The 69,415-nt window shown below is 45.0% G+C and overlaps 2 protein-coding genes across 12 annotated transcripts; both read left to right on the top strand.

Moving 5' to 3' along the window:
- The first annotated feature begins 702 nt into the window (after positions 1-702).
- Positions 703-15,250, top strand: OAS1 (2'-5'-oligoadenylate synthetase 1). 6 transcript variants are annotated; one of them, XM_064379798.1, is made up of 7 exons: positions 703-1,153; positions 2,415-2,703; positions 5,004-5,154; positions 6,601-6,610; positions 11,125-11,357; positions 12,164-12,314; positions 13,945-14,724. In XM_064379798.1, the coding sequence occupies exons 1-7, from the start codon at positions 974-976 to the stop codon at positions 14,059-14,061; spliced, it is 1,131 nt and encodes a 376-aa protein (XP_064235868.1). In that variant the 5' UTR covers positions 703-973; the 3' UTR covers positions 14,062-14,724. The 6 variants fall into 6 exon arrangements, with proteins under 6 accessions (XP_064235868.1, XP_064235867.1, XP_064235865.1 ...); XM_064379797.1 differs by lacking the exon at positions 13,945-14,724 and adding an exon at positions 14,734-15,250 and having other exon boundaries at positions 711-1,153; XM_064379795.1 differs by lacking the exons at positions 6,601-6,610; positions 13,945-14,724 and adding exons at positions 13,172-13,174; positions 14,734-15,250 and having other exon boundaries at positions 724-1,153; positions 4,957-5,141; positions 12,164-12,310.
- Positions 15,251-33,918: 18,668 nt separating this feature from the next.
- OAS3 (2'-5'-oligoadenylate synthetase 3) lies at positions 33,919-63,588 on the top strand. Of its 6 annotated transcripts, XR_010343821.1 has the most exons (17): positions 33,919-34,095; positions 37,852-38,134; positions 41,052-41,227; positions 43,305-43,543; positions 44,528-44,681; positions 45,418-45,762; positions 47,252-47,534; positions 50,965-51,140; positions 52,570-52,820; positions 53,230-53,374; positions 54,134-54,307; positions 55,605-55,890; positions 57,828-58,003; positions 58,349-58,587; positions 59,991-60,138; positions 60,342-60,449; positions 61,365-63,588. XR_010343821.1 is itself a non-coding variant. In XM_064379800.1 (16 exons), the coding sequence occupies exons 1-16, from the start codon at positions 33,919-33,921 to the stop codon at positions 60,351-60,353; spliced, it is 3,264 nt and encodes a 1,087-aa protein (XP_064235870.1). In that variant the 3' UTR covers positions 60,354-63,588. The 6 variants fall into 6 exon arrangements, 3 of the variants coding, with proteins under 3 accessions (XP_064235870.1, XP_064235869.1, XP_064235871.1); XM_064379800.1 differs by having other exon boundaries at positions 60,342-63,588; XR_010343820.1 differs by lacking the exons at positions 60,342-60,449; positions 61,365-63,588 and having other exon boundaries at positions 58,349-59,748; positions 59,991-60,065.
- Positions 63,589-69,415: the final 5,827 nt, after the last annotated feature.

Here is a 69,415-nt window from a genome sequence, read left to right as displayed (position 1 = left end):
AGCCTTACTGTAAATGGACTCTTGTTAATTATGATGTATTAATATCAATTTATCAATTGTAACAAATTTATTACAGCACTGTTAATAATAGAGGAACTTATTGGCAGAAGGAGAGACAGCTTATGGTACTCTCTGTAAGCCTGAAACTGCTGTAAGAAATAAAATCCAACCTGGGCAACATAGCAAGACCTTGTCTCTACAAAAAATAAAAAATGAGCTGGGCACAGTAACGTATGCCTGTAGTCCCACGTACTCAGGACGCTGAGGCAGAATGACTGCTTGAGCCCAGGAGGTTGAGGTTGCAGTTAGCCATGATCATGCCCCTGCACTCTAGCCTGGGTAACAAAGCAAGATCCTGTCTCCAAAAAATAATAAAATAAAATAAAAATCTACTAATTGAAAGGAAAAAAAGCATCGTATAATGCCATTCATAAGAAAAAGAAAAGAGACCTGTGTTTGTGTGTGTTCACACTAAAAAAAATAATCTGGAAAGCTCTACGTCAGAATGTTTATAGTGGCAATTTTTTAGTTTTAGAATCACAGATGATCTTTCCACTTCCTGGTTTTTCTGACTTTTTTCTTTTTGCAACAGGTGAGTATTGCTGGAAAAAACCACAGATGATTGTGAAATGATTTTTGTCAACAACAGAAAAACGATAAGGAAACACAAAATCTGTTATGTATGATTTACCTTGGCTGGGGGTTAAAATTCATTTCCAGAGTAGAGTTCAGAGAAAGGTTGGGCTGCTAGTTGCTGGTTAAAGGACAAAGAATAAGTTCCAGAACACGGAAGAGTGAGCAGGTGAAATTCAGCACTGGGATCAGGGGAGTGTTTGATTTGCTAAAGGAAAATGCAAAGACGGCTCCTCCCTTCCCAGGAAACGAAACCAACAGCAGCCCAGGCTCCGCCAGCAGAAGAGATAAAAGCTAATAGGTCCGGGAGGCAGTTCTGTTGCCACGGGCTCTCCTGTCAATGATGGAGCTCAGAAATACCCCAGCCAGAGATCTGGACAAGTTCATCGAAGACAATCTCTTGCCAGACACTCGTTTCCGCATGCAAATCAACCAAGCCATTGACATCATCTGTGGATTCCTGAAGGAAAGGTGCTTCCGAGATAGCTCCTACCCTGTGCGGGTGTCCAAGGTGGTAAAGGTGAGTCCAGGCCTGCCTGACCGGGGAGGGGTGGCTGAATGTGTGAGAGTTGAGACAGAATGAGGGAGACACACAGAGAGAGACACAGAAAGAGAGAAGCAAAAATCTAGAACCCAGGGTGCAAATGTGAGTCCAGAGAACTGAGATCTTCTGATTTATCCACATAGCTTGTTAAGATAGAATCTGGGGTGAAAGCCTACATCCCTATTATTAACAAGTGACCCCCCCCACAAAGTTTATGAACCACTGTCCTAAGCCATGCCCATTTCAGAAATAGAGAAACTGAAGCCCAGCTCTGATAAACAGTGGCCCTAGGGCTCACCATTTCTGCAGCGAAGAATAGTGTTTTGAAAGCAAGTATCACCTGCTGGCTGTGAGACCTTGAGCAAGTCACTTTACTCTGTGTCCCAATTTCTTCAGTCACAATCCCCAATACTGTTGCAGTCTCGCCAGAGCACCTTAATGTAGCAGCTTTTCATTTTCTGAACTATGTGAGGTTCTTTGTCCTGTGTCCAAGAAAATTAAGGAACATGGACACAGAGGTGAGCTTGGAGCAAAAGTTTAGTAAGCAAAAGAAGAAAGCTCTCTCCGCCGCAGAGACGGGAGTCTGAGTGGATTGCCAGATTACAGCTGAATGCAAAAAACTTTTATAAGAAACTGCTCTCTTCCCCGTAACTGTTTGAGAAACTTTTTGTCAGTAAAGCTGTGCAACTCCCCTTACTTTATGCAGCTGTAAGGACGTCTCTAGGCAAGCACACAGTGCCGCTTCTCTTATGTGTATAACTGTGGATTTGTTTTACGTAAGGCCCCCTACCTGTGCCAGTTTCAGGCAGACTGCTTCTCCGGGACCCAGCCTTCACCGTTCACCTAACTGTTTTTTCCTCTTCTTCCCCTCAGTACCTTATAGAGTTGTGCAGATTAAGTAAAATAGTTAAGTGTGAACCACCCAGCATAAGCTAGTCAGGAAAAGAACACATATCCCAGACGGAGGCCCCCAGGTTTGAATTGTATCTGCCACCTACTATCTGGGTTACGGGGCTGATATATAATCTCACTGATCATCCATTTTCCCATCTGTAAAATAGAAACTAATGATAATGGTACCCAAACCATAGCATCACTGCGAACATTATAGGACTTTAAGACATGCAATGCCTTCAGAACAGCGGCTGGTGCTCCGTAATGGTAGTGATTGTTCCTGTCATTTTATTTAGGGAGGTTTGCCTCGCTAAGCTTCGGTTACTGTGCTTGTCTTTTTCAGGGTGGCTCCTCGGGCAAAGGCACCGCCCTCAGAGGCAGATCTGACGCTGACCTGGTTGTCTTCCTCAGTCCTCTCATGACTTTTCAGGATCAGTTAAATCACCGGGGAGACTTCATCCGGGAAATTAGGAGACAGCTGGAAGCCTGTCAAAGACAGAGAGTATTTTCCGTGAAGTTTGAGGTCCAGCCTTCGCACTGGGACAGCCCCCGTGCGCTGAGCTTCGTGCTGAGTTCGTCCCGTCTCAGGGAGGGAGTGGAGTTTGACGTGCTGCCTGCCTTTGATGCCCTGGGTGAGAGCTCCCAGCTTCTTTTTCTCCCTTTTCCCATTTTGGAGCAGAAATCTCTCACAGCTTGAGGCTTTTTTGCCCTAACAGGGCATCCCCCTAAAGCAGGGTGGGAGGAGGGGATCTTAGGATCTCTCCCTGGGCAAGAATGACTAACATCATGATCTATTACAGAAGAGACATTAAACAGCAAATTGGCATAATTCCAGAACAAAGACATTTCTTACAGAACAGCTGCAAGGCTTACTGGTTCTGGTTATGGCAAAACATGTGAATTTTATCTTTCTAAAATCCGACAGCAAAGATGTGGCTTAAAGTTCATGTTACTTTCATCTTTGTCCCAACATGAGGAGATCTCATCAAACATATGCAGCATGTTGGGAGATAGATATTTATAACCTGCAGGAACATTTGAACAGGAAGTATAACCTCTCAGAGGCCCCATTTCCACATCAGGAGAATTGGTAAAACCACACTACCTATATCATATCATTATTTTAGTGGTAAATGATCACTTACTTAATGCTTATTACTCATCAGGCATTCAGGTCTGATGAGTAATAGGTGTTCAAAAATGTGAATTTCCAGTAGGTGTAGTGGCTCATGCTTGTAATTCCAGCACTTTGGGAAGCTGAGACAGAGGATTGCTTGAGCTCAGGAGTTCAAGACCAGCCTGGGCAACGAAGTGAAATCTTACCTCTACTAAAAATTTTAAAAAATTAGCTGGGTGTGGTGGTACATGCCTGTGGTCACAGGTATTCAGGAGGCTGAGACTGAAGGATTCCGTGAGGCCAGCCAGGTGTTTGAGGTTTCAGTGAGCCATGAACATGCCATTGCACTCCAGCCTGGGCACAGAGCAAGAGCAAGACCCTGCCTCAATCAATCAGTCAATCAATCAAAAATATGAATTTCCCAACTGTATATGAAGGCACCTCAGAACACCACAGTGAACTCACGGAGGGCCACGGAATAGTTTAGATTTTAATTTTTTAGGGAAATGCAATGACATCTGTCAGACACAATGCAAACAGCTACTATTAAATCGTTTGAACTTAGTGATTAGTGGCTACTAATTAATAGTTGGTAATTATGTAGCAATTAGTGATTAATTAGCAAGTAATTAGTACTTAATTAAAGGAACTGTCAGGGTTTTCTTTGGGCCTAGGGCAGCCATGAAAAAAAATGCTGACACTCTGAAGACACCAGGGTATGAGAAAGTTTTGGATTCTCTCCTTTGTGCCGTATCTTGTGTTGGGGACTGGAGTTCAATGGTTATAAAAAATGAGAGGGAGAAGGCTGGTCGTGGTGGCTCATGCCTGTAATCCCAGCACTTTGGGAGGCCAAAGTGAGCAGATCACTTGAGGTCAGGAGTTCAAGACCAGCCTGGCCAACATGGTAAAATCCCATCTCTACTAAAAGTGCAAATTTAGCTGGGTGTGGTAGTGGGTGCCTATAATCCCAGCTACTTGGGAGGCTGAGGCAGGAGAATTGCTTGAACCCAGGAGGTGGAGGTTGCAGCGAGCCAAGATCACACCATTGCACTCCAGCCTGGGCGACAGAGCAAGACTCCATCTCAAAAAAAAAAAAAAAAAAAAAGAACATAAGGAGTTATTAAAAAAAAAATACCTACGTAAAGTAGGGTGAAACAATAGACAGCCATGGGTGTTCAGGGCTGTTTTAGACAGAGTCATGAGGGAGGGCCCCTGAGCCTGAGTGGTGAGAAGGAGTGCACCACGGGAAGATCTGGGGGTTCTGGGAAGAGGACCAGCAAGTGCAGAGGCCCTGACATGGCAATGACCGTGGCACATTTGAGGAAGACAGAAAAGGTCAGAGCAGTAGAAAGTGGGCAAAGGAAGCAAGACAGGAGGTGAGGGGGGAGAGGTTGCAGAGACCAGATCACCCCAACATCACTGGCCACCATAAAGACTTTGGGTTTTTAAATTCCAGGTGTTGCAGGATGCAGGAAGCAGCAAGATCAGATTTTAAAAGCTCTCTCTAGGTGCCGGGTAGAGAACAGGCTGTGGCGGAACCTGTAAAGAGGTTGCCGTCATCATTCAGGCGCGTGACGGTGGTGGCTTGGATGGGGTCATGGCAGTGGAGAGGGCAGGAGGGAGGATCGAGAATGGACTTCAGGCTTCCCAGCCCTGGGTCTAATGCACTTTCCAGTCGAACCCCATGGCCAGGGAGCTTGTCCCCCAGGGTGACTGAAAGAACCTCAGAGAAGAGCTGACACCTAAGTTGTAGGTTTTGCCTCAACAGGTCAGCTGACTGGCATCTATAAACCTAACCCCCAAATCTATGTCGAGCTTATCGAGGAGTGCATCTACCTGCAGAAAGAGGGCGAGTTCTCCACCTGCTTCACAGAACTACAGAGAAACTTCCTGAAGCAGCGCCCGACCAAGCTCAAGAGTCTCATCCGCCTAGTCAAGCACTGGTACCAAAATGTATGGCCCTCCTGCCAGGCCACTGTGGGTCCTGTCTGGACTGGGAGCAGAGGAGGTGTGGGAGGAGCAGAGAAAGAAGGAAGTGAAGGAAAAATGAGGGGGAGTGGTGGAGGGAATAGAGGGAGGGATAGAGGAGAGAAAGGAAAAAGAGGTGGAGAGGGAGGAGGGAAGAGGTTGCAACAAAAAAAGAAAAAAGAATGAAAGGGAGGGAAGGGAGGAAGGAAGGGATTTTGGGTGTTCTGTTCACCGCTGTATCCCAAGAACTTAGAACAGAGCCTGGTGCATAATAGGTGTAAATAATAGTTGAATAAATAAATCAGTGCTATACACACACACACACACACAGAGAGAGAGAGTCAATCACACTCTAAATCAGTGCTATACACACACAGAGAGAGAGAGAGAGAGAGAGATTGAGAGAGAGAGAGAGAGAGTCAATCACACTCTTCAGAAGGTGGATAAGATAAAACAAGAGTTTCCAACAAATATATGTTCATACGCCTCTTCTACTTACTGGCTGGCTGACCTTGAGTAAGCAACTTAACCTCTCTGTTCTTTCTGTTTTCTCATTTGCAAAGAGTAGCATGCCACAGCTAGAGTAAAATGGCATATAGCTGGTGCGAATAAATATGATATCTTTTAGCCACCACAGGAGTATACATAATAAAAACTAACATGTATTGTGTGCTTAGCTTATCAATGTTTTGTGGATGTGATATGCTTTTCTGTTCACTTTTAAATGCCCTGCATTTTAGTCAACTTTCACAGTAATTCTGTAAGTTAGATAAGGTTAGGTATTATTATTAAACCCATTTTACACTTAGGTCAACAAGAGAAACTTCTGGGTCAGGTGACTCATTCGGCCAATAACTAGCAGAAGTAAAACTTGAATTTGGCTGGGTGCAGTGGTTCACACCACTGATCCCAGAACTTTGATTGGCCAAGGCAGGTGGATTGCTTGAGCCCAGGAGTTCAAGACTAACCTGAGCAACATGGCAAAACTTTGTCTCTACAAAAAACTAAAAAATTAGCCAGGTGTGGTGGTAAGCATCTGTAGCCCCAGCTACTGGGGAGGCTGAGTGGGGAGGATCATTTGAGCCTGGGAGGAGAAGGTAGCAGTGAATCAAGATTGCACTACTGCACTCCAGCCTGGCTGACAGAGAAAGATCTTGTCTCAAACAAACAAAAACTTGAATTTGGGTCTACTGACTTAGGAGTTTGCCTGATAATAACAGGCATTCAATATATATTTCTCGAATGAATGAATGAAAATAATCAGGGATAAACTTCCCAATTTAAAAATAACACCTCTAGGTAAAACAAGACAATCATTTATTTGCTAGACTTCTAAGTGTTTGCTTTTCCACGAATTTTAATCATGGAGCCTGAGCATGGTAGAATTTACAAAAGCAGTTCTTGACAAAAGCAGCACTGCCCCCAGGGACATGTTGAAAATTAGGCCAGGCATGGTGGCTCACACCTGTAATCCCAGCACTTTGTGAGGCTAAGGCAGGTGAATCACCTGAGGTCAGGAGTTCAAGACCAGCCTGACCAACATGGTGAAGCCCCATCTCTACTTAGAGAGAGAGAGAGAGAGAGAGAGAAAGAGAGGGAAAGAGATATGAAAGACAGAGTAAGGTCTAACATATTTAAAGTTTTTATTTTATTCTGTGAATATGATATTTCTAGTTATTTTTAAATTTTTATTATTTTTTAGTATTATGTTTTATTTGCACTTATTTTCTGTGACATGAGCACATACAGATTCATGTGTGCATACATATATAATTATATACCTAGAATTAGATGGGCATGGTGGTGCATGTCTGTAATCCCAGCTACTCAGGAGGCTGAGACAGGAGAATGACTTGAAACCAGGAGGCAGAGGTTGCAGTGAGCCAAGATTGGGCCACTGCACTCCAGCCTGGGCAACAGAGCAAGACTCCATCTCAAAAAAAAGAAAAGAAAAGAAAATTAATGAGGGTGTTTTGGTAACATGGTGATAGGAGGACATGGGTGCTACTTATATTTAGTGGAAAGAGGCAGAAATACTAGTGGTTGTACAATGACCAAGAGAGTCCTTTACAGCCCAGAATTGTCTTTTTCTTTCTTTCTTTCTTTCTTTCTTTCTTTCTTTCTTTCTTTCTTTCTTTCTTTCTTTATGCTGTTCTCCTTTAAAACAAGACAAGATTACAGTAATTTAACTCCACTAACCATCATCATTACCACCTCCAACTTATATGCTACATTTCTTGTATATTTCAAGTCTCTCTATGTTTTCAAGAGCCTCAAAGCATTATTATTGTTTTAGAGCCAATGTTTATTTAATCTACTCAGAGATTTACTGCTTTCTTCACTATTCATTCTTTCTTACACCTCTAACATTCCATGTGGGGTCATGTTCCTAAATGACTATTCATCCTTTGGGATTTCTTTTGATGATGGCCTATTGGTAGTAAACTCCCTCAGTTTTTGTTTGTCTGAAAATGTCATGTTTTTGCCTTCATTGTTGAAGGGTGCTTTTGCTGGGTGGCCATTTCAGTGCATTGAATATATCATTCCATCTTCCAGTGTCATCATTAAAAAGTCAGTTGCCAGTCTAACTGCAGCTCCTTTGTAAGTAACCTATTTTATTCCTCTGGCTGCATGTAAGAGTTTTTCTTTGCCTTTGATTTTGTTTAGCTTCAATCTGCTGTGTCTTAATGATGGGTTCCTATAATTTGTCCAGATTGGGATTCCTTTAAGATTCCTGAATCTGTGTATTGGTATCTTCAGTTTTAAAACTTCTCAGCCATTCTTCTAAAATATAGATTCTCCCCCATTGTCTCCTCACCTCCTGGAATTCCAATTAAATGTATGTTAGACCTTACTCTGTCTTTCATAGCTCTGTACTCTTTTTTGTATTTTCTATCTTTTTGTCTATTTTTTCATGCTTTATTCTGAATAGTTTCTTCTAATCTACCTTTGAATTAACTAATTTTCTCTTTAGCTATATCTAATTTACTGTTAAGCTATTAATTATAGTTGCCATTTTTATCCTAAAATTTCTATTTCATTTTTTTATATCTACTGTGTTACTTCTTATGGCTTTTAATTTCCTACTAATTTTTTTTTTTTTCAGCCACCCAGGCTGAAGTGCAGTGGTGCTATCTCGGCTCAATGCAACTGCTGTCTACTAGGTTCAAGAGATTCTCTCATCTCAACCTCCTGAGTAGCTGGTATTACAGGCACCCACCATCATGCCTGGCTAATTTTTTATTTTAGTAGAGACAGGGTTTCACCATGTTGGCCAGGCTGGTCTTGAACTCCTGACCTCCGGTGATCCACCCACCTCAGCCTCCCAAAGTGCTAGGATTACAGGTGTGAGCCACCACACCTGGCATAATTCCCTACTATTTAAAGTTTTTATTTTATTCTGTGAATATGATATTCCTAGTTATTTTTAAATTTTTATTATTTTTTAGTATGATGTTTTATTTGCACTTCTTTTCTGTGACATGAGCACACACCAATTCATGTGTATACATATATGGCTCTGATACCTCTCCTTACCTGTCCTCATTCAAACCACTGATCACAGAGAGAGGATTATTTTTTTATATTTAATTTTTCTATTTTGTTAGGTTTTTGGGGGAACAGGTGGTATTTAGTCACATGAATAAGTTTTTTAGTGGTGATTTCTGAGATTTTGATGTACCCATCACCCAAGCAATGTACATTGTACCCAATATGTAGTCTTTTAACCCTCTCCATACCCCACCCTTCCCCCCCAGTCCTCAAAGTCCCATGTATCATTCTTATGCCTATGCTTCCACATAGCTTAGCTCCCACATATATGTGAGAACATACAATGTTTGGTTTTCCGTTCCTGAGTTACTTACTTAAAATAATATTATCCATTTCCATAAAGGTGGCTGTGAATGCCATTATTTTGCTCCTTTTTATGGCTGAGTAGTATTTCATGGGGTGTGTGTGTGTGTGTGTGTGTGTGTGTGTGTGACATTATCCACTCATTGATTGACAGGTATTTGGGTTGGTTCCATATTTTTGCAGTTGCAAATTGTGCTGTTATAAACATGCATGTACAGGTATCTTTTTCATATAATGACTTCTTTTCCTCTAGGTAGATAGCTAGTAGTGGGATTGCTGGATCTCATGCAATCTCATTAGAATTTTAGTTCTATAAGGAATCTCCAAGCTGTTTTCCATAGTGGTTGTACAAGTTTACATTCCCACCAATAGTGTAGAAGTGTTCCCATTTTACCACATCCACACCAACATCTATTATTTTTTGATTTTTTATTGTGACCATTCTTGCAGGAGTGAGGTGGTATCGCCCTGTGGTTTTGATTTGCATTTCCCTGATAATTAGTGATGTTGAGCACTTTTCCACATGCTTGTTGGCTATTTGTATGTCTTCTTTTGAGAGTCCTCTGTTCATGTTCTTAGCCCACTTTTTGATGGGATTGTTTTTTTTTTTCTTGCCGATTTGTTTGAGTTCTTTGTAGATTCTGGATATTAGTCAGATGTATAGATTGTGAAGATATTCTCCCATTCTGTGGGTTATCTGTTAACTCTGCTAATTGTTATTTCTTTTGCTTTGTGGAAGCTTTTTAGTTTAATTAAGTCCCATCTATTGATCTTTGTTTTTGTTGCATTCACTTTTGGGTTCTTGGTCATGAAGTTTTTGCCTAAGCCAATGTCTAGAAGGGTTTTTTCCAATATTATATTGTATAATCTTTATGGTTTCTGATCTTAGATTTAAGTGTTTGATCCATTTTGAGTTGGTTTTTGTATAAGAGGACAGATAAGGATCCAGTTTAATCCTTCTACATGTGACTTGCCAATTATCCCAGCACCATTTGTTGAATAGCTTTGTCAAAGATCAGTTGGCTGTAAGTGTTTGGCTTTATTTCTGGGTTCATTATTCTGTTCCATTGGTCTATGTGACTATTTTTATACCAATACCATGCTGTTTTGGTGACTATGGCCTTATAGGATAGTTTGAAGTCGGGTAATGTGAAGCCTCCAGATTTGTTCTTTTTACTTAGTCTTGCTTTGGCTATGTGGGCTCTTTTTTGGTTCCATATGAATTTAGGATTGTTTTTTTCTAGTTCTGTGAAGAATGATGGTGATATTTTGATGGGAATTGCATTGAATTTGTAGATAGTTTTTGGCAGTATGGTCATTTTCACAGTATTGATTCTACCCAAATCATGAGCATGGGATGTGTTTCCATTTGTTTATGTCATCTATGAATTCTTTCAGCAGTGTTTTGTAGTTTTCCTTGTAGAGTTCCAAGTTATTTTAAAGTCTGTGTTCAATCCTTCAATATTTAAAGTTGTATAAGTTTATTACTATTTCTCTTTTTTTCTGTTGGTCATCACTCTTAGTGTTTTGTTTCCTTATGTGCCTGGTTACATATGTGTTCATCATGGTATTTGAAAATTATTTGTAAAATAATTTGAGGTTTTGGATTATGTCTATTCCTCCACAAAGAATTTCGTTTGCTTCCGTGCATTTCTTAGGAACATTACAAGTCCTTCTTCTCAGTTAATTTTCATAATATCCTTCTAAGATAGGTGCTATTATGACCACTCACTTAGCAGATGAAAATAATGAGGCTCTGAGAGTCTAAGTCATCTACTTAGAATTGGACAATGGTGAAGCCAGGATTCAAACCTATATCAATAAGAATCCAGAACTCTTGACAAGAGGCCAGCAAACTTTTTTTTTAAATAAAGGGCTAGATAGTAAATATTTTAGACTTTGTGGACTGCACAGCCTCTGTTGCAACTGCTCAACCCTGCCTTTGTAGCATGAATGCAGTCATAAACTATACAATAATGAATGAGCCTTGATTTGTTCCAAGAAAACTATATCTAAAAACAGGTTGCACACTGGACTTGGGCCAATAAGAAATGTAGTTTACACAAAAGTTGAGCAAACCCATTATTTTTCTGATTGTTTTTCCTCTTCTCAGTGTAAGGAAAAGCTTGGGAAGCCACTGCCACCTCAGTATGCCCTGGAGCTCCTGACGGTCTATGCTTGGGAGCAAGGGAGCATGGAAACAGATTTCATCACAGCCCAGGGATTTCGGACGGTCTTGGAATTAGTCATAAACTACCAGCAACTCTGCATCTACTGGACAGTGTATTATGACTTTAAAAACCCCAGTATTAGAGAGTACCTGAGGAGGCAGCTCAGCAAACCCAGGTATGCTATCCTCACATGGATTAGCTCCCCTATGTAAATGAACACCTGGATACAGGCGCAGTGCCTTGTAAATGGAGGAGGTGGGAGGGATCCCCACTTGGTGAGAATCTCAGGTTGCCTGTCATTGTGCTGGGCATTTTACTACTGCCATTTGATTTAAATGCCTACCTCTAACCCTGTGAGGCAGGCACTATGCCAATCATTTTGCAGGTGAGTAAACTGAGGTTCTGAGAGGTAAGGAGCTTGTCCAACCCTTAACAGAAAATGAGTAGAATAGCTGGAATTTGAACTGAAATAAGAACAGCAGCAACAACAATAACAGTAATTGCTCCCAGGCATTGAAAGCTTGCTGTAAGACTAACACATGCTAATATAATAGTAAAAATTATCATCAATATGACTGATGTGTGTGTTATGTTCTAGTCACTGTGCTAAGCATTTCACATTACTTGGCGTTTTCTTTCCTCACACCATAGCCTTTGAGATAGGCATGTGGAACTACCCGCATTTGACAGAAAGAAACCTGAGGCTTAGAGAGTTCAAGTGACCTAACCAAGGGCACATCATTGATAAAGGGCAGAGGTGGGATTCAAACCCACATCTGTCAGGCGCAAGTGCAAGGCTCCCTCTCCCCATGCTCACTGCCTGCTGGGGGATAGGGTGCTGGGGACATACCCCTGGGAGCCCCTCCTCATGCTGTGAGTCCCAGCCCATCCCAGGCTGCATTTTGCTCTGCCAGGAGCATCCAGACTCCCGGGACAGAGCCCCAGCTCCTCACCTGTCCCTCTCTCAATGTTGCTCTACAGGCCTGTGATTCTGGACCCGGCTGACCCTACAGGAAACTTAGGTGGAGACCCAGAGGGTTGGCGGAAGCTGGCACGAGCGGCTGAGGCCTGGCTGAATTACCCATGCTTTAAGAATTGGGATGGGTCCCCAGTGAGCTCCTGGACTCTGTCGGTGAGACCTCCTGCTTCCTCCCTGCCATTCATCCCTGCCCCTCTCCACGCAGCTTGAGACATATGGTTTGAGACCATTCTTTTTTTTTCTTTATATACTTTAAGTTCTGGGGTACATGTGCAGAATGTGCAGGTTTGTCACATAGCTATACATGTGCCATGGTGGTTTGCTGCATCCATCACTCCGTCATCTACATTTGGTATTTCTCCTAGTGCTATCCCTCCATCCCCCCACCTCTTGCTATCCCTCCCTTAGCCCTCCAACCCCCAACATACCCTAGTGTGTGATGTTCCCCTCCCTGTGTCCATGTGTTCTCGTTGTTCAATACCCACTTGTAAGTGAGAACATGTGGTGTTTGGTTTTCTATTATTGTGTCAGTTTGCTGAGAATGATGGTTTCCAGCTTTTTCCATGCCCCTGCAAAGGACATGAACTCATCCTTTTTTATGGCTACATAGTATTCCATGGCATATATGTGCCATATTTGCTTTATCCAGTCTATCATTGATGGGCATTTGGATTGGTTCCAAGTCTTTGCTATTGTGAATATGCAGCCAACAAACATATGATAAAAAGAAAGCTCATCATCACTGGTCATTAGAGAAATGCAAATCAAAACCACATTGAGATGCCATCTCACACCAGTTAGAATGGTGATCATTAAAAAAATCAGGACACAACAGATGCTGGAGAGGATGTGGAGAAACAGGAATGCTTTTACACTGTTGATAGGAGTGCAAATTAGTTCAACCATTGTGGAAGACAGTGTGGCAATTCCTCAAGGATCTATAACTGGAGACCATTCTTTCCAATGTACTTACCTCCTGCCAAAGGCCATTTATATTCATATAGTTACAGGCTGTACTCCATATTTTACAGTAATTTTGGTCACAAACAAAGTTTCTAGAATTTTCACATCCCTTGTCCAGAGTTCATTCCCCTAAGAGTAATAATAAATAATCTCTAACACTACTTATTGATTACCTGCTTTGGGCTCAGGTTCTGTCCTAAGCCATTTTATATACACTATTTCATTAAATATTCACAACAATCCCATGAGGCATGCTTTCTTTTTAAAAATTTTTATTATTTTAGATTCAGAGGGCACATGTGCCATTTGTTACACAGCTATATTGTGTAATGTTGGGGTTTGGGCCTCTACTGATCCTGTCACCCAGACAGTTAACATAGTACCTAATAGGAATTTTTTCAACCCTTGCCCTTCTCCCTCTCTCCTCCCTTTTGGAGTCCCTAGTGTCTGTTGCATCCATCTTTAGCAAATGTTAAAATTTGATTTTCTGTTTCTGGTTAAATTCTGAAGGCCTTAAGATAATGGCCTTCAGCTGCATCCATGATTTCATTCTTTCTTATAGCTGCATAATATTCCATAGTGTAGATAGACCACATTTTCTTTATCCAATCCACCACTGATGTGCACTGAGGTTGATTTCATGACTTTGCTATTGTGAATAGTACTGCGATAAACATGAGTGCAGGTGTCTTTTGATAGAATGGTTTCTTTTCCTTTGGGTAGATACCCAGTAGTGGGATTGCTGGGTTGAATGGACATTCTATTTTTAGTTATTTGAGAAGTCCCATGAGGTGTGTTTTCTATCATTCCCAACTTACAGATGAGACAAAGGCTCAGAGAGGTGAGGTCACTTGCTCAAGGACATCAGCTAAAGAGGGGTGGAAGTGGGATGCAAACTCAGTGGACTCTAAAGCCAGCGCTCATGTCACTGTGCTAAACAACCTGCCTTGTCTCATTTACACCTCTCATCTGGACAATGGGAGACTCTGAGCAGGACTTGGGCTGTCACACGGCTAAGTAGGGGCAAAGGACTCACTCCCGGATCTTTCTAACCGCAAGCAGGAATCTGATTCCAAAGGATTGATGATGGTGCAGGTTGCTCCCTAGGAAGCAGACTCTGGGATGGAATTTAGCGTGCAGGATGTTCTGGGGAAGCACCACTGGAACCAGCACTCATGGAAAAGAGGGGAAGAAAGGAAAGGAAGGAAGCAGGAGAGAGCATAGGGAGAAGTGAACAAGGATGTAGAGCAGATGCGAGCTTCAGCCAACTCCAAGGACAGACCTGGAGCTGGAATGGCCTTTAGAGCTGCCCCACGGTGACAGAGCTGTCCAGGCCTCTATACCCCTACATGGATCACTCACTATGCTTGGGCACCTTGAGAAAGGGCATAGCCTTGAGCAAAAGACTTTCTGCAGCTGAGGCAACCTCTAAATGGACTGACGGCTGAAGTCTGTCTGCTGACCACTGTCCCAGCAGCTGGAGTTTGTTAGTCCTTCCTCAAAGGGGGATCCAGCTGGCATGTCATAGTGTCCACTATAAAAGTTCAGTGAACTCCAGCTGCAAGGTAGGAAGACTCCCTGTTGTGATCATGTGTCTCACTGTTTTCAGACTGAAAGCGACAGTGAGGATGATGAGACCTACGATCCCAGGATGTATCAGAAATATGGTTACATCAGAACATATGAGCCGTCTTATTTTTCTCAGGCCTCCAGCACATTCCAGGAAGCATCTACCCCACAGTCAGAAGAGAACTGGACGTGCACCATCCTCTGAATGCCAGGGCATCTTTGGGGAAAGGGTTCCAGTGTTATCCAGACCAGCCCCTTCATTTCCAGGTGGGACCCTTGATCCAGAGAGAACAAAGGTCCTCAGTGAGCTGGTGCACAATCTAAGACAGAATCCAGGTCTCCTGACCCCTGGCCTTCTATGCCCTCTCTCCTATCATGGATAACATTCCCCACAGCCTTGCCTCACTCCACCTATTCTCTGAAAATATTCCCTGACAGAGAACAGAGAGATTTAGGTAAGAGAATGAAATTCCAGCCCTGACTTTCTTCTGTGCTCCTGGTGGGAGGGTTATATCTAATGTACTATCAATAACAATAAAAATAAAGCAAATACCATTTATTGGGTGTTTATTAACTTCAAGGCACAGATCCAAGAAGTACAGATGCATATCTAGGGGTGTGTGTGTGTGTGTGTATGCATTGATTTAACAAGATGTATTTATTGAGAATTTACTGTGTGCCAGCATAGCTCTGGGCACTGGGAACGTAGAAGTGCACAAAAGAAGGTAGAAATCCCTGTCCTCATGACCCTGCAGAGCCAAGACTTCCAGAATTTTTTAAGTAAAAAAGTCCCTGTCCTCATGGAGTTGACATTTGTGTAAAACATCTTAATATTAGATGGTTTTCCTATTTCTCATAATCCTGAAATAAGCATCTTTGAGTCATCCTTTCTCCATATCTCTGAGAAAAATTTTAGAACTTCCCTGTGTGACACAGCAGCCACTAGCAACATGTATATATTAAATGCTTGAAATGTAGCTAGTCTAAATCTACATGTGCTATGAGTGCAAGATGTGTACTTGGTTTCAAAGACTTAGTACAAATAAAAAGAATGCCAAGTTCGTGCCAACTGATAATTTTTAAAATTGTGTGCTGAAATGATAATTTTTGATATATTTGAGTAAAATCAAAATGAACTTCATCATTTTCTTTTCCCCTTTTAATTGTGGCTACTAAAAAATGTGAAATCACACATGTGGCTTGCATTACATGACGTATTTCTACTGGACAGTTTTGCCCTTCTAGGTAAATCACTGGATTAAAGAATCAACTATACTGACTTACACTGCTACATCTTGACACTGTTCTTGGGACCAAGAACCAGCATATCATTCATGACTCCAAAATATAAAACTCTCATAAATACTCACAAAAGAACGAAGCAAGCTCTTATCACCTGACTTGCTAGTCACTTGGGTGGCTGCCAAGCAGTCTTTGGTCCAGATTATATTCTTCCATTTAGCCTCTCAGCATCCCTGTGAGATGGGTTTTGTTGTTATGCTCATAATAATAAGTGGAAGAACTTGAGGTTCTAAGAGGTTACAGTGCTTGCCCAGGGTCACCCAGCTGATCAGGGGCAGAATCTGAACTTGAACCCTAATCCTTCTCTCTGTAAAGCTCATGTTCTTAATCACCATGGTATGGTCTTCATGTGTCCTCATTCACTGAATTCTTATGTTTTCCTACTCTGGCACCATGAGAACCAGAAGCACCGATGTCCAAGGCAGGGGAAGATGAATGTCCCAGCTCAACTTGAGTGCAGATTCACCCTTCCTCAGTCTTTTTGTCCTATTTGTAGACTGGGTTAGATAATGCCAGTCTGCTGATTCAAATATAAATATCATTCAGAAACACCCTCACAGATACACCCAGAAATGTTTTACCAGCTATCTGGGCACCCTTAGCCCAGTCAAGTTATCACATAAAATCAATCATTGCACACTCCATGCTGATAGGCAAGTGTGGACATCCCAATGTAATGGCTTCATTGTATTTTACGATGTAGAAAATGCACTTGTGTTGCCTTTTGAGAGTGTTTCATGTTATAACAATGCCAAAACCAACAGCAGATTAATGGAATTGGTAATTAGTTGCTTGATTGAAGAGCCACATGGCCACATGATCAGCCTCTCATCTACAACAGGGCCCGGTAGTGCACCAGGATTGTTTTTCAAAGGGCATATACGTTTTTGCTACAAATGACATGGGCTTGCTCCAGAGTCCTGGGGTATCTGTGTAATAATTCTCTAGTTAGATATTGCCATAATCTCTGAATGACATCTTTTCCCATGACTGACAGTGGGAACACCATGGGGTCTGCCATGGTGGTATGGCTCAAGTAGAGGGGCAACTTGCACTGCAGCCTATACCAGCTGCAGAGTCCTTTGTGACTTCATAAAAGGGTGCGAATTTCTGTACTTCCCTCACTCTGAGATGTAATAGTGGTTTTGATCTACTATCCTGGCCAGGGAAGTGGCAGTTTCAAAGGCATCCCCATGACCTTCCTCACTGTGATAGCTCTCACTTAACCTCAGGCTAATGTGGGGTAGTGTCTTTTACCAAGCATGTCCTTTTTGAACATACAGTCAGGGCACAGGGAAATGATCACCAGGTAGGTCCACAGACACAGCGGGCAAATTGCAAGCCTGACTTGGCCAGGGCTCCATTTTCCATTCTTGGCTCCTACATGCCCCTATTCTAATGGAGACAGAATCTGGTGACACTTTGGATTTTCCTGCATCGTTATCAGTGTTGATCCTTTGCCCAACAGTCTTTGAAATGTTGAGTGTTTCCCCTTTTTTGGTGTATCATCCTCTGAATAAATGGCCATAGGTCCCTTGGGGGAAACCATTACTATATATACTATGGTGTTGCAGGGTCCTTTCCCAAGGGAACTCTGCCTCCTCCTTGTTATTGGCGTCTAGTCTGAGAACTGGGTCAGGTCCAACAATCAGGAAAGGATGATGACTTTTTATTGGAACAACTGCCCTTAACTCCCTGGTCATCCAGCCTTGATTTCTTCTAATGGCATAAATTGAATAGTGCTCTTTCAAGAGACTCATCCATTAAGTTGCTAGGAGGCCACATTGTATTCATCAGGTCCCTAACTCTCTATGGGTCATGACCCCTGGCTGCCTCTCCAACCTCACCACTCATTATAATCATTGCACCCACTTGGCTTCTATTGCTCTGGGAGTCCTGCCTGCCCTGTTGCCCTTATCAATCCAAGCTCTGTAACAGCCCCTTTTCCCAGGAGGCCACCATCAAAACACCTCTTGATGCAGGTGCCCCTCTCTTGAGCACATTCCTTATGGCCTTGGGGAATGTTTTGTCCCCTGGGACTCTATTTCCAGACTTACATAGCAAACATATCCACTCCTCTTCACTGTGCCCACTTCCCTTGGCCTTTTAACTCCTTCCACCAGCTCCACAGTAATTCTGGAATTTCACACTTTTCTGCATTTCTAGGAGCCATCCTAGGAGTCAGGGAAAACCTTGGCCTCACAAGCAAATGGGACTACAGTTGTGTGCCAACATGCCTGGCTAATTTATTAAAACTTTTGTAGAGATGGGTCTTGCTATGTTATCCAGGCTTGTCTTGAACGCCTGGCCTCAAAATCTTGCCTCCTTGGCCACTCAAAGTGCTGGGATCACAGCTACCATACCCAGACAAATTTTCTTATTTTTAAAGGCTGAATAATATTCCATTGTGTGCACTGCATACATTAATTTTCTTTAACACATTTATCCATTTATAGTTACTTAGGTTGCTTCCACTTCTTGGTTATTGTGAATAGTGCTGCAGTGAACATGGGAATGCAGTTATCTCTTTGATACCCTGATTTCAGTTCTTTTGGATAAATACTCGGAAGTGGTACTGCTGGAACATACGGTAGTTCTGTTTTTAATTTTTTGAGGAACCTCCATACTGTTTTTCATAGTGGCTTCCCAACAAGTACAAGAGTTCCCATCTCTCTACATCCTCACACTTGTTATCTTTTGCTCATTTTTTTTTTTTAAAAATGATCACCACCCTACCAGGGGTAAGGTGATATTGCATTGTGATTTTGATTTGCATTTCTCTGATAATTAGTGACACTGAGTATCTTTTCATACACCTGTTATCCATTTGTATGTCTTCTTTGGAGAAAGATCTATTCCAATCCTTGGCCCATTTTTAAATCACGTTATTGATTTTTTTGCTATTGAATTGTAGGAGTTCCTCACATATTGTGGAGATTAACCCTTATTAGATACGTGGTTTGCAAATATTTTCTTCATCCCGTAGATTGCCTTTTCAGCTTGATTGTTTCCTTTGCTATGCAGAAGCTTTTTGGTCTGATGTGGTCTCAGTTGCCTATTTTTGCTTTTGTTGCCTGTGCTTTACCTACTTGGCCAACTCATCTTTGACAAGATTGCCAAAAATACACAGTGGGGAAAGGACAGTGTCTCCAACAAATGGTGTTTGGAAAGCTGAATGCCCACATGCAAAATAATCAAATTGGACCCTTACCTTACACCACACACAAAATCATCTCAAAACGAATTAAAGCCTTAAACATCAGACCTGAAACTAAAACTACTAGAAGAAAACATAGGGGAAAACTTCATGACATTGGTCTTTCCAGTGATTTCTTGGATGTGACACCAAAACCACAGACAACAAAAGGCGTTTATTGTTATATGGCGTGTGAGGAAGGGGTTCAGTTCCAGTTCTTCCAATGTGGATGCTCAATCATCCCAGCAGCATTTGTCGAAGGGACCATGCTCGCTCCACTTCTTTGCAAAGCCACCTCTTAAATATTCCCAGAGCCCATCTATGTGGGAGTCTGTTTCTGGACTCTGCTCTTTTCCATTAGTCTATTTTTTGTATCCTTGAGTTAATACTACCTTGTCTTCATTACTACAGCCTTATAAATCTTCGCATCTTTGGGAGAATTCTGTTCTCTTTTTATCAAGTCATTGGTTCCTCTTAGCCCTTTCTATTTCTACGTTAGTTTTATACTCAATTTGTGACGCTCCTCCCAAAACATGGGGAGGCGTCTGATTGGAATTGCACAACTTAGTTTGGGAAGAATAACGTCTATATTTTATACATATCTATGTAGAATTTGATAATGCTGGTCAGGAACTTGGAGTTTCTTTTCGTTAATTTTAGTCCTTTTTAGCGGCTGTAACAATGTTTTATCATTTTCCCTGCAGAGATCTTTCACAGCCTTTGTCATAGTTATTCTCAGGCATTTGTTTCAGTACTATTCTACTTGGTGCTCTTTCTTTCATTTCATTTTGTAATGGTTGGTTCATGGGAGACTTAAACGTTTTCAGTGGTGATATTTGGCTATATAACATTATAGGTGATCTTTGTATTTTTCTAAATTTTCTGATTTTATTGACTTTTTGCACTAAACTTGTATTATTTGTGTGGCCATGAGAAATAATAAACATATTTTTCTTGAAAAAAAAAAGCTTTGAGAAGCACTTCTCTCAGCTAAGCTCTGATCGTTTACGCAAAGTTGGCAGGCACAGGCTACAGAAAGCTCTGGGGTGCTGTTGTTTGGAGCTGCTGGTCCAAGGACAAATTCACAAGATTTGGAAACCGAGGAGCAAGTGTGTAAGAACAAGGAAAACTATCGTATAAAATTGAAGCATTGGAGCCGGAAATTTCTGAGCGTCCAGAGATAAATTTCCTCAGCTCCTCCCTGCTGACAAAACCAAACTAAGAGCTAATGTTTAGCCAACAGAAATGAGAGTGAAGTTCACGGAAGAAATGAGGACACAGCTGGAAGTGTTCAAAAAGAGGAAACAAAACCTAAAATGCAATAATAAAAAAATTAATAAATAAATAAAAATAAAAATAAAAAAAAAAGAGGAACAATCAATGTCAAGTTTTGAGGTCCAGGGTTGATAGGCTCAGCTTCATGTTCAGTCTCCCAGTTCAACGACAGGGTGAAATTCGATGTCCTGCTGTCTTTGAGGCCCTGTGTGAACTCTCCCAGATCACCCCTCCTTTTCCTCACACAAATCCCCTCCTTGCACACCCCTCACGCCTGTCTGTGAGGTGCCGGGGGCCCCCCTCCCAGCCAACTGCAGGTAGTATTACTCCTCCCCAATCTTCCCTTCAGGCAGATCAAACCCAGGGCTCTGGAATCAGACTGCCTAGGCTCAAATCCTGCTTCTGAATCTTATGAGACGTCAAGATACTTGCCTAACTCCTTGGTGAAACAGGCTGTCCTCTGACAAATGGGTGTGCATAATTTGGGAGGCTAAAGCAGGAGGATTGCTTGATCCCAGGAGTTCAAGACCAGCCTGCATGACATAGTGAGACCCTGTCTCTATAAAAATAAAATAATTAGCCATATGTCGTGGCCCGTGCCTGTAGTCCTAGCTACTCAGGAGGCTGATCTGGAAAAATGGCTTGAACCCACAAGGTTGAGGCTGCAGTGAGTCATGATCAAGCCACTGCACTCCAGCCTGGGCAACAGAATGAGACCCTGTCTCAGAAATAAGTAAATAAGTAAATACATAAATAAATTTGGGTGCAATTGTGGCTTTTAGTGTTGTAGAGAGGATGAGCTAATGGATGATGGATTTATGCCAGTACCTCACATATAGCTTATTTTAAAGGAAGTTAGAGCTTATTATCATGATTATTCAAAAAATATTTATCAAAGGCCTGCCCTTGGCCATGTTCTGAGCTCAGTGCTGGGAATGCAAAGATGAACAAGAGACTCTTCAGGGACAATTGTCCGATGAGGTAACAGGCACTATTTATGAGAGGTCTAATCAATAGAGTTCTATTTCTCTTATAATTATCTAATAAATGATCTAATAATTTATTAGGGTGCTAATAAATCTGATGGCAGGAGTCTGTGGGAGGCAATGGCCAGGTCTCACTATGTTGCCCAGGCTGGTCTTGAACTCCTGGGTTCAAGCAATCCTTCTGCCTCCATCTCCCAGCATGCCGCAATTATAGAGGCATGAACCACTGCACCCGGCCTAAAATCTTATGTTAATAAAAAAAATACATGTATTTGAGGAGTACAACTTGATGCTAGAATATCATACTGTATACCTGAAATTAGCATTGATTCCAATTCTCTGGTCACACGTCATTTGGAGCATAGGGTCTTTGGTGGATTTAAGAGGTGCCTCCCTCCCTACTCTCAGCCATGTGACACCCAGAATCCTATGAAATTAAAGATTTTGTGTTTGGCCATAGGAGACTTCTATTCACCATCTTTTTTCTGTCCCACAAATGGCCAGGCCTCCGTAGTCTCCCACATTACAGCTTTGTCCTAGAAGGTTTTTTTTCTGTTAAACTGGCTCCACTGAGGATTTGAACCAGCAACCTTGCAGTTGCAGACTCTATACCTTAACTACTGTACTAATAGGCCACTTACAGCTTTGTCCTAAAATCAACCTTACTCTATAGAACATGCATGATTACAGAACATGCAGGACTACTATGATCTTGGTGCATCACATGGTCAAAGTTTGATTTATTAGTTAGAATAACACCAGCTGCTGTAACAAACAGTCCCCCAAGCTGCAGCATGGCTGAGATGCAATTTAAGTGTCTTTTTCACTTAAGTAATCGTCATATTGCATGTTCTGGTTGGCAGATGACTTTTTTCCATGCAGCAATTCAGGGACACTGGTTCCCGTCATCTGTAACTCTGGCTACAGGCAGGACAAGAGCAAAAGGGAGGGGCCATGTTCCCTTGGGAAAGTTCTTGATTTGGCTCATGCCTGTAATCCCAGCACTTTGGGAGGCTGAGGCAGGAGGATCACTTGAGCCTAGGTGTTTGATACCAGCCTGGGCAACATAGTGAGACCCTGTCTCTATTTTTTAAAAAACAATAAATGTTTAAAACAAAAATACAAACTCTTGGTCTGGAAACAGCACCCATTATGGTCACTCACATGCCATTGGTTGGACTCAGTCATGTGACCACACCTACTCACAAGGGGGGCTTGAAAATGCTGTGTGGGTGTGTGTTCAGGAGAAGAAAATAGAAGATTTTGGTGAACTGGTACAGTCTCTGCTGCACGCAGGCTTTAGCTTCAGGGAAATCGGTTTTAAGCCCAGATGGACTCAAGCAGTCATTTTACCTCTTAAGACTTAGTTTCCTCATCTGTAAAATGCATGGAGCAGCACAGTCTTCACCTCGGGTTGTTGGTGGATGGATTAAATGAGATAATACAAGCAAAGTGTTGAACACAATACCAGACACACACTGGTTCTCCATAGATGTCAGCTCAACACAGAGTCAGTGGACTAAATTGCTAACCTATGTTACATATTCCGCCCTATGCTGAGTGCTTTGCACAAAAGCAAGAATTATCAGAGATTCTGATTTTTTTCCACTGTGCTAATGTAAGAAGTTGTGGAGATCACATCACAGTTCACAGCGACCGTCTATGTTTGGGAGCAAGGATGCTGGAAGCAGAATCCAGCATAGCTGTAGCTTGCCCAAAATTACAGACACCTTTGTATCTACTGAACTGAATCTTTTGACTTGAAGACCAAAGACTGTAGCATGCCTGAAGGGACAGCCTCAGGACTGTGGATGCCTGTCCCTCCCCTGGCTTGGATTTTTGCTGACCATTGGCAAACCCACTGAACTCAGGATCACCGTATAAAGTGACGCGTTGAGCTTAGTGCCATGATGTTTAGCATTTGCAGGAAGGTCTCATGATTTTTCTGCTAAGTCAGCTAATAGGTAGTCCTCTGTCCCTTCAAGTTACTAACACACCCTTCAGGAATTTGAATATCCAATCCTTGATATTTTATCAACCCTTCATTCTGTGGTCAAAAGGCAGATTTCTCTCCCAGTTGAGACTGGAAGTTAGCAGCCTGCCTTCAGGGATGGGTTGTGGTTGCCTTCTGCTCTGTTTCCCTGAGAAGCTACAAAGTCATTCCAGGGAGGGCTAGAGCAGTTCTTTCTTGAGAGAAGACATTTACTCCTTCCCAGTGTATTGATTAGTGATTGCTACATAACAAACTACCCCAAAACTCAGTTGCTTGAAATAACTGTGAAGTGATTGATGCTCATGTGAGCATGGGTTGGTTGATGAAAACTCAGTTGCTTAAAACAACTGTGAAGTGATTGATGCTCACGTGAGCATGGGTTGGTTGATGCAGGCTGGGCTCAGCTGGGTGCCTCTGTACATGCTGTGGGTTCTCCTGAGCTTGACTCCTTGCTGTTGCATTAAAGGCTGTTCTGTGTGTGTGTCTTCTGGGGCCCAGGCTGATAGGTTTTGGACATGGCAGAAGCATAAGGGGGTAAACAGAGACACATGAATCCACTTAAGGCCTCAGCCCAGCACTGACATGCCATCATTTCTGCTCACATTCCACTGGCCATGCAAGTCACATGGCTGAGCAAACTCAAGGATTTGGGAAGTAACAATAGTCTTTAGTGGAGGAAGCTACAATATCCCATGGCAAAGCATGGATCCAGGGAGGAGTGACATGGAGGCCAGTGACTCAGTTTACCACACTGAGGTCTGGCAGATGGCTAGAATTGGCACTTTCTCTCAAGGGTTGGGGGAGAGGGTGTGTTTATGGATTCTATGGCGATCCTGGGCCTGGGAACCTCTGTAAGTCTCTTTCCCAGGGCCTCTCCATCTCTCTTCTACATGGTCTGTTCTAACTCCTGCCTCATCTAGATTTCTGTACCACACCCAGCTTCTTGTGAGCATCTCTTCGCTGCCAGAGGGCCCTGTTAGACAAGCCTCCAACATGACCCCATGCCAGCATTGTCACCCATGTGTTCACACCTGAATCAGAGGAAATGCCTCCCAAATGAAGCCCATCCAAGTGGAACCCCACTACCCCCATCAGGCAACCACAGGCCTCTTCAGCTTTCCTGGGTGTGAGGCAGACCTCAGAACCTCTGTATCTCCCAGCTAGATGGAAAGCTCTCCAAAGGGTCCTTGGGAAGCCAGCTGGATTGAGGCAAGAAACATCACACCTCCATCCATCTCCAAAAGGGAGGGGAGACACCAGCTGACATCAGTTCTCTCCAGTGCAATCACCTTGCCAATCATTGCTCTTCTCCACACTCCAACCCCTTTATATATTCTTGACATGGTTGAGGAGTCCCAAATTCTGCATTTGGGAGTTTGTTGCATACTTAGTTTGGCTTCTGGAGTCATCTATATAGGAGCCTCAGGCAATGGGACTTTATTTATCAAACCATTACTGGATGCCAGGTGCTGTTCCAAACACTTAGTAAATATTAACTCATTTAATCCTCATATAAATCCTATGAGGTAGGTGCTATTAAGATCTTTATTTTACAGATAGAAAAGTTGAGGCACAGAGAGGTTAAGTAGCCCAAAGTCACACAGAAGGCAACTGTCTTCTCACCAAGGCAAGAGGAGTCCCTTTTTATGATAACAAGGTGGAAGAAGGGGAGGGGGAGATGAACAAGAAGACGATAATGATAATGATGGCCTTTTCTGAGTCACTGTGATCAGCACTTCATGTGCATTCTCTTGCCTTTCCTGTCCTTTGAGACAGGTATGTCAGACTTTCCCCATTTCACAGATGAATAAACTGAGGCTGATATCGTTTGAATGTCTCTACCTAAATCTCATGTTGAAGTGTAATCCCCAATGTTGGAGGTGGGGCCTGCTGGGAGGTGATTGGATCATGGGGGTGGATTTCTCATGAGTAATTTAACTCTGTCTCCTTGGTGCTATCTATCCTCATGTGATAGTGAGTGCATTCTCATGAGATCTGGTTGTTTGAAACTGTGTGGCACCTCCTCCCCACGTTCTTACTCCTGCTTTTGCGATATGATGTGCCTGCTCCCCTTTTTGTTACATCTTGATTGTAAGCCTCCTGAGGCCTCCCCAGAAGCCAAGCAGACATCAGCACCATGCTTCCTGTAAAGCCTGCAGAACCATAAGACAGTTAAACCTCTTTTTCTTTATAAATTATCCAGTCACAGGTATTCCTTTATAACAATGCAAGAATGGCCTGATACAGATGCTTAGAGAGGTCAAGTGACCTACCCAAGGTCACATCACTGATAAAGGACAGAGATGGGATTTGAACCCACCTCTGTCAGGCCCATGTACAAGGCCCCTTGTCCTCATGCTCACTGCCCACTGTGGAGCAGGGCACTTGGAACACACCCCAGGGACCTGTGCCCTGCTGGGGCCCTCCTCCTGCCCTAAGTCCCTGCCTGCCCCAGGCTGGTGCTCTGAGTCTCCTACAGTCTACTCCTCAGCCTCAGTGGCCTCAGTCGCCTTCAGGGAAGGACTAAGGTCTCCTTTGGTCCCTGCCAATCTGAACCCTACCCCAGTGTGATGTGACCCTCAAGATCCTGACTCTGGCCTCTTACAAAATAAATCTGAACAAAATCAAGGTTCATTTTAATAGCATCAGGCTGCTGATGCAGACATTATCAACTCCATCAAACCGTATTCCTTCAAATGTTATGCTCCCCTGGGGGTGGGTGCCCCATGGGACGTCACACATTCACTTGGTGAAATCCACATTCATTTGGGGCACTCTTTCTCTCTTCTCTAACACACACACACTCCTTGGTTAGCTGGCTGCTGATCGCATTTCACGATATACTGGTTTACAGGAAAATATGATGGTTGACTTCCAATCCCAGATTTTTCACTGATGGTTTCCATATTTACACCATCTTGGCCAAAGTCTCTAGGTCACCATTTCCACACATACCCACACATCATAAAGAGATATGTTTTCTTAGTCTTCTGTTCATGTGGTCTGGAATTGTATTTGCTTTTGTTTTGGGCTATCCTGAGTAGCTCATTCCACTAATAGGCATAACCATAACCATGGCAGCCTCCACTTATTGACATTTATAATTTTCCAGGCATGTGCTTGGGACCTTACATTCGTTATTTCATTCTATCCTCACATCACAACCTTGTGAGGTGGAGGAGCATGATGGAAGGAGGAAGGAGCTAAAAGCAAGGAATCTGGAGCCTGACTGCCTGGGTTCAAATCCTGGCTCTACCAATTACCAGCTCTGTGACATTGGGTTAATTTCATAACCCCTCTATGCCACTTCCCTATTTCTTAAAGGAAGCTGACAATAGCATCTACCTCATTGAATTCATGTGAGGATTAATTGAGTTAATATTAATAAAGTGTTTGGAATGATACCTGACATCTGGTAATGGTTTGATAAATAAAATCCATTTTAATGATGAGGAAACAGGCTCAGAAGAGGGCACTCACTTGCTCATGTTGTGCAGACAGGTTCCAGACTCAAACTCAAGACCATCTGCCTCAAAAACATCTAAAACTATTGCCCTGCATTCTCTTCATTTGACAGATAATAAAACTGAAGCTCAGAGAAGCTAAGTGACTCGCTTGGGACTGCACAGCAAAACAAGACAAGCAAGACCTAGGGTCTCCAGACTGCCAGAGTGGAGATGCTTCTACAGGCTTTTCTCACTGATGCCCTCTGGGCAGACGGGCTCCTTAATATGAGAGTGAGCTCACACTCCTTTTTCCGTTTTCAGGTGAACCTGACACCGGTTGGCAGAAGGCACTATGCCAATAATTAGTGAACATGTGGTGAATTTGCAACAGACAAGAGGAGCCTCATTATCCTATAGTTTCCAGGTTGCTTAGGGAGGCAGAAATCACAGCAAGGAAAATCTTCAGTAATAAACAGACATCTTGTAAAATTAATTGCAACCAACCTCCCTCCCTACTTAAAATTAGTATCTATTTCCAGCTCTGCTTTCAATGCCCCCATATGCACACAAGTGAACTCCCTCCCTCTCTTCCTCCCTCTCTCCCCGTCTCTCTATCCCTCTGTGTCTCTGTCTGTCTGTCTCTCCCTCTCTCTGTGTGTCTCTCTCTGTCATTAAAAAATAAACTTTAAGAAAAAAATACAAGGTAGATTTACACAAATAGTGGGAACTCAGTCTTGAGTTAGCTGTGTATGACTGAAAAGGATGCTGTGGTTTAATCTTAACAATAATCATAAAAACAATAACATAAAAGTAAACAAACAACATGACTGCTATTTACTCAGTGCTTATCTGATGCCAGCCACTTTGCTAAGCCTATGAATGCATTACTTCCCATTGCCACAGATGAGAGAATTGAGGTTCAGACAGGTTAAAGTCATTGTGTCCAAAGTCTTGCAGCTGGTGAGTGGCAGAGCTGGGATTCAAATCCTAAACTGCCAGCCTTCAAAGCCTGTGCTCTTAATCTCTACCCCGATGCCTCAGTGCTTCCTTGTCCATTGAGTTAAGCTCCATAGGCGCACATTCCCTGTCCTGTCTTACTGTACAGTCCCAGGCAAGTCACTTAGCTACTCTGAGCCTCAGTTTCATAATCTGTCAAATGAAGGTAACGCAAATGATTCCTAGTTGTGATGAGGGATCATCATAGAAATCCGCCATTTCCAGCCTATTATGCAGTTCCTCAAGCACTGTGACTCCAAGTGGCATCATCTCCTGGAAGAACACACTGTCTTACTGTCATTCCCTCCTTTGTCAACTGATCCCTCCTTGAATCTCACTCTTCCCCTACTCTTAGTCCCCCATGTACTGCCAGCTGATTAAATAAAATCATTTTTGAAAATCATAAGTGTTGGCTGGGCATGGTGGCTTACTCCCGTAATCCCAGCACTTTGGGAGACCAAGAAAGGCAGATCACGAGGTCAGGAGATCGAGACCATTCTGGCTAACACGGTGAAATCCTGCCTCTACTAAAAATACAAAAATTAGCTGAGTGTGGTGGTAAGCACATGTAATCCCAGCTACTAGGGAGGCTGAGGCAGGAGAATCTCTTGAATTGGGGAGGTGGAGGTTGCAGTGAGGCAAGATCATGTCACTGCACTCCAGCCTGGGCTACAGAGCAAGACTCTGTCTGAAAAAAAAAAAAAGTACAAAAACCAGCAGAGGCTGGACCAGATGCAGCCCGTGTGCCATACTGTGCCAGTTTCTTCCAAAATTTTATTAAGAAAAATTTCCAAGCAGACACATTGAAAGAATTTTGCAGTGAACAATCACCCATATACTCACCACGTAGATTCTACAGTTAACATTTTACTGCACTTGCTTGATTACACATCTTCAATTTCTTCACTCTCCTATCCATCCACGCATCCATCTTATTCTTTTGATGCAACCTAAGATTCTTTTTCTGCCAAGTGCGATGGTTCACACCTGTAATCCCAGCACTTTGGGAGGCCAAGATAGGTGGATCACCTAAGGTCAGGAGTTTGAGACCAGCCTGGCCAATATGGTGAAACCCCGTCTCTACTAAAAAATACAAAAATTAGCCAGACATGGTGGCACACACGCCTGTAATCCCAGCTACTCGGGAGGCTGAGACAGGAGAATCACTTACACCCAGGAGGCAGAGGTTGTAGTGAGCTGAGATTCATCGTGCTGCTGCACTCCAGCCTGGGTGACAGAGCGAGATTCTGTCTCAGAAAAAAAAAAAAAAAAAAAAGATTGTTTTTCAAAAAGAAACCAGCAGCAATTTCTTCCCAGGCGAGTACACAGTGATTAGTGAGTCGGCCTAAGCAGACAGGCAAAATGAGAGGGAGTACCTATAGGTGGGTACTGTCACTTTTTATATATAGGAAACAAACAATAGTTTTCCAAGGAGAACAGCAGATGATTTGCTGCTGTATCAACAAAGAATACGTTTGACAGTAGTAACGGAATGTGTAATGGATATTCTGAGATGTTTTGTTACACCCACAACTGTGGGTGACCTATTCAGATATGCCTTCTCATTGCAAGCACCCCCCAAAAAACTCCTCTCTTTAAGATTTTATCTAGCCATGAATCCAACATTTTCTCATTTATTTGCTTATTAATTTTTTTGTCCATCTTCTCTTGTTAGAATATAAATTCCATGAGAACAGGGGCCTTTCACTTATTCACCACACATGTTCTGTGCTAGACAAGTGCCTACCATATACTCAGTAAATAAATAAATATTTATTTTTGAGCTGGAGTTTCACTCTTGTCACCCAGCCTGGAGTGCAATGGTGTGAATTGGCTTACTGCAACCTCTGCCTCCTGGGTTCAAGGGATTCTCCTGCCTCAGACTCCTGAGTAGCTGGGATTACAGGCATCTGCAACCACACTCAGCTAATTTTTGTACTTTAAGTAGAGATGGAGTTTCACCATCTTGGCCACTCTGGTCTCGAACTGTTGAACTCAAGTGATCCACCCGCTTCGGCCTCCCAAAGTGCTGGGATTACAGGCATGAGCCACTGCGCTCGGCCTCAATAAATATTTGTAAGAATAAGGAATGGATCTGTCTTCCACATCTCATAAGTTGTCTTTTATACATTTTTTCTCTATGTCCTGCTTTCCTGTAATCTCGGGTAATTTCCTTCATTCCATCTTCCAGTTTACCAGTTTTATCTTCAGATATATTTATTCAGCCTATCTATGGAGAAGGTTTGATTTTTCTGTTCTTCTTTGGTTCTATTTTGCATTATTTTTTCACTTCCAATGCGATGGGGTTATTGATTTTCCTAACTGTTCTTGTTTCATGGATATGATGAATAATTAGGAATATAATGAATAATTATAATGGATATAATATCCAATCCCTCTGAGGATGTTAATTGTAAATTTCTAAGACTGTCTTAGTCCAATTTGTACTTCTAAAACAGAAAGCCTCAGACTGGGTAATTTATAAAGAACAGAAATGTATTTGTCATAGTTCTGGAGACTGAGAAGTGCAAGATCAAGGCTTCAGCAGGTTGGGGCCTGGTCTCTATGCTTCCAAGATGGCACGCTGAAGAAGAAATGTTGTGGCTTGGGGAAGGAGGAACACCATGTCCTCACATGGCAGAAGAGCAGAAGAGAATGAACTCATCCCTGCAAGCTCTTTTCATAGAGGCCGTAATCCATTCATGTGGGCAGAGCCCTCATGATACAAACAGCTCCTGCTAGAGCCCATTTCCCAGCTGCTGCACTGGTGATTAAGTTTCTAACACATAGATTTGGGGGGACAAATTCAGACCGTAGAAGACTCCTTCTCCTTTATTGATTATTTCAATGTCCTTACATGTGAGTTTTTATGTTCATAGCGTTCAATCTCCCAAAATAATTTGGCAACTTTGGATGTGTGCTTTTTGCTCCCTGGGGATGTTCTGCTTGTCTCCCCGTGAAGTCAGTACCTTCTTACTGCTGCTGGAGTCAGAGGTGAGGAAGGAGGAAGTGCCAGGAACAAGTATTTTGCACACAAGGCTTCCTGTTCTTTCCAGATGTAGTCAGGTGTGCTGGGCACTTCCCTGCCTCTCTGCCCCATCCTCACTGCTCCCTCCCGGGACAGGCACTTCTGCTTCCTGTTACTCAACACAGAAAGGTTGGGGCAGGAGATCACATGTCCTTAGAGGCTGCCATTACTATGCCAGCACGACTGACAACCATGACAGTTAACCTACGGTCTCTTCTCCTCCTTCAATCTGTTGTGGATATCAGGAGACCGGAGAGACCAATGGGTGAAACAGGAGGATTTTATTTAGGTGCACCGGCTCAGTGGATTTGTATCTGAAAACTGAGCAAAGGACAAAGAAAATGAGGTACCTTTTATACATTCAGGATGATGCAGCAGTTAACAGGTTTACAAAAGCCAGAACAAAGAACAGTTAATTAATGTGTAACATGTCTTCTGATGTACTTTACATTGAAAAGTAACATTCTTGAGAAACACATTTTGCAGTTTCTATGCTTTGTGATCTTGTAGCTAACCAGAGTAAGAAAAACAGGGATTTTTAGATGCCCGGGAACTTTGTCAAGAACGTGAGCAGGATAGATAAGGGTTAAATGGTTTTCAGGAAGGCAGTTTAATATTTCTGCATAAGCAGAGCTGAGGAGGAGATATTATATTAAACACTGTACAACACAGTAAACTTTATTTTATTATGCAGCAATTACAGACCATTGTTATTATTTAATTTCTCTCTTCAAATCCACTGCCTGGAGCCTGCAGCTCCTCAGAGCCCTTTCCACTCTGCATAGGCACCCCCTCCTTTATGCGTTTTAGTTGGAATTTCCTCCTTCATCCAATCCCGTATCTCTTTCAGGGATCTGTTTCCAGTTCACCCAGGGCACCTCTGTTTAGAACCCAGCAGCATTATTAAAGTTTTTCCATCTCTTTCCCACCATTTCTAGAGGCTTGGGATGGACATTGAGGACTTGTGCGTGTGTTCAGCCCACTTTCCTGACCCAATCTTGACCCTTCTGTGTTCCATCTTCTGAAAATGCCTCAAATGTCCTGGTCCCATGACTGCACTCCTTCTCAGTTTCCAACCCTGTTATTTCCATTATGCTTTTAACATGTCTTTGCCGCTATTTTAATAGGATCTTGAGTGTGTGTTCAATCACCATCTTGAATGAAAAGTTTCTAAAGTGGCCTATGACTCAGGAAGAAGATCATGATTAATGGGAAAGCATGAAAATCATCACTGAATTCCTTGACTTAAATCCCCGCCACAACACCTGGCCTACAAAATAGTCTCCTGCCTATACTTGAATAGTCCAAGTGATGCAGCATTCACTCTTCAAAATATTACCTGTGTGTACATGCTACAGACCCAGCATCTCTCCCTCTCATTGACCATGACCTCTGAAATTCACTCTCTGATCCTATTTTCTTTCAGTTCAGGTGCAGACTTCGGGAAGCACTAGCTAAGACTGTTACCTGAATTGTATTCAGAGCTAGAGTAAACGCTGGGTCCCGGAGCTGACAGAACAGAGGACCAGTGAGTTTTTTAATAAAATGGGGAGGCGGGTGGATCACGAGGTCAAGAGATCGAGACCATCCTGGTCAACATGGTGAAACCCCGTCTCTACTAATACAAAAAATTAGCTGGGCACAGTGGCGCGTGCCTGTAATCCCAGCTACTCAGGAGGCTGAGGCAGGAGAATTGCCTGAACCCAGGAAGCGGAGATTGCGGTGAGCCGAGATCGCGCCATTGCGCTCCAGTCTGGGTAACAAGAGCGAAACTCCGTCTCAAAAAAAAAAATAAATAAATAAATAAAAAAAATAAATAAAATAAAATGGGGAGGAAGGAGATAGGCTATGGCTTGGGCCAGACCTGGAAGAGAGCTCAGGTGTGCAGTCTCTGGGAACCTGGGTGGAGAAGCAGCAGGAAATAAGCAGAAAAAGGAGGAGTCAGGCCATGAAGATAGAAGCATTGGCCCTGGATTCAAATCCCCACTCTGCAGTTTATAGCTTACAGTCGCTCAGCCTTGTGACAGTTCCAAGAGAATACTTCCCTATTGTAGCTTTGTCATGTTTTCATATGTAGTATTGTTGTGCAAGGTACCATTCTAAACTGACTGACTTTCCTTCCTCCCTTCTCCGAAATAATTTTTAATTCTTGCAGACGGACTTTAGAATCATGTGTTTGAAGTTTTCAAAAATGCAATTTTTATTGGAACTGCATTACATGTATAAATTATTTAGGAAGAGCTTGCTTTTGAAGAGGGCAGCGCTGTGGACTTGGGCTGGGTTTGAATCCAGCCAGACAACTTTCCAGCTGTGCTACCTTGGACAGGTACCTAGTTCCTCTGTACCTTGACTTCTCTATCTGTCAAATGGGTGATGATAATAGCACCTACACCATGGTTGTTGGGAGGAGTCAGTGAGATTCTCCAGGTGTACCTTATTATCACTGGTGGTGGTAGTAGTGTTTAGAACCCATCCCTCAGCCAGAGAGCAAGGTAGGAGTTATCCGTTTATTAAATCCTGACTTTGTTTTTTTCATGTAAAACTTGCACGTTTCTGAAATACTCAGAGTACATTACTCAATATATACCCATATGTTCTCTGGACTTGCTGCTGTCAGGACATTTCGTTTAGGTTGTGATTAGTTCGTTGGAGCTGGTGGGGGCAGGGACGGCTGGAAGCAGGGAGATGAAGGAGAAGCCGTAGCTAGAAAGGGGACTAGGAAATTGGAGCCAGGTCCCAGAGCTGCTAGAAAGAAACGAAACTGAAAGCAAGGAATTTCCGCAAGTTTCGGGGAGGAGGAGAGGAAGCTGGGGAAGGCAGGGTCTCCAGCGTCCGTCCCCCTTTCACGCCCCGCGCGGGACTGAGGACCTAGGACCCGGCGCAGCGCCCGCCCCCGGGGCCAGCGAGCTGGGCGTGGTGGGGAGAGCCGCGCAAGGAAACGAAACCCGAAACCCAGAGGCCGCGGCGGAGCCTTGCTTTCTCTGGCACCTGAGCCGGGCTGCCATGGACGTGTACGGCACGCGGGCCGCCGCGCTGGACAGGTTCGTGGCCAGCAGGCTGCAGCCGTGGAAGGAGTTCGTGGAGAAGACGCGGCGCGCCCTGGGCGCCCTGGCCGCTGCCCTGAGGGAGCGCGGAGGCCCTCCTGGCGCTGCTGCCCCGCGGGTGCTGAAAATCATCAAGGTGAGGTCCCACCTCAGGCTCTTTGTGTGTCCAAAGGGAACAGTCCTAGGAGAACGCTTAAGCCTCATAGCCTTACGGTGGGGGTGGCTTTATACGGCTTGTGCGCTTCTCATTCATTTCTCTACCAGATACTTCCAATGTGCCAGCCCTGTGCTAAGTGCCCTGAATATATCAGCCAGGTAGGTACTCTTAACCCCCGCTTGACAGATGGAGAAACTGAGGCACAGAGAGGCACAGTGAAGTGTCCATTTCTGTGAGAGGCACAGCCAGGATTCAAACCCAAGTAGCCTGATTCCTGCATCTGGGCTCTCAGAGGCTGCCTCTCATCCGTTCATTCACCCACTCACTCACTCATTCACCCAGGCATTCAAACAGACCATGGGCCTCAGGCTATGCCAGACCCTAAGGACACAGAAGTAATAATACTTCATAATAGTCAGAATAGCCCAATTTATTGAGACATTACCAAATACCAATGAAAATTATCTCATTTAATGAATATTATCTCATTTAATCACCACTTCAGTGAGGTAGGTATTATTGTACCTGTTTTATGGATAGGGAAACTGAGGCTAGATGCTAAACTACTGCTCCGAGTCACTTTTTCTTTTCTTTTCTTTTTTTCTTTTCTTTTCTTTTTTTTTTTTGAGACGGGGTATTGCTCTGTCACCCAGGCTGGAGTGCAGTGGTGCAATCTCGGCTCACTGCAACCTCCACCTCATGGGCTCAAGTGATCCTCTCACCTCAGCCTCCCGAGTAGCTGGGACTATAGGTGCACACTACCGTGCCCGGCTAATTTTTTGTAGAGATAGAGTTTTGCCATGTTGCCTAGGCTGGTCTGGAACTCCTGGGCTCAAGTGATCCTAAGTGCCTCGGCCTCTCAAAGTGCTGGGATTACAAGTGTGAGCCACCACACCCAGGTAATTTTTGCATTTTTTGTAGAGATGGCATTTCACCATGTTGGCCAGGCTCCAAATCACTTTTTGTCACTTAAATACAGCCACAATGCCGCTGTGACCCCAGGACACTTGCAGATTCAGGGAGGAGGCAAGTCATGAACTATCTTATCCTCAGGGTAAATTTGGGGGTGCCAGGAGTGGTCGAGGGAACCTGGGTGTGACAGAGCAGATTTGGAGGTTGTCAGGGGAGGGGGTGAAAACAGAGTAGAGATGGCCTCAGAGCACCTGGTGGTTTGCTGGGGCTGACTCTCAGCTTGGGAGGTAGGGAAGGAGGAGGAGAGACTTGTAGCCAAGGAGGTGTGAAGTCCCATTTCTACCTCAGAGATGAACAGGAGGGATTTTTGTGCAGCAAGAGAAAGCCCTGGCATCCTTAGCTTCCCTGGAAAGGGGTGCAGAGGAGGGGTCTCTGGCACAATCTCCCTGTGCTTTTGTTTCCTCCTCTGTAAAGTGAGCACATAATGGTACCTTCCTTCTGGGACTATGAGGAAGGTTCAGTGAGATGAGAGTGTGCAGAACGTGCAGGAGGTGGCCAGCTTGTAATAGTCCCTGCTCCCACATTGTCAGCAGCCCCCACATAGTGGGAACTGGAAGTAAAAGTCCTGGCATAATCATCAGGATAAATAGGGGTCCCAGTTTAGGGCAAGACTTGCTCCTGGAAGGCTCAACGAGATGTCAACAACCACCTGTGGAAGCCTGGCCTGCAGACCCCGGCTCAACAATGGATGAATGAATGAATGCACTCTCACACCTGCTTCAGTGATACACGTGGGCTAGGGATGGATGTTGGCTGCTTTCAGAGGGTGAAATGCAACCAATCGACCCAGAACCTCTGTCCGTCCACACATTTATTCCATCAAGATTTTACAACAGGGGTTCTAAGTTAACACACTTGTGAATAATTAACATGGTTAAAAGAATAGTTTTATGAAGGATAAAAACATTATGTTCTGGGCCCAGAGTAAACACTACCAACAGGTAATTCCCCTTTGATCTTTCGCTGAGAGGACCACCCAGCACAAAATTTACATGAGTAAACAGTAAGAGTGGAAACAAAGGGATGTGGGGTAAACAGACTTAACCTGGGAGGGCCTTTCATCGTCTCTATCTCTTTCCTATGCTAATATTCATGAGGTGGCTGCCTTCAGCACGCCTCAATAAAACCTTTTGGCCTTCCAAAAGGTTTGAGATTACAGTCTGTAACTTTTCCTAATATTTAATACTTTGCCAGCCACACCGAGTGAATATCAGCAGCTCAATCCTTGTTCTTGCTGTTTACTGGCTGTGTAACTCATTTCACCGCTCTGAGCCTCACTGCCCATATCTGCAACCACATGTAACTACATCACAGTTGTTTTGTGTTGGAAGTGAGTTTAGAGATGTCAGATCCCAGATGCAGAGCAGTGGCTCTGACAATGTTTAGGAGTTTCCTTTCCAAATCCTCAGGCTGGAAACTTTTTGCCAAAAGAAACACTGACCAGACAGGTCTCAGAAATTCAGTGAGTCATACCACAATTCTATACCCATTCTGAGCAAAGATTGCAAACATGTGTTCTGCAAAGTAGAATTTGTTTTACCTGTGGTCTTGGGTTTTTCAAAAGTTAGTTGCCAACATTTAAAAATCATGGATTTAGGCCCGCCGCGGTGGCTCATGCCTGTAATCCCAGCACTTTGGGAGACTCAGGAGGGCAGATCACTTGAGGTCAGGAATTCCAGACCAGCCTGGCCAACATGGTAAAACCCTATCTCTACTAAAAATACAAAAATTACCTGGGCATGAGTGGTGACGCACACCTGCAGTCCCAGCTACTCAGGAGGCTGAGGTGGGAGAATCACTTGAACTTGTGAGGTGGAGGTTGCAATAAGCCGAGATCGTGCCACTCACTCCAGCCTGGGTAACAGAGCAAGACTCTGTCTCAAAAATAAAAATAAAACAAAAATTATGGATTTAGCCTGGCATGGTGGTGCATGCCTGTAGTCTCAGATACTTGGGGGCCTGAGGTGGAAAGATCACTGGAGCCCAGGAGTTCCAAGCTGCAGTGAGCTACTCTCATGTCTGTGAATAGCCACTGTACTCCAGCCTGGGAAACATAACAAGATCCCATCTCTTAAAAAAAAAAATGTAGGCTGGGTGTGGTGGCTCATGCCTGTAATCCCAGCACTTTGGGAGGCCAAGGCAGGCAGATCACATGAGGTCAGGAGTTTGAGCCCAGCCTGACCAACATGGTGAAACCCCATCTCTACTAAAAATACAAAAATTAGCTGGGCATAGTGGCAAGCACCTGTAATCCCAGCTACTCGGGAGGCTGAGGCAGGAGAATTGCTTGAACCCGGGAGGTGGAGGTTGCAGTGAGCCGAGATTGTGCCATTGCACTCCAGCCTGGGTGACAGAGTGAGACTCCATCTCAAAAAAAAAGTAAAACCTAGCCAGGCATGATGGCATGTGCCTGTAGTCTCAACTACTTGAGAGGCTGAGGCAGGAGGATTGCTTAAGCCCAGGAGTTCAAGGCCACAGTGAGCTATGATTATGGCACTGCATTCCAGACTGGGTGACAGAACAAGACCCTGTTTCTATGGAAAAAAACAAAAATGAAAAACTATGGGTTTACATATTAAAATTGCTTCTCTTGAAATCTCAAACCTGGTTACCCTGGACCCACATTCCCGCATGGCTTTGATGCCTACAGCCTTATGGACACAGTTTTTCCCCAGCACACTCGCCTCGCTCAAGTTGCATGCCAGACTGCAAGGGCACTAGAATTGTACAGTATGGAATTCTGAGTTACCTTTCTTTGCCTAGGGAGGCTCCTCTGGCCGGGGCACAGCTCTCAAGGGTGGCTGTGATTCTGAACTTGTCATCTTCCTCGACTGCTTCAAGAGCTATGAGGACCAGAGGGCCCTTCGTGCAGAGATCCTCAGTGAAATGCAGACGTTGCTGGAATCCTGGTGGCAGAACCCAATCCCTGGTCTGAGCCTCGAGTTTCCTGAGCAGCACATGCCTGGGGCCCTGCAGTTCCGCCTGACATCCAGAGATCCTGAGGACTGGATGGATGTTAGCCTGGTGCCTGCCTTCGATGTCCTGGGTGAGGGGTTTCTGGACCATTCCAGGATTGGGGGCAAGATCATTGGGAATAGCAGAGGACTTCCAATTCTAGCCCAGCCACTGTTGCTGTGTGACCTGGGCCAGCCTCTACCCTTCCTCTCAGCCTCACTCTGTGTACTAAACATATTAGACTCGTGCTAGACAAAGGCAGAGAAAACCCAGATCCTCCTGGATCTGTGGTCCTGCTGTCAAGACACTTGGTCCTCCCACAGGCATCTTGGAGTTTCCTTCAGCTACTGCCTGGAGCGGTTACTGCTCAACCCTTCCACAAATACTCCCAAAAGCTAAGCCAAGTAGACGTGGCTAGCAGTTGGGGTCTGGGGACAAAACCAGAATTCTGCAAAATCTTGTCTTATATCTTAAAAACATTAATGTGATTTTTGCATTCTTCTTCGTAATATACCTATGCTCAAGTTAAGATTAAAAATATGCCTCTGTGTCCTCATCTTTAATAAATAAGGGTAATAACAATGGGGATAATGGTAATGTTATAGAGTTGTCAGAAGAATTAAATGCATTAATATATGTAACAAACTTGGAAGTGTGCCTCATGGCCAGGCGCAGTGGCTCATGCCTGTAATCTTAGCCCTTTGGGAGGCCAAGGTGAGAGGATCGCTTGAGCCCAGGAGTTCAAGACCAGCCTTGGCAAAATAGCAAGACCTAATCTCTACACGTAATTTTAAAAAATAGCCAGGTGTAGCAGTGCATGCCTTCCTGTGGTCCCACTACTGGGGAGGCTGAGGTGGGAGAATTGCTTGAGCCCAGGCAGTGGAGGCTACAGTGAGCTGTGATTTGGCCACTACAATCTATCTGCCTGAGCAACAGAGTAAGACTCTTCTTAAAAAAAAAAAAGGCAAGAATGTCTAGCATGTGATAAGGGCTGTGGAGTGTTCACAATTATTATTTCTATTGTTCTTTCTATTATGATGATGATGATTATTTGCCTTGATGATCTGGGGGATAGCTTTATCCTTTGGGCAGATAGCCACATTCCCCTATGCCTGGTATCCCATGCCTAGTGTACCCACTTACTGGGTACACATACATACACATGTACACACTTTTTCTTTTTTTTTTTTTTTTTGAGATGGAGAGCAGTGGTGTGATCTCAGCTCACTGCAACCTCTACCTCCTGGGTTCAAGCAATTCTCCTGCCTCAGCCCCCCAAGTAGCTGGGACTACAGGTGCCACCATACCTGGCTAATTTTTATATATTTAGTAAAGACAGGGTTTCACTGTGTTGGCCAGGATGGTCTCGATCTCCTGAACTCATAATCCACTGGCCTCGGCCTCCCAAAGTGCTGGGATTACAGGCGTAAGCCACTGCGCCCAACCCACAGACACATTTTTAAGACAGGGTCTCACTCTGTCACCCAGGCTAGAGTGTAGTTGTGTGATCTTGGCTCACTGCAACCTCCATCCTGGGCTCAAGCAATCCTCCCACCTCAGCCTCCCAAGTAGCTGGGACTACAGGCACACAACACATTTGGCTAATTTTTGTATTTTTTTGTAGCGATAGGGTTTCACCATGTTACCTAGGCTCATCTTGAATTTCTGGGCTCAAATGATCCACCTGCCTCAGCCTTCCAAAGTGCTAGGATGACAGACATGAGCCACTGCACCCAGCCTAGTACACATATATTAATCATACTAGTTACTACCTATTAAATGCTTAACTATTCCAAGAACTTGACATGTTTTATCTCATCGATTATTCAAAACAAACCTATGAGGTCTCTACTGTTTCAGCTTTAATTTCACTAATGGAGAAACAGACTCAGAGACATACAGTGACCCACCCAAAGCCACACAGCAGGCAAGCGATAACAGCAACCTCGGGGAATTATGGAGAGTGTTTACTTCCCCCAAGCCATGCCTGTGGGAGTGGTGGAGGAAAAGGCGCATAACGTAAAGTCCACCGGCTCTGAGCTCGAATCCCGACTGCATGGCATGCTGGCCATATAACCCTGGGGAAAGCATGGAATTTCTCTGTGCCTCAGCCTCCTCAGCTATCAAATGGGATGAAGAATTGTACTTGCTTCATGGGGTTGTGGTGGAGATACATGTAAAAACCTTCCACCTGGTACCCAGTAGGCAGTAAATGTGTGTGTGTGTGTGTGTGTGTGTGTGTGTGTATTTTCAGAGACAGAGTCTCACTCTGTCCTCCAGGCTGGAGTGCAGTGGCACGATCTCAGCTCACTGCAACCTCCCCCTCCTGGGTTCAAGCGATTCTCATGCTTCGGCCTCCAGAGTAGCTGGGATTACAGCTACTGTACAACATGGTGAGTGCCACCATGACTGGCTAATTTTTGTATATTTTTAGTAGAGTCAGAGTTTCACGATGTTGGCCAGGCTGGTCTTGAACTTCTGACCTCATGTGAACTGCCCACCTTGGCCTCCCAAAGTGTTGTGATTACAGGTGAAAGCCATCGCAACCACTGCTAAAGGATCAGGACTTTTTGCCTTTTATTTCTTGGGCATCATTTTCCTCTCCATAGCAGCCTTTAATTAAGGTTATGTAGAGTGGTGTTTTGAGGAAAGCTCGGGGAGGAGAGAATTGCCAGACTGCAGGTACTGCTGACTCAGCTGGAAGCATCTTTCCTGTTTAACCATCTTGGAAGGCATCTGCTCCTCTTCGAGCTGGTGCTCTAGGTACTGCCTGGCCATTTGGGATGGAGGAACTCTCCCACTGCATTCTGGAGTGCTGCTCTTCTTCCCTGCTTCTTGAAAAGCTCCAGGCTCTCTTCCCAGTCCCCCAACTCCCATGTTGCCAGATTTCTTCCCCTCCAAATTCTTCCCGTTCTCTCTCAGCACCCCAGGCTGAGCTCCGCACCAACACCATCCTCCATCCTGTGTCCTTAGCACCATTCCTAACTCACAGTGCTTCACATCAACAGGTCAGGTCGCCTCTGGCATCAAACCCGAGCCACGAGTCTACTCCACCCTCCTCAACAGTGGCTGCCAAGAGGGCGAGCATGCAGCCTGCTTCACAGAGCTGCGGAGGAACTTTGTGAACATTCGCCCAGCCAAGTTGAAGAACCTGATCTTGCTGGTGAAGCACTGGTACCGCCAGGTGAAGCCACTTGGAAGGGCTGCTCCAGACATGTGACTATTTGCTTTGTACTGTCATAGTCGTGAAACTATTGTCTTACATTTAGTGGCCATTCATGTTCTCTTTCTGGGAATTGCCTGTTTATGTCCCTTGTGCATTATTTTCTCTTGGGTTACCTGTCTTGTTATTGATTTGTTGAAGCTCTGTATGTTGCGGATACTGATCCTTATTTAGTTTATATAATGCATTCTTCCAACATTCTTCCAGTCTGTGTCTTGGGCTTTTGCTTTGTTTAAAAGTTATTTGTCAGACAAAATATTTAAATTTTAATGTACTTAGATATATCCTTTTAAAAATGATTTATTCTTTGTGTGTCTTAAGAAGTCTTTTCCCATCCTGCCAGGTGTAGTGGCTCACACCTGTAATCCCAGAACTTTGGGAGGCCAAGGCAGGTGGATCACTTGAGGTCAGGAGTTTAAGACCAGTCTGGCCAACATGGTGAAACCCTGTCTTTACTAAAAATACGAAAAAGTAACCAGGCATGGTGGCGCATGCCTGTAATCCCAATTACTTGGGAGGCTAAGGCAGGAGAACCGCTTGAAAACCAGGTGGCAGAGGTTGCAGTGAACCAAGATTGCACCACTGCACTCCAGCCTGGGCGACAGAGCCAGACTCCATCTTAAGGAAAAAAAAAAAAAAAAAAAAGTCTTTCCCTGTCCTGACTTTGTAAAATGATTCTTTCCTATTTCCTGCCATCAGATTGCTTCCCATTGTATTTCTTTTCATATTCAGGGCCTTGGCCTATCTGGTATGGTACGAGGTAATATGTAGTCAGTATACCTTGATCCCCAGCCTCAGGGATGCTCCCTTGCTCTGTTCATGTTTGTTGACAAACTGTTAGGCGCTGAGGGAAGTGTGTCCAGCTTGTGCCTAGAGATAAGGGAACAGGCTCCCATAAAATCTTGCAGCACATGGCTTGGTCCTTCTGATGGACTAGTCATCATAAGGAGGTCTAGCTATGAGGAGATTCTGGATTCCAATTCCGGCTCAGCCATCATCTTGCTGTGTGACCCTGGACAAGTTTCTAGCCTTCTCTGGGCCTTTGTTTCCTCCACTTGCACATAAAGAAATATATGCGTCTGTAAATCTTACTCAGCTTCTTCCCACATATGATTCTCCAGGGGTAGAAATACTAATAGCCTGGTACTTCTTAAAAGGGCAAACTGCTGGGTATGGTGGCTCACGCCTGTGGTCCTCTCTATGCAGGAGGCTGAGGTGGAAAGATCACTTGAGCCCAGGATTTCAAGGTTGCAGTGACCTATGACTGAGCCACTGCACTTGAGCCTGGGCAACAGAGGGAGACCCTGTCTATAAGTTAATTAATTAATTAATACAACTATGGAGCCAGCCTGGTTGGGCGTTAGAAATTCTATCTTGACCTGGGTGGTGGGTACATATGTGCACCCAGGTGTATTTGTAACCCCACAGAGAGGGGGTGAGTGGAGGGAATGTGGAGATGCTGGGTGCCTCAGGCCAGGTGGGTCAGCTCCTGGCAAGCTGAAGCATCCACTCTGGAGTTACCCAGAGGCCTGGGATTCTTGCCCTGGCATGGAGTAATCCCTCCCTGGTACGTGGAGATCCCAAGTATATGGTGCACAAGTAGAAATCATGCATTTTGGGAGGGGGCAGCAAGGAGGGAAGGACAGAGCCCTGGCCCGCTGCCCCACCCCACTCCAGCGGTGGAAGGGCGACCATTTGGTGCCCTTCTCCAATCAGCCACGCAACTGGGACCACAGATCTGCTTGACCTTTATTTGAGGATAGGTAGCAGTTTCAGACTACCCTTGGCTTCTCTCTGACTGCTCCTTGCCTTCTGGGGGCTTGAAATTTACACCCCTCCCTCCCACTACTCCCCCATCATATAAGCCAACCACTTTGCTGAAGCCACCAGTGAGGCCTGGTGAGAAATGCTACTTGTGATTGAAACACAGCATATTGTCCCAGGCTCAGCCTGGAAGGTCCCCAGTCTGGTTCTGCAGAGAGCTGGCTCTCTTTCCTCCCCTTCATCCTTCTGAGCTCCCTACCATGCTGTCTCACAGGTGCTCCCACAGGGGTTGCAGAAGGAGACGCTGCCCCCGGTCTATGCCCTGGAACTGCTGACTATCTTCGCCTGGGAGCAGGGCTGTAACAAGGATGCTTTCAGCCTGGCCCAAGGCCTCCGGACTGTCCTGCACCTGATCCAACAGCATCAGCACCTATGTGTTTTCTGGACCGTCAACTATGGCTTCGAGGACCCTGCAGTCGGGCGGTTCTTGCAGCAGCAGCTTGAGAGACCCAGGTACCTCCTAATATCCCACCACCTGCTCTCCTGTCCTGGGGCCAGGGGAGATAATTAACAAGGATAAAACCGGTCACATCTACTGAGTGCTTGAGTGTAGGCCAAAGCAAAATGCTGCATGTACACATTTTAATTCACTGGATTCAGCCCAGATGCACATTAGAATTACCTGGGGGAGTTTTTAAAAATATAATACCAGTGCCCAACTGCACATGTTTTATGTGTGAATGTTTTGCTGATGTATAGCAGAAAGTGAACATTCTGATGACTGTGTGAAGAGTGCATGCTTAGAAATCACCACCCAGAATATTTCCAGCACCCCACACAGCCCCTCTCAGTCAGTAACCTTCCAAAAATAACCCCACTTACATGTTTATAATTACAGTTGTGCTTTTTCTTAAATCTTATTTAAATGGAATCTTACCACATGTACTTTTGTGTCCAACTTCTCTTCCTCAAGATTGAATATTTGAGATTTAGCTGTATAGTTGTGGGTCATTCTTTTTTGTTGCTGTATAGTGTTCCATTGTGTGAATTTATCGAAATACGTTGTCCATTCTATGATGATGGACATTTGCGTTCTTTCTGCTTGGAGCTATTACAAATAGAGCTGTTATAAACATTCTTGGACATGTTTTTCAGTGCAGATGCATATCTGTTGGAAATATTCCTAGGAATGAAATTGCTGAATTGTAGGGTGTAACACAGAGTCCTTGAGAGTGGATCCTGTTATCTTGTGATTCCAATGTGCAGCCAGAGTTGAGAACCATTGCTCCAAGTTAATCTCTACAACGGCTCATCAAGGCAGGTATTGTTATTATCTTCCTTGTGCAGATGAGGAAATTGAGGCTCAGAGAAGGTAAATCATCTTCCCCAGGTCACACAGCTGGAAAGTAGCAGAGATGCACTCGGAACCAGGTCTGTTTCACTCCTGATCTTGACTTTCTTGCTAACCAGAACCTTCTTGTCTCTCTGAAATTGCAGGCCTGTGATCCTGGACCCAGCTGACCCCACATGGGACGTGGGGAATGGGGCAACCTGGCACTGGGATTTGCTAGCCCAGGAGGCAGCATCCTGCTATGACCAGCCATGCTTTCTACAGGGGATAGGGGGCCCAGTGCAGCCCTGGGAAGGGCCGGTGAGTGAGGGGGTCCCAGGACCCTTCAGTTTTGCACTTTGTTTATGTGTCCAGTGTTTTCTGAGCATCTACTATATGCCATATGGTGTAGAACAGGCTTTAAAAAGCAGGGGCGGCCAGGTGCGGTGGCTCATGCCTGTAATCCCAGCACTTTGGGAGGCCAAGGTGGGTGGATTACCTGAGGTCAGGAGTTTCAAGACCAGCCTGGCCAATATGGTGAAGCCACATCTCTACTGAAAATACAAAATATGGTGGTGGGCACCTGTAATCCCAGCTACTCAGGAAGCTGAGGCAGATTTGCTTAAACCCGGGAGGTAGAGGTTGCAGCAAGCCGAGATCACGCCACCATTGCACTCCAGCCTGGGTGACAGAGTAAGACTCCATCTCAAACAAACAAACAAACAAAAATCAGAGGCAGCAGGCATGTGAAACAGTCCAATCACCAAGCTGAAACTGCCTGGGGGAGGAGCCCTTTGTTTTTCTGCAGTTATTGTCTGCCTACCAGGCCTTTCTGCTCATCACAAGGGGCCCCATTTTGCAGTTTATCCCTTCAGAAATGCACCTTTTTCAAATCTGCCCAAAGATGCCATGTGGGTTAGCCGTGGCCCTCCCAATTCCCCTCTCTGAGCCTCAGTCACCCTGACTGTACAAAGGGCGGGAGCTGGGGAGAGAAGGTGTCAGGTTGATGCAGAAACCTCTGCACCTGAGTGAGGCAGCTCCTTTAACGACCTTCCAGGGCCTTCCATGTGCTGGGCGCTCAGGTTTGGGCCACTCCGTCCAGCTAGACCCTAACCAGAAGACCCCTAAAAACAGCAAGAGCCTCAGTGCTGTGCACCCAAGAGCAGGGAGCAAGCCACCCTCATGCCCAGCTCCCGGTCCCGCCGGGGCAGCCAGTGTCGCCCCCTCTGTGCTGGGAATGGCCTTGGATCTGCCTCAGATCCCCACCAAGGAGCTGGACCGCTTCATCCAGGACCACCTGAAGCCAAGCCCCCAATTCCAGGAGCAGGTGAAAAGGGCCATCGATGTCATCTTGCGCTGCCTCCATGAGAAGTGTGTTCACAAAGCCTCAAGAGTCAGCAAAGTGAGTTGGGCCACTGGAGACACAGGGGGACCCTATCAAGGGATCACCGTGGGGAGGGGAAGGAGTTACAGCACTGGAGCTGAGGCTGGGCTGGGGAACTGGACAGCCCAGGAAGGATGGTTTGCTGGTTTAAATAAAATATATTTAAGTGCCAGCTTAGTTTTTCTTTTTTTAATGATACCGTTTTTAAAACACTATTACAAGAATCAGATTGCTTCTCTCCTCTGCTCAAAATCCTCCATGGTTTCACAGGGTGCAGAAAAGGCCTTTTTAGAAATAGATGCTCAGTGCTGCAAAGAAAAATTAGCACTAAGACAAAGGATCTTTCAGCAATACAATTTTTACTTCCTGGACTGCAGGAAGGGTACCTTCGCTAGCCCTTGTGCCACAAGAGTACAGTGAACAAAGGAAAACACACAAATTAATCCCTTACGCATTTGGGGTCGTCATTACTGCTGTGACTGATCTCTGTTGGCTGGGGTCAGACCTCACAATCTAAACTAAAACCCAGTTAGCCAAAAGTTTAAAAACTTTTCTAAACAGGTAAAAGCAATGGAGAGCTGGGACATGCCTGTGAGCACGTCCAGCACAGATATCTTGGTTAAATACAAGGACGTAGAATATACCTCGTGCCTGTAAGCATGGCATGTCTAACAGCTACATAGGATAGAGCTTAACAAAGTTATTAGCACACTTATTCTTTAACAAGAAAGGAAATTTTAAAAAGGAACTTTTCTACTTCCCACAGGCTTCAAGTCCCGCAGGATGGGCCCTGGTCTCCCTCTGTCCCCTTCCACTGAGGCCTGACCACAAAATTTAAAATCGCAGTCTTGCACTCCTGGGCCCCTTTCTGCTCTGCACAATGCTTAGCGTTTTCTCCGGACCTACTGTTTACTGATGGTCCCTTCCTCCCCTCCCCCAGCCAGCATGTAAGTTCCAGGAGAACAGAAATTTTTTATCCTCTTTTCTTCTTTCCTTCCTGCAACAAACATTTAGTGAGCACTTACCTGTACCGGCATATGTGTGCTACCCCGTGTGATATCCCATTACATGTAAGTGCTCACTAAATGTCTGTTGCAGGAAGGAAAGAAGAAGAGAGGGAGGGGATTGATGGAAACAGGGCAACAGAGCACAAGTGCAGGCCCTATTTGGACTTGGGACCTCAATTTGCAGATGTGCAGTCAGTAGGCACTGCGGAGAGTAGGATAAAATGTTTGGTCGCCACCCCCATTATCTGTTGCTGCAGATTGGTCTGGCTTTGCTCAGGCTTCATGGATCAGAGGGCAGGTGCAGGGAGATACAACTTGACTCTCTGCCATGATTCTCAGAGGCCACAGGACCCATGCAGTCGGCCTCTGTCATAGTACCCCGACCTGACATCAGCCAGAGGGCAGTTTCCAGGATGTAGATGAGGTGCAGGTGATGGGATCGTAGTCTGACTCCCAGTCTCCTAGAGGGTCCCCGGTCAGAGCTGTTCTTCTCTCCACAGGGGGGCTCATTCGGCCGGGGCACAGACCTAAGGGATAACTGTGATGTTGAACTCATCATCTTCCTCAACTGCTTCGCGGACTACAAGGACCAGGGGGCCCGCCGCGCAGAGATCCTTGATGAGATGCGAGCGCAGCTAGAAGCCTGGTGGCAGGACCAGGTCCCAGGCCTGAGCCTTCAGTTTCCTGAGCAGAATGTGCCTGAGGCTCTACAGTTCCAGCTAGTGTCCATGGCCCTGAAGAGCTGGGCGGATGTTAGCCTGCTGCCTGCCTTTGATGCTGTGGGTGAGGGCGCCCAGCCTGTGCCTTGGAGAGTGATAGGGACCTCAGGGGCCCGTCTAACAGGGGTGCCTGCCATCCTCTTTGTGATCCTAATTCTTCTGCTTGACTATTACTACCTTGAAATCTACTTTGAGATATTGAAAGTAATCATCACCATCAAATCTTATAACTAGTGCTTTAACTTTGCAAAGATTTTAATTATGAAATGTCTCAAGCATACAGAAAACTACAGACATCACACACCCATGTACCCCGATTCAGATTTAACAAATGTTAACAGTAGACATATCTGATTGGTATTTTTTTTTAAAAGAAGTGTCTCATGTTACAATTTTCTTCCTTATTTTAGAGGGTATACTCTATGGTTCATTTTTTTTTTAACTTTTGGAGGTGAATCTTAGCTTAGTAACTGTCAGTTTTAGTCAGTGCAATTAAAGCTACCCATTTCCCTTTCAGTACCACATTAGCTAGAGGGCAAATCTTTTGTTTGACATGTATAATTTAGTATTATCATTCCAGTCTCAATACTTTGTACTTTTAACTATGGCATTATTGTTTGTTCTTTCATCCATGAATATTTGGAAGTAGCTTTCCAAATGGATATTTTGGGATTTTGTTTGCTTTCGGCATTTACTTATTATCTTTTTTTAGATTGTAGTCAGAAAACGTACTCTATGTGATATCAATTCTTTGGAACTTGTTGGCATTTTCGAGGTTGCCCATGGTTGAAAAGAATGCATGCTTTCCAGCCAGGCATGGTAGATCATGCCTGTCATCTCAGCACTTTGGAAGGCTGAGGCAGGCAGGTTGCTTGAGGTCAGGAGTTCACGACCAGCCTGGCATAGTAAACCCTGTCTCCACTAAAAATACAAAAAAAAAAAAAAAAAAAAAAAAAAAAAAAGTGCATGCTTTCCATTGTTGAATGCAGACTTCTACACAGGTCCTTTAGATCTAGCTTATGATTTTTTGCTCAGATCATTTTTTGTTTGGTCTCTCAATTTCTGAGTGAGATATCTTAAAATCTCCTGCTCTGAATGGAGATTTATCCATTTTTCCTTGCAATTCTGTAAAGTTTTCCTTTTAATATTTGGAGGCTACGTTATTGAGGACATATAAGCATGTAATTACTATATTTTATTGGATCGTTCTTTTTATCATTAAGTATTAATCTTCATTATTCCTAAAAGTTATCTTTGTCTTAAAGTCTCCTGTCTCCTATTAATTGAGGGCAGTCATCTTTTGTCAGCATTTTCCTGGTGTACCCTCTCCACTCTTATTTTCAAGCATGTGTTATTAAATTGTACCCTCTATAGGCATCACAAAGCTAAAAGACAAAAATGAAGCAAGCAACAATAGTATAATGCTTTTCAAGGGTTTACTAATAGCTTAGAACTAAACTACCAGACACTAATAATAGGGGCGATGATTCCTTTTGTGTTTGTTTCTACAGTCTATGCAAATTAAAGCCTATTAATATAATTAACAAAAAATTTTTACCATTGCTACTTGATTCCAGTTCTTGCTTCTGGATTCATTTTCCTTCTTACAGAAAGACATCTTTTAGTACTTTTTCAGAAAGGGTTTATGAGTGACAAATTTTTCTCAGGCTTTGTCTAAAACCCTTTCTGTTTCACCTCCATGCTTGCATGGGATGTTTGACTCTTGTTTTCCCTCAGGTCCGCTGTCTTCTTACTGGTTGTTTCTGATGAGAAGTCTTCTGTCTGTTGTTGATTTTTTGTTGTAATGATCTATTTTTTGTTTGTGCGTGTGGTTTTTTTGTTTTAATTTCCCTAAGACTTTCTCTTGGTTCATAGTATTCTTCAGTTTCTCTCTGATAGATCTATGCATGGATTTCTTTTTAATGTGTCCCCTTTGAAGTGTGCTTTCCCTCCTCAATCTGAGAGCTCAATTCTTCCTTTAGTTTTAGGGAGATGTCTTCCAATAGCTCTTTGAATACTGCCTCTTCCCTATCTCCTCTGTTCTCTACGTCTGGAACTCCTGTTAGATGGTTTCTTAGCTCATCCTCCATGGCTTTTCATCTCTCATTGTTCCCATCTCTTTGTCTGTCAGGGCTGCCTGATTTTCAGTGGCTCAGACCTGTCTTCTGGCTTATAAACTCTCATCAAATAATGTCTACTCTGCCGCCTATCCTTAATTGTTTTTTATTTCAATTACTTTTCCACCTCTAGAAGTTCTGTTTCTCTCTTTCTTAAATCAATCTGTTATTTGTTCATAGACTTCAATTTTTTCATTGTGGTTTCAGTTTCTTTGATGTCTTTAATAATTGCCAACATGCTTATTTTAGTGTCTCAGATTGTCCTATTACCCTCAAATTCTTGAGGTGCTAATTTTCCTATTTCTTGTGTCACCTGACTCTCCCTCTTGGTCAATCATGTCCTCATGTGGTTTGTAATTTTTTATTGTGAACTCATCTTTGGGGTCTGTGGAGCTTTTGTTGTATTTGCTTTTCTGGTGGAAGCTCCTTGTGCCCTGGGTTGGAGAAACATTCCTTGGGGGACCAAGTTTTCATTTTGCTTCTACCTGGACTCCAAAAGTTTCACTAATTCCCAGGCTAGATTATACATTAATTTAATAGTCTGGGATTTCCTCACCATGCAGATACTGTAAATTTGGACTTCACATCCAGATCTAGCACAGGATCGGGTTCCCAGTTTCTCATGGGGGATTTTCCTTCCCCCCCGACCCAGAGCCCTAGCAGCAAGCTTCCTTGAAGCCCTGTTCTGCCAGTGGGTAACTTCTGCAGTCACCTTTCATGAAGAAGGCATTTATTTATTTATTACAGAGGCCAGTCTTATTAAAGTGAGCAGCGAGACTCAATTCTAGCTTTCTCTCTGTGTCTTGTTTTTCTTCTTCTGGAGGATAATGTTAATAATAGCAATAACTACTGCTTATTGAGCACATGATGTATTCTATGCACTGTTGTAAGCACTTCACTTGCAGATTTCAATTGATTACTACAATAGCCTTAGAAGGATAGGTGCTATTTTTGATCTCCTTTTACAGATGAGGAAACTAGACTGGAAGAAGCAAAAATTACATGGCTTGGATTTAAACCCAGGCTTATCAGTCTCTAAACCTCACATCTTTAACCACTATGTGACACAGCTTTTCTGGGTCAAGATTATCCATCTTTCAGCTTTTGGGGAAAATTTAAAAAACAACTAATAAATAGAAGATTATCCACCTTGCAGAGTTACTGGATGGATTAGCAAAAATTATTGAAAAGCATCCAGTACAGAATTGATGCTGAAAAAATGAAAGCTCTGATTGTCATTCAGTGTTATAGTATATTATTGATTGCAGTGTTAGGTGATTAATGTTAGGATATTCAAAGGCTGGTGAATGGATAGGTTAGTAAATGCTGCTGTCATCAATTGGAGTTGCATACTCAGGGTGTTTCAAACTTCCACAGGGCAGCTCAGCTCTGGCACCAAACCAAATCCCCAGGTCTACTCAAGTCTCCTCCTCAGTGGCTGCCAGGAGGGCGAGCATAAGGCCTGCTTTGCAGAGCTGCGGAGGAACTTCGTGAACATTCGCCCCGTCAAGCTGAAGAACCTGATTCTACTGGTAAAGCACTGGTACCGCCAGGTGAGTAGCCCTTGGCTCCTCTAGGAAGCCGCCACTGTTGTGGCAACCACACCAGCCAATCAGCTCCTCCCTTACACCCACATCCCCCACTTTTGCTTCTTATTGGTCATCCAGAACAAAAGAAGCCGCCTCCTCCATCCTCCATTTCCTGCCCAGATCTGGAAGCCACTATTAGAAAAAATATTTTCTCCATCAAGTCTGAAGTCCTAATTTCTTGTACCTGGAATTTACTGTCTCTCTTTAGCCCATCCACGTCTCCCTTTTGACACTGCAAATGTTTTCTCTGTTTTTCCTCCACTTCCAAGCCTTTGCTTATGGTGTTACCCCCACCTATTTCAATTTTTAGAAAATTTAAATTACACATCTCTATTTAAACTTTTAGAAAAGAAAACTCTTCTTTCTGGAAGCTTAAGAGCTGGCAAGGACCACCATATAGTAAGGGCCTGTCCAAGATATAAAAACCAGAACATCGGAACAGAAAAGATCTGAACAGAAAAGCTGATGACTCTTTATGGGCTCCTGGATCAAACTGTGCCTGAAACAGATATACTCCAGGGCTTTTGGGTTACATCAGCCAATGCCTTCTTTCATAGCCTTTTTTTCACTTTGTCACCCAGGCTGGAGTGCAGTGGCAAGATTACAGCTCACTGCAGCCTCAACCTTCTGGGCTCAAGCAATCCTCCTACCTCAGCCCCACAAGTAGCTGGGACTACAGGCATGCACTACTGTTCCTGGCTAATTTTTGTTCTTTTTGTAGAGATAGGAGTCTCACCATGTTGTCCAGGTTAGTCTTGAACTTCTGAGCTCAAGTAATTCACCCACCTTGGCCTCCCAAAGTGCTAGGATTACAGGCGTGAGCCACCACACCTCAGCCTTGTTTCCTCTTTTGACTGGCAGCAAATTCCAAGCATCCTTCAGAGCTCCCTTACTAAATACCTCTCTGAATGCTGACTTGCATTCATGCATCCCTGTATTCAACAGACACCTGTCGAGCACCCACTATTTCTAACTATCATGATGGGCGCTGGGATACCAAGATGAATACGTTGCAGCCTTTATTCCTGTACAACCACCCCACGCTATGCGATTAATGTTAAAATATTCCCGAAGGCTGGTGATGGATGGGTAGGTCAATTCCTCTGTCTTCAATTAGAATTACACACTCAGGATGTTTCAAATTTCCAAATTCCTTGAGGAAAGACACTAGGCAAAAGCCACAGCTGAGCTCTCAGTCTCACTGTATGACCTTGGACAAGTCACTACCCTCCTCTGAACCTCAGTTTACCCACCTGTAAAATGAGACGCATCAGCCAGTTTCTGTTCTTTCTGGGATTCTGTTTTCTGTATTCCCTTCCTGCCCCCAGTTCTATGGCCACACTCAGCTCACATCCACTGATCACTTATCTTTGGTTGGCCTTGGGTGACACAGGTTGCGGCCCAGAATGAAGGAAAACGACCAGCCCCTGCCTCTCTGCCCCCAGCCTATGCCCTGGAGCTCCTTACCATCTTTGCCTGGGAGCAGGGCTGCAGGGAGGATTGTTTCAACATGGCCCAAGGTTTTCGGACGGTGCTGGGGCTCGTGCAGCAGCATCAGCAGCTCTGTGTCTACTGGACAGTCAACTATAGCACCGAGGACCCAGCTCTGAGAATGCACCTTCTTGGCCAGCTTCGAAAACCCAGGTGAAGACCTGCTTCCTTTTGCCTGGCTTTCTGATCCTCCTCCTCCCCACTGTCATCCTGGAGTCAGTCATCCAGGAGGGGTCCAAGGTCGGGTTTGGGGTGGCAGTCTCGCTCCTCACTCTGCTTCCCTCTGGACTCTTTGCTGAGGAAGTGTGGACATAAGGAGTCCCCAAAGAAACCAGGGCCCGTTTTATTAGCATGATACAATAGTATTTCTCAATTGAAAGGGCCACCCAATAGCTTTCCAAGCAAGGCAGCCAATTGAGACCACTTCTGCACCTGAGCAAGGCTGAGCCAACCCTGAGGTCCTGACACTCTTTTCAGCCCTCACACCCCTTTCAGCCCTCCCACCCACCTCCTCTTTCACTGACTCCCACCCTCCCCACCCACCCACCTGCTGTGCCCCCAGACCCCTGGTCCTGGACCCCGCTGATCCCACCTGGAATGTGGGCCAGGGTAGCTGGGAGCTGTTGGCCCAGGATGCGGCAGTGCTGGGAATGCAGGCCTGCTTTCTGAATAGAGACGGGACACCTATACAGCCCTGGGATGTGATGGTAAGATGGAGGACCCTGCTCCCTGCCCCCCAGTCAGCTTCCCTTGACCTGCCAGCGCACCCATCCCCAGCTGCTAGGAGTGTTGGTTGCTGACAACTCGTAGCCACCCCTTCTCTGGAGACTTGCCTTCCATGAGATGCACAGATTGCTACGTCCCAGCCAGGGCTTGGGTGACACAGGGGTACAAAAGGACCAACTTTGTCTCCAGGCGGAACAGACTCTGTGATGCAATTCATGCTCCAGCGATCCCTGTGGGATCAGGCAAATGCTTGTCTCCAGCTGAGCCCCCAGCTTTGCTGAGCTACTTCTCCGCCCCTGCTGCTGTCCGTGTTCCACTTCTCCTGCAAGCACTGCCCAAATTAATCACATGCACAAGAATTCCCACCATTAGCTCTGCTTCTAGGAAAACTGAGACGTAAGCCACTTGCAGCTCCCGAAAGAATATGATCTTATCACATTTACTATTTTGCAGCAGGGTCTCTTAACCAGCGTTTAATACTCAAGACAATCCATTAAGACATGGCCTTCATTATTGCACTCATTTAAACATGGGGAAACTGAGGCTGTGTATTGGTGCTGGAACCAAAACTCAATCTCAGGTCCTTCTGATGCTACCTCAGAACCTAACAACCAGCTCAGAAGGCAAGAGTGACATAGGAGGCAGTGGGAGTCTTGTCCTTAGAGGACATCAAGGGGCAGGGCTTGGGTGAGCACTGGGAGTCCTGTCTCAAGCTGGCCCCGCCTGGATTCTCTCTGCAGCCCGCCCTCCTTTACCAAACCCCAGCTGGGGACCTTGACAAGTTCATCAGTGAATTTCTCCAGCCCAACCGCCAGTTCCTGGTCCAGGTGAACAAGGCCGTTGATACCATCTGTTCATTTCTGAGGGAAAACTGCTTCCAGAATTCTCCCATCAAAGTGATCAAGGTGGTCAAGGTGAGTCCTCAGAGAGCTGTAGGCAAGCAATGTCCTGCAAGCTGCTGATCTCTCCCAGACCAGGGCCAGGCCTGACCCACTTCCGTGGCCCTCGTAGCAACCAGCACAAAGCCAGGCATCACGAAAGAGCCTGAAAGTGGTCATTGGAGGATGTCAGAGAGAGGCTCAATGTCCAAAACGTCTCTTGGTCGCTAGTGACACCCAACTCAAAAGAGGCAACAAAGGATTGTATTGGCTGATGTAACTGGAAAGTCCTGGGGTAGAGCTGCTTTCAGGCATAGCTAGATCCAGGAGCCCAGGCAGCATCATCAGGACTCGGTTTCTCTCTCCAGTTCTTTGTTCTTCTTTCTCATGTCTTGGATAGACCCTTAACATATGGTGGTCTTTGGAAGCTCTAAGCTTCCAGAAAGGGGAGTTGTTTTCTCAAAATTCAAATAAAAGTCTTGGAATTGAGTCTTATTGGCCTGGCTTGGGTAACCTACCAACCCCCAAACCAGTTGTGGGGCTAGTGAGATATTATGCTCTGAGTTATGGTGGAGTGGTCCCTGCCTAGACCTCAGAGGCTGAGTGTGGGGTAGGGGTCCAAAGAACACCAGGACGCTGATCCCAGGTGGAAGGATGCTGGGGGTATACAAAAAGTCACACTGTCCACGGCACTGGATACATCTTCAGTCCACAGTTGGAGAGACAAGTGAGACCCAGATCAGCTCCAGAAAGTGTGAGCATAGAGCTAGCCAAGGAGAAGTGCCAGGGATGCTGGTTTGCTGTGTGACCGTAGGCATATACACTCCCTCTCTGATCCTCACTTTCCTGGTTCCTAACACTTGAGACGAGTGGTTTGGCTCACTCCTCAATCCTGGCTTCCCAGGCTTGACCTTGGAATCATAGTTTTTAAAAAAAATATGCCGATGCCCAAGCCCTAACCCAGGAAAAATTAAATCACAGTCTTGGTGGGTGGGAGCCAGCCATTAGTCGTTTGTAAAAGCCTTCCAGGTGCCCACAGGCTTGGGAGCTGCAGGCCCCAAAAACCAACCAACAAACGAAACACTTCTCAAATCCTCTCCAGTCACAAAACACGATGGACTGAGAAATGTTTGCGTTTGTGGAAAGGTTTAAACTTATCTCTTACATGCTTCTTTTTCTTACAATCATACCATATTAAAGATATAACACAGAGAGGTTAGGTGACTTGTCCAGGGTCACACAGCAGGTTTTCTAACTCATAGTTCAGAACCCACAGGCAAGAGGATACCAAGCCATGCTTCAAGGGTTGAGCCACCTGCCATGTCCTCTCCAGGGCGGCTCTTCAGCCAAAGGCACAGCTCTGCGAGGCCGCTCAGACGCCGACCTCGTGGTGTTCCTCAGCTGCTTCAGCCAGTTCGCTGAGCAGGGGAACAAGCGGGCCGAGATCATCTCTGAGATCCGAGCCCAGCTGGAGGCATGTCAACAGGAGCAGCAGTTCGAGGTCAAGTTTGAGGTCTCCAAGTGGGAGAATCCCCGCGTGCTGAGCTTCTCACTGACATCCCAGACGATGCTGGACCAGAGTGTGGACTTTGACGTGCTGCCAGCCTTTGACGCCCTAGGTGAGGTGCCCTGGCGTAGGTCTGAGAGGGGGAAATACAGAGGCAGGGACGCCATGGGCAGTTGTAGAGGTTGCACAGTGCACAACCAGGCCACACCTGTTCACGTCATTGCAGGTGTTGTAGTTGCGTATGTTCATCACAACTTTCCTGCCAAGTATTTAAAGAAGAGGCCACCTTTTTCTAATTTACGTAGGCATTCTGTGGGCCAACAGTGGCCTCAAGCTGGGTTCTAGTCTCAGCTATTCCACTAACATGCTGGGTGACCTTGAACAAGGGACTTCCTGTCCTGAGTCCCAGTGTCTTTAGCTCACATCTGACAGTAAGGACATTGACGTTTCTTGCACATTCCCAGCTTTGTGTGTTTGTGTGCTTCCCACCTCCTCCTGCTGCAGATCCGTTTATTCAGTTCATTCAGTACCTGCATCTACCTTGTGCCTAAAGTCACACTGTCCACAGCACTGGATACAGCCTCAGTCTACAGCTGGAGAGACAAGTGAGACCCACATCAGCTCCCAGAAAGAGTGTGAGCATAGAGCCAACCAAGGGAAGGTGCCAGGGGTGCTGGTTTGCTGTGTGACCGTAGGCATATACACTCCCCTCTCTGATCCTCACTTTTCTGACTTCTTTCTTTCTTTTCTTTTTTTGAGATGGAGTTTTGCTTTTGTTGCCTAGGCTGGAGTGCAGTGGCGCAATCTCGGCTCACCGAAACCTCCACCTCCTAGGTTCGAGCGATTATCCTGTCTCAGACTCCTGAATAGTTGAGATTACAGGCATGCGCCATCACATCTGGCTAATTTTTTGTATTTTTAGTAGAGATGGGGTTTCTCCATGTTGGTCAGGCTGGTCTCGAACTGCCGACCTCAGGTGATCCACACGCCTCAGCCTCCCAAAGTGCTGGGATTACAGGTGTGAGCTACCACACCTGGCCCACACTTTCCTGATTTCTAACACTTGAGGAGAATGGCTTGGCTCACTGGTTCTCAGCCCTGCCTAGTGCTCTACCAGGCACCAAAAATAAAGCCTTGAACAAAATAGACACAACTCTCTTCATATCTCTTCAACTCTCAGTTTGGTTAGCAGAGTTTTCAGAGTGAGAAAATCCTCATATCTGAATTTATTTGGTTTCTGAGTTTGAGGGAGCAGGTGGCCAAGGGTGGGAATCAAATGAATTTTTTTTTTTTTTTAAGAGACAGGGTCTTACTTTATCACCCAGGCTGGAGTGCAGTGGCATGATCATGACTCACTGCAGCCTCAAATTCCTGGGCTCAAGTGATCCTCCTTCCCCAGTCTCCTGAGAAGCCGGGACTACAGGTACACACCACCATGCCTGGCTAATTTATAGAATTTTTTGTAGAGATGGGGATCTCACTATGTTGCCCAGCCTGTATGGAACTCCTGGCCTCATATGATCCCCCTGCAGTGGCTTCCCAAAGTGCTGGAATTACAGACCTGAGCCACTGCACCTGGCCCAGAAATTTATCTGAATTCAGTTCCTCAGTTCAGCGAGCAAGAATTGAATATTAAGGAATGCCTTTAAGTGCAATGTAACCGGAATGGTGATGTCAACTCCATATGCAGCTCTATTACCTGCAGGAGGCTGTAACACTGAGGCCTGCCCTCCCTTGGTTAGAGAGAAAGATAAGCAAGTATTAGAGAGGTCTTAAAGATAGGTTAGTTCCCAGCTGAGACTTTTTCCAAGATGAGTATGCAGATGGTTTGAAAGGGGGCAGAAAAGGGAGTATGACTGTCACCAGGGATTTCATGTGGGTCGTGCCACATCTGTGCCCACCTAAATACACCCTGTGGCCTCCCAGTAGATCCCAAACCACCCTTCGGAAAACACCCAAGAAGTAGGGGATCTCAGAAGTCCTTTCTAATTTGGCCCCACTGGGACATCGTGGGAACCGGAGTGATGGTAACAATCTCCCCGTCTCCAGGCCAGCTGGTCTCTGGCTCCAGGCCCAGCTCTCGAGTCTACGTTGACCTCATCCACAGCTACAGCAATGCGGGCGAGTACTCCACCTGCTTCACTGAGCTGCAGCGGGACTTCATCGTCTCTCGCCCCACCAAGCTGAAGAGCCTGATCCGACTGGTGAAGCACTGGTACCAACAGGTTCGGCACAGGGATGGGCCACCTTCCCCAGCAGCCCTGTGCTCTGTCTCTGGAGCACTTTCCTGGGAGGAGGCAGGGCCCAGCCCTGGCCAGGATCCTGGTTAGTAAGAGCAGAGCAGAAAGAGCGCTATATCCTAGCTGTGGGACTGTAGTTTTCTTATCTGTAAAATGGGGCTGATAAAACTATGTCCCAGGATGTGATGGGATAATGCATGGCAAGGCATCTGGCACATGTGGGTGCTCAATAAAAGTTTGGGCATTGCTCTGCCAAGTCCAGAAGGATCCCTTCTGTACCTCATCGGTGCCAGTATGGACCAACACATCTTCTTTCTCCTTGTTCTCCAGTGCAACAAGATGCCCAAGGGGAGAGGCTCCCTACCCCCACAGCATGGGCTGGAACTCCTGACTGTGTATGCCTGGGAGCAGGGCGGGAAGGACCCCCAGTTCAACATGGCTGAGGGCTTCCGCACAGTCCTGGAGCTGGTCACCCAGTACCGCCAGCTCTGTGTCTACTGGACCATCAACTACAACGCTGAGGACAAGACTGTTGGAGACTTCCTGAAACAGCAGCTTCAGAAGCCCAGGTTCAGATCTACCCCCAGTGTTCCAGAATGTCAGACCTGGGTTCATTTGCTCTCCCCACTTTTTAGATTGCAGAGCAGAGATAGGAAAATGCTCTTCCTGGAACTGAGTTCCTGTCTAGAAGTTATATTCTTAGCAACTGGGGGACAAGCAGTCAATTTTCTGATCACCCCAGAATAGGATTGCCAGATAGAATGCAAGACCCCAAGTTAAATTTGAGTTTCAGATAAACGATGAATAACTTTTTAGTACAAGTATGCTCCATGCCATATTTGAGACATAATTATGCTTAAAAACTTATTCACTGTTTATCTGAAAGTCAAATTTAACTGGGCATCCTGTTTGTGGGTTTTTTTTTTTCTGTTTTATTTTGTCACCTGGAGTGCAATAGGGTGATCTTGGCTCACTGTAACCTCTGCCTCCCGGGTTCAAGTGATTCTCCTGCCTCAGTCTCCAGAGTAGCTGGGACCACCAGCACACCCCGCCACATCTGGCTAATTTTTGTATTTTTTGTAGAGATGGGGGTTTCACTATGTTGGCCAGGCTGGTCTTGAATTCCTAGCCTCAAGTGATCGTCCACCTAGGCCTCCCAAAGTGCTGGGATTACAGACATGAGCCACTGTGCCTAGCCTTGTGTTTGTATTGTTAAATCTGGCCCCCCTACCTATGAACCCACCCAGGTGTCATAAGCATTTTCATTCTTTAGGATTTTGCCTACCTCTGAAATGGGTACAGAGATAACAGAGATGCTCTTGCAAACTCAGGATGATCTCCAGTCAGTGGGTAGCGGCTACTCAGAATGATGTGTTGACAAAGCTTCTGAGGTTGTAATTTGACTCAGCTGGAAAGAATACCCTAACCCTAGTGGTGTCCAAAGGTTGAGCATCCTGAATGCAAAAATTCAAAATCTGAAAGTGGCCCAGAATTTGAAGCTTTTTGACCATGAACAAAATGCTCATTGGAACATTTCGGATTTTCAAATTAGGGATTCTTAACTGGTAAGGCAAAGAGTCCAAAATCTGAAAAAATGTGAAATCCAAAACACTTCCGGTCCCAAGCATTTTAGACAAGAGCTACTCAACCTGTGTCATGCATGAAGAAAGGGAGAGTTGTGGAACCAGTGCTGTGATTGATTAACAATGCCTGCCCTGAAGAAGGAAGGGGTAAGTGGTGGCACTGTGATTGATTAGTAATGTTTGCCTGAATGCAGAATGGAAAAGTGGCTGTGTATGTCCTGTTTTCTATACCTGCCCTACAGTGTGTGCCTGGAGCACTGAGGAATTTCTGAGCCCTGGCCCTAGCCCCTGCAAAGTGTTAGGTGAAAAGGGAAAATAGCCCAACCAGCGCCGCAGGCGGACACCTAGATGTTGCCAGGAATAATACTGACCCTTCTTGGGAATTACAGGCCTATCATCCTGGATCCGGCTGACCCAACAGGAAACCTGGGCCACAGTGCCCGCTGGGACCTGCTGGCCAAGGAAGCTGCAGCCTGCATGTCTGCCCTGTGCTGCATGGGACGGAATGGCATCCCTATCCAGCCATGGCCAGTGAAGGTGAGAGATCTAAGGTGCCAAAGGAAGTACCCTTTGGGGGTAAGGGAGGAGCATGGTCAGGGGAGGGGCATGACTCCTCCTAAAGGGGCAGGGCCCAGTGATGGCCCCAGATGTGCCCCTGTGCTTCCATTTTCCCATCTGGCTGTGTGGTCTCAGCTTCTGCAGAAAGGATGGGGTTACCAACATCTCCTATACCTCCCCAGGCTGCTGTGTGAAGTCGAGAAAAGCAGAGGTCCTACTGGATGAAGAGAAGATGGACACCAGCCCTCAGCATGAGGAAATTCAGCATCCCCTGCCAGATGAGAGAGATTGTGCGTGTGTGTGTGTGTGTGTGTGTATGCACATGTGCATGTGGGTGTTTTAGTGAATCTGTTCTCACACTCCCCTGCCTCCCATGGCTTACACACTAGGATCCAGACTCCATGATTTGACACCAGCCTGCATTTGCAGCTTCTCTATCACCACCATGACTCTATTCTCGTAGCACCACTGCTGCAACCTACCCAACTGAGGATACTCCCTCCTCCCTGACTCCTCTCTGCCCATGCAAATTAATTCACATCCTTCCTCCTGCTGCAATGCATCCCTTCCTCCCACTGGCCTCTCCTTCCCAACTCTAAGTACTTTATATAGGAATGGCAGAGAGTTTCCATCTCATTTGTCAACTACAGTCATTTGGTACTGGCTGCCTGGATCCTTATCTTCTGAAGGATTTTAAACAATAGACAAATAGCTGAAAAGAATGATCTAATCAATTAGCGATGTCTCCCATGGATGCAGTAGAGGGAAGTGGTGGTATTTGTGCCATGATTGATTAGCAGTGTCTGCACTGGATGCAGAAAAGAGAAGGCACTCACAGTTTTACTGTGTGTGGGGGCTATTGAGGAGCTCACTGAGCTCAGTTACTAGCAGTAGAGCATGCCCATATTGGCTTACTTTGTCTGCCACAGACACAGACAAAGGGAGTTGGGAGATGCATGCTACAGGGATCCTCTTATTGGATACCTAATTGGATGCCTCTTCATGGGAGGCCTCTGTTTCTTCACCTTTCATGCTGCACTCCTCCCCTAGTTTACACATCTTGATGCCGTGGCTCAGTTTGCCTTCTTGAATTTTTATTGGGTTCCTGTTTTCTCTCCTAACATGCTGAGATTCTGCATCCCCAGGCCTAAACCTGAGCCAGTACCCAAACAACTGTGCTCAGTCTGTTTCTCTCTGCTCTCCAGAACAAGGTCCACCAGGTCCATGCAGGAGGCACTCCTGACCTCAAGTCCAACAACAGTGTCCACACTAGTCAAGGTTCAGCCCAGAAAACAGAAAGCACTCCAGGAATCTTAAGCGGAAAGGGATTTTATCTAAATCACTGGAAAGGCTGGAGGGGCAGAAGGCAGAGGCCACCACAGGACTATCGGTTTCAAGATTCGACTACTGTAGCCAAATCAGAGATCAGAGAGCTGCCACTGCTGCTGCTAATGCCACCACTGCCCCTGCCATCACTACCTCATATGGACAAAGCTGGAGTCGAGACCTGGGGAGTTAGATTCCTTCAGCCACAAACATCCATCAGGGATGGCCAGCCGCTAGAGCTGCAGGAAGATGGCTTCTACCTCCCTTTCTTACCAGAATCTAAATTACAGCCAGAACTCTTGCTGCAGAGGAGTCTGAGACATATATGACTCGTCTCACACCCACTGCAACACAGAGAGGAATGGGTGCTGAGTGCCAAGGGGTGGAGTCCCCAGCACATACATCCTGGCCTTCTGTTGGGTGGATGAAGGAGTGGGTCTATCCTAGAGGGAGGAACAGGAAATAGAGAAAAGAAGCCAGTGAAACTTACCTGCTAGCAATGTTAGGTTTAGTGGGATGAGAAGAGCCTTCCCTAGTTATCATCATTCTTGGAGAGAGGAGAGCAACCAAAGGCAGCTCCTCTGATTGACCTGGAGCCTGTTCTCTGCCCTCTTTGGCTTGGCCTACAGGGACTAGAGTAGGTGAAGAGACAGAGGACAGGGCTTGTAATACCTGTTGTGCCGTATTGATGGCCTCCATCCCTGTCCCCCATCTTGGTGCTGAACCAATGCCATGGGCACCTTCTTAGACTCACCTGGTCGATACTGGATGGTAATCCAAAGCTAGAACTCTCAGGACCCTAAACTCCCCCCTCTCGGATTGGCTCTGGCTGCTGCCACATGCATATCCAAGAGCTCAGGGCCAGCTCTGGGGGGCAGCAGAGACCTGCTCTGTCCAGCAGCAGAGTGGCCCTGGCATGGGCATCACAAGTCGGTGATGCTCCTCCTGGCTAGACCAGGGGGCAGGTCCCAGTTGGGAACCTCCCATTCCCACCACACAGACTCTGGGCTTCCCTCCAAAATGGCTCCAGAATTAGGGTAATTATGAGATGGTGGGAACCAGGGCAGCTCAGGCGTGTGGTACAAGGAATGGTTGTCATCTGGGCAGGGCAAGAGTCAGTCCTGCTGAACTGAACAGGGTGTATTTCATTCCAGGCCCTCAGTCTTTGGCAGTGGCTACCCTGGTGTTGGCATATTGGCCCACTGTACCTTTTGGGGGCTTCCCGGTCTAGCCACACCCTTGGATAGAAAGACGACCGCATAAAGATATCGGTTCTCCCTGAGTTGATTGAGAGACTTAGTGGTCACCCTAAAAATACCCACATGTGCTTTTCTATGGAACCAGATAAGTTGATACTAATGTTCTTATGGAAAAATACACACACGATAGCCAGGAAAACACAGGAGAAGAAAAGTTCTGAGCAGGTCTAGCCTTGGCCAATATTAAAACATGCTATGAAGCCTCTGATATTTACACAGCATGATGCTGGTACATAAAAAAACAGACCAGTGCAATTGGATGGCTCTTTCCAAGACTTGGGATAAAAGTAACAAAAAGCTAAATGCAATCAATCATCAATTGAAAGCTAAGTGAGAGAGCCAGAGGGCCTCCTTGGTGGTGTAAAAAGAGGCTGCATTTCTTGCAGCCAGAAGACAGAGAAAGTGAAGACCAAGTTCAGAACTGAGTCCTAAGAAATGCAGGACTCCAAAGAAATTGGGGTGTGTGTGTGTGTGTGTGCGTGTGTGTGTGTGTGTGTGATTTTTTAATTTTTAATTTTTACCAAGTTTTTTATTGAGATATAAGCCACATACCATAAATCTCTCACCCTTTTAAAGTGTACAATTCAGTGTTGTGAGTATATTCATAAGATTTATACTTGGTGTCTATTCATAAGACTTATATTCAGTATATTCATAAGCCGTATCACAGATGCACTCATCATCATAATTCCAGGCATTTTTCATCAACCTAAAAGGAAACCCTGAAACCCATTAGCAGTCATTCCCCATTCCTCCAACCCATTCTCTCCCTAATCCCTAGAAACCACCAATCTACTGTGTGTTTCATCTATTGCAAACATTTTATATAAATGGCATCATACAATATGTGGCCTTTTATGTCTGGCTTCTTTCACTTAACATGCTTTCAAGATTCATTCATGTTATAGCATGTGTCAGTGCTTCATTCCTTTTTATTACTGAAGGACATTCTACTGCATGGATGGACCATGTTTTGTTTATCCATTCTTCCATTGACAGGCATTTGGATAATCTCCACTTTTTTTGCTATTTTGCTCCATTTTTTTGCTATTATGACTAATAGCTGCTATGGACATTCTTGTATGAGATTTTGTGTGGACACGTTTTCATTTTTCTTAAGTATATAAAGGTGATCCCCAGTTGATGACCCCGTCATAAGTCAAGGAGCATCTGTGTGCTATATTAATCAGAGTTCTCCAAAGAAACAGAACCATTAGAATAGGGAGAGATATATAGAAAGAGATTTATTATGAGGGTTTGACTTGTGTGATTATGGAGTCTGAGAAGTTTGTGATCCACCATCTGCAAGCTGGAGACTCAGGAAAGCCAGTGGTTGTAATTTCAGACCAATTCAGACGCCTGAGAACCAGAAGATGGGTGGACTAGTCCCAATCCAAGTCTGAAAGCCCAAGAATCAGGACCATCGATATCTGAGGACAGGAGAAGACAGATGCCTCAGCTCACACAGGGAGAGAAAATTTGCTGTTCCTCTTTTTGTTCTATTCAGGCTTCCAGTGGATTGGAAGATGTGCACTCCCCTGGGGAGGGCTGTCTTCTCTATTCAGTCTACAGATTCGAATACTAATCTCTTCTAGGAACATGCTCACAGACACATCCAGAAATAACACTTTACCAGCCATCTGGGCATCCCATAGCCCAGTCCAGTAGACACATAAAATTAACCCTCATGTATACCTAGGAGTGGAATTGCTGGATCACGTGGTAACTCTATGTTTAGCCATTTGAGAACTGCCAGACTGTTTTCCACAGTGCCTGCACCATTTATACCCACCCACCCCTGGCAGTGAATGAAAGTTCCGGTTTCTCCGTATCCTTGCCAACACTCATAGTCCATCATGTTGATTATAGCCATCCTAGTGGGTAGATAAGAAAGTGATGATAGGCTGTCAGAATTATCAGGTCTGCTCAATGTGGTCAGGACCCTACATGGTAAAGAAGAATAGGACCCTGACACATAGAATGGGGACATACAGGTTGATGTCACTGATAATCTTTTTTTTTTTTTTTTTTTTTGAGACAGAGTCTTGCTCTGTTGCCCAGGCTGGAGTGTAGTGGCACAATCTTGGCTCACTGCAACCTCCATTTCCCACGTTCAAGCTATTCTCCTGCCTCTGCCTCCTGGGTAGCTGCAACTACAGGCACATGCCACCACGCCTGGCTGATTTTTGTATTTTTAGTGGAGGTGGGGTTTCACCATGTTGGCCAGGCTTGTTTTGAACACCTGACCTTAAGTGATCTGCCCATCTCAGCCTCCCAAAGTGCTGGGATTATAGGCAAGAGCTACCACCCCAATTCCACTGAAAATCTTGAATCCCCAGATTCCCCTGACCCGTAAGAGCTGTAAAAGTGACCCATCCATCCCTCCCTGTTAACAGCTAGCACCTCGTCCCTTGCTTGGAAACCCTGCAGAGGCCTCTCATCCACAAGACGTTTGTCCCTGTGCCCGCCTCCTCTCCTGCCCACAAGGGTTATGACTAGGCTTAAGTTCCAGCATAAACCAGCCTGGGATGTGACAAGCCTCATAGGGGAGGAAAGGGCCTATCTCCCAAAGTAGTTGGAAGGCCAAGCCAGTGTGACCAGCAGAAGTTGGGTGAGTACGTGCAGGAGCAGACCTTGAGGGTGCTCCATCAAGGGGCTGCAGTGTGAGGCCAGATAAGAAAGGATTTATTGATTTGGAAGTCCTTTGGGAGTGCAGAGCTGCACAACCCGGCAAGGACTCCAGGAGAAGGTGTAAACTTGCTGCAGGAGGGCTCCTAGAAGAGTGGAAAAAGTAGTAGTCCCTGCTAAGTGAGAGCCAAATGCCAGCATTACCAGAGGAGACGGTGGTAGATGGCATGAAAGGTCAGGGAAGACGGAATGCTTGGGAAGGCTGCATAAGGCCCGGGGAGCCAGGGGCGATGCTTTTCCATGGAAAGGCCAAGATTCCCCTTTACCAAGGCCACGAGGAATGAACCAGGAAGAGGACACTAGCTAGCATCACAGAGAAGCTCAGAGAGCCTCCTGTGCGGGAGATGCCATCACAGGATGATGGGCGAGGCCCTTTGGGAGCTAGGCTCACAGATAGCAAAGGGGATGGTTTAACCGTGGAGTAAGAGAGGCCAGGAGACAGCTCCCATCAGGAGACGCAGTGCTCACCATGAGTGGTAGGGCCCAGGATTGGCCAGGAGTGTCTGGGCTGCAGAACATGGAGATGACCCTTACATCTTGGCTTTCATAGGGACAGACTAGATGGATCACAACCAGGGAACTACTCAACTTGTCATCAAAATACCTCAAGAATGAACACTGAGGGAATCTCCCCAAGTAAAAACATCACCATTGCTTTCCTGTGGGCTTCCCAGGAAACACGTCTGCCACTGTTGGGAAAAGCAGCAAAAGAGAAAGTACTTACAGAGTGCCTACATAAACTGGTTATGAGTAACACATAAACAAGGAACAACGAGCTGTGGAAGGCCACAGGAGGCCTCTGAGGAGAAAGGCCTCTCCATCCTCATGTTCCGGTGCAGGGTGAGCTTGGCTCTGTTACCATAAACATTGTGCTCAAGGACGTAAAACTCCTTCATAGCACTATGATGTAGCCAGACTTGTAGGCTCCTTGTAAGGTCCATGTTCCACCAGCTATACATAGATAATAAGCTAAAGATAACACATGTTCTTGTTTTGTGAAACTCCCAAACTGCCACTGTTATCAATCCTTAGGATGACACACCAGTTCCCGCTCACTGATTCTCTTCCGGCTCATTGATTCACTCCACCATCACCCTCTCCCCACCATCACTCCACCCCTACCCTATAGATCAGAGTCATTGTAATCAATAAATAGTGTGGATGATCAGAGTTCAGGGCCTTCATTGTCTCCTCCAGTAATGAGTGATGGCCCCTTGTCCCACTTTCTCTCTCTCTTTTTTTTTTTTTATTTTTTAAGAAAAAAAGAAAGAGAAAGAGAAAGGGGGAGAGAGAACAGGAGTCTTGCTCTATTGCCCAGGCTGGAATGCAATCTAAAAATAGGTATTAAAAACCTTTTTTATGCCGATAATTGTGCTTAACAGCAGAGACAGGAAGGAATAAGGGAAGAAAATAAACAAACAGCCAACCAATATTTCATTTAAATCTGTGAAATGCTATGCAAATGCTGAAGAGTGATTTACTGCCAATTGTGTGGTCACTTTCAAAATAGGTGTAATGTGGTACTGAGAAAAATGTATGTTCTGTAGACCTGGGGTGAAGAATTCTATAAATATTCACTGAGTTTACTTGTTCCAGGTCTGAGTTCAAATCATAGATGTCCCTGTTAATTTTCTACCTCGTTGATCCGTCGAATATTAACAATGTGGTGTCAAAGTCTCCCACTATTATTGTGCGGGAGTCCAAGTCTCTGCGTAAGTCATTAAGAACTTGTCTTATGTATCTGGGTGCTCCTATATTGGGTGCATATATATTTATGATCATTGACTCCTGTTGCATTAATCCTTTTACCATTATGTAATGTCCTTCTTTCTTTCTTTTAGTCTTTGTTACTATTAAAGTCTATTTTGTCAGAGACAAAAGTTATAACTCCTGGTTTTTTTTTTTGCTCTCCATTTCCATTTGATTGGTGAGTCTTCTTCCAGCTCTTTGTTTTGAGTCTTTGTGTGTCCTTGCTTATGAGATGGATCTGGATACAGCGTACTGATGGGTTTTGACTTTTTATTCAATTTGCCTGTCTGTGTCTTTGATTGGGACATTTAATCCATTTAAATTTAGGATTAATATTGATATTGTGAGTTTAATATTGTCATTTAATGCTAGCTGGCTATTTTTCCTGTTAGTTGATATAGATTCTTCATTATGGAGATACTCTTTACCTTTTGGTAAGTTTTTGGGATGACTGATACTGGTTGTTCCTTTCTGTGTGTAGTGCTTCTTTCAGAAGCTCTTGTAAAGCAGGCCTGGTGGTGATGAAATCTCTGAGTGCTTGCTTGTTCGTGAAAAATTTTATTTTTCCTTCATTTATGAAGCTTAGTTTGGCTGGATATGAGATTCTGGGTTGAAAATTCTTTTCTTTGAGGATATTGAATATTGACCCCCCCTCTCTTCTGGTTTGTAGGGTTTCTGCTGAGAGATCTGCTGTGAGTCTGGTAGGCTTCCCCTTATGGGTAACCTGACCTTTCTCTCTAGCTGCCCTTAGAATTTTCTCCTTTATTTCAACCCTGGTGAATCTAATGATTATGTGTCTTGGGTTTGCTCTACTTGAGGAATATCTTTGTGGTGTTCTCTGTATTACCTGGAGTTGAGTATTGTCCTGCCTTACTAGGTTAGGAAAGTTTTCCTGAATAGTATCCTGAAGAATATTTTCCAGCTTGGATTCATTCTCTTCATGACATTCAGGTACACCTATCAAACGTAAATTACGTCTTTTCACATAGTCCCATATTTCTTGAAGACTTTGCTCATTCCCTTTTACTCTTTCTTCTCTAATCGTGCCTTCTCGTTTCATTTCATTAAGTTGATCTTCAACCTCTGATATCCTTTCTTCTGCTTGACCAATTCGACTGTTAAAACATGTGCATATTTTGCAGAGTTCTCGTAATGTATTCTTCAGTTCCATTAATTCACTTACATTCCTCTCTAAATTGTCTATTCTCATTAGGATTTCATCAAACCTTTTTTCAAGGTTCTTAGTTTCTTTACATTGGGCTAGAACATGTTCTTTTAACTCACAGAAGTTTCTTATTATCCACCTTCTGAAGCCTAATTGTGTTAATGGAACACACTCGTTCTCCATCAGGCCTTGTTCCCTTGATGAGGAACTGTGATCCCCTGTAGAGGGAGAGGCATTCTGATTCTGGGTATTCTCAGCCTTTGTACGCTGGTTTCTTCCCATCATTGTAAATTTATCCACCTGTCATCTTTGTAATTACTGACTTTCAAATTAGGTCTCTGAGTGGAGGTCCAACTTGTTGATTCCCAGCGCCGGAATCTGAGCAATCCACTGTGCCAGCTAAAACAGCGGTGTTAAGATTCATGGTGCTTTTCTGCCCAGGAATCTCCAGTCTGGCTTCCCTCTTGAGTCCCTTTTTCAATTAGCTGAATGGGTGACTCTGCCCTCCCAGAGCTTCAAACATCGACCAAAAGGGGACCCAGTCCCATTTACTCTGCACTGAGAAGCACCGTGCCGGCCACAAGAGTCGCGCTGGTGACCTGTGGGGCTCCTCCGCTGGGAATCTCCTGATCTGTGAGCAACAAAAATTCATCTGAAAGTGTGGCGTCCTCTCATTCTCTGCACTTTCACTGGGAGCTACAATACTGAGCTGCTAGTAATCGGCCATCTCCCCATTTTCTCTCTTAATCTGTCTTTTTCTCATTCCTTTGTCACCACTGAAATCAGGGTACCCATGGGTGTGATGTGGGGCTGGTTCCCTACATGTCACATATGTCAGCTAAATGTCACGTTTGAGCCTAGATATTGTGTGTGTGTGGGGGGGAGTGCTATAGAGTATTGGAATAATTGGTAAAAATTTTCGGTATAAGAATATATTTATGGCGGGGCTCAGTGGCTTATGCCTGTAATCCTACCACTTTGGGAGGCTGAGGCAGGCAAATTGCTTGAGGTCAGGAGTCGAGACCAGCCTGGGCAACATGGCAACACCATACCTGTAAAAAAAATACAA

The sequence above is a fragment of the Aotus nancymaae genome, unplaced genomic scaffold (genome assembly GCF_030222135.1).
Source record: "Aotus nancymaae isolate 86718 unplaced genomic scaffold, 86718_ANA_hifiasm-v0.15.2.pri h1tg000021l, whole genome shotgun sequence".
Classification (NCBI taxonomy): domain Eukaryota; kingdom Metazoa; phylum Chordata; class Mammalia; order Primates; family Aotidae; genus Aotus; species Aotus nancymaae.
The sequence above is the reverse complement of the archived record's forward strand: the minus strand, read 5'-3'. Positions and strand labels throughout refer to the sequence as shown.

What these genes read in the sequence shown, in the direction of transcription:
- OAS1 (XM_064379795.1), top strand. Translation starts at nt 974, where the DNA reads ATGATGGAGCTCAGAAATACCCCAGCCAGAGATCTGGACAAGTTCATC. An exon ending in TCAAGCACTGGTACCAAAAT is followed by an intron (nt 5,142 to 11,124) that starts GTATGGCCCTCC and finishes TCCTCTTCTCAG; the next exon opens with TGTAAGGAAAAGCTTGGGAA. An exon ending in AGGCAGCTCAGCAAACCCAG is followed by an intron (nt 11,358 to 12,163) that starts GTATGCTATCCT and finishes GTTGCTCTACAG; the next exon opens with GCCTGTGATTCTGGACCCGG.
- OAS3 (XM_064379799.1), top strand. Translation starts at nt 33,919, where the DNA reads ATGGACGTGTACGGCACGCGGGCCGCCGCGCTGGACAGGTTCGTGGCC. An exon ending in GGCCAGCTTCGAAAACCCAG is followed by an intron (nt 52,821 to 53,229) that starts GTGAAGACCTGC and finishes CTGTGCCCCCAG; the next exon opens with ACCCCTGGTCCTGGACCCCG. An exon ending in TGAAGCACTGGTACCAACAG is followed by an intron (nt 58,004 to 58,348) that starts GTTCGGCACAGG and finishes CTTGTTCTCCAG; the next exon opens with TGCAACAAGATGCCCAAGGG.